The sequence below is a fragment of the Aplidium turbinatum genome, chromosome 8 (assembly GCF_918807975.1).
Source record: "Aplidium turbinatum chromosome 8, kaAplTurb1.1, whole genome shotgun sequence".
NCBI classification, from domain to species: Eukaryota; Metazoa; Chordata; class Ascidiacea; order Aplousobranchia; family Polyclinidae; genus Aplidium; species Aplidium turbinatum.
In genome coordinates this window covers 9,983,856-10,055,944 of record NC_137479.1, presented here as the reverse complement: position 1 = coordinate 10,055,944, position 72,089 = coordinate 9,983,856, and the positions used below count along the sequence as shown (strand labels likewise).

The 72,089-nt window shown below is 37.5% G+C and overlaps 2 protein-coding genes and 1 non-coding gene across 3 annotated transcripts; 2 read left to right on the top strand and 1 right to left on the bottom strand.

Moving 5' to 3' along the window:
- Window positions 1-27,908: 27,908 nt before the first annotated feature.
- Window positions 27,909-28,574, top strand: LOC145776041 (uncharacterized). Its single transcript, XM_082587449.1, has one exon. The coding sequence runs from the start codon at window positions 27,909-27,911 to the stop codon at window positions 28,572-28,574; it is 666 nt and encodes a 221-aa protein (XP_082443575.1).
- Window positions 28,575-35,949: 7,375 nt separating this feature from the next.
- On the top strand, window positions 35,950-59,555 carry LOC145775983 (testicular acid phosphatase homolog). Its single transcript, XM_082587394.1, has 10 exons — window positions 35,950-36,123; window positions 51,031-51,129; window positions 52,192-52,278; window positions 52,472-52,624; window positions 53,232-53,330; window positions 53,609-53,701; window positions 54,252-54,390; window positions 57,550-57,632; window positions 58,085-58,227; window positions 58,516-59,555. Exons 1-10 carry the CDS (start codon window positions 35,989-35,991, stop codon window positions 58,625-58,627), a joined length of 1,143 nt encoding a protein of 380 aa, XP_082443520.1. The 5' UTR covers window positions 35,950-35,988; the 3' UTR covers window positions 58,628-59,555.
- Window positions 59,556-67,129: 7,574 nt separating this feature from the next.
- Trnai-aau (transfer RNA isoleucine (anticodon AAU)) lies at window positions 67,130-67,203 on the bottom strand. Its single transcript has one exon. It is a non-coding gene; the product is annotated as a tRNA-Ile (tRNA).
- Window positions 67,204-72,089: the final 4,886 nt, after the last annotated feature.

Here is a 72,089-nt window from a genome sequence, read left to right as displayed (position 1 = left end):
ACACCACAATCATTAAGATACCTCTTCACGGAAGCATTACCATTAGCGATCCAAAACTTCTGTCGCGTAGACAACAAAGTGTGCTGTACTCCACAGTGCGCATTTCCATTATGATGCGACAGTACAACAAGCCTAGTGAAGGGGTGCTTCGAAGGCAAAACAATCGGATGCTTTGCTTCAAGAGAGATCTCGGGAGAATTACTTAAGCGCCCTTCAATGCGGATTACACCAGCGTCATCTACACAAGGTCTGTACTTTTTAAGTGAACGTAATTCTTTCAACCGTTCCTTCTCACGTTGCGAAGCGCCAACACTACCTCGCTTTATCACTTCCTCAAGGGCATCCGGCGATCGTTTGGTCATTAAATGTACCACATCGCCATACACGCTCTTCTGAACAAACTTCACAGCCAACTCTGAAGCACTGTTAAGATAAGATGCATCCAGTTTTGGCTTCACAAAGCTACGCTTTCTCGTTTTACAGCACAAAAATTCAACAAAAGCAACCAAATAAGCGATTCTCTTTTTCATAACATACAAAGAAGGTGCGGCCTCGATCAATCTGTGAAGACCACCCTGTCCAACGTCAAGCGACTCCTCTTCGTCACGAAGATATAGGCTATGGACAGGTACTGGAGTGGCATTTTCTACAGATGGAATTTCCTCACACTGGTAGAGAAGACTAGAACCATTTAACCACAACTCTCGAAATTCTTTCTTTGTAATAAGATTTGGCCTTGTGCCAACATCAGCTGGGTTCATATTGGTAGGGCAAAAACGCCAATCCTGGGCTCCAGACAACAATAAAATATGCTCAACTCGACGCGTAATAAACTTATTCAAACGTAAATCAGGGTTTTTAACCCACTGCAACACAGTCCGAGAATCACACCAAAAATACTTAAGGCAGTCGGGCATCTTCAATGCCTCGTAGGCCTGCTTCACGAGTCTTGCTGTATTCAAAGCGGCAACAAGCTCTTTCCTAGCTATCGGCCAAGAAAACTGATGTTTTACAACAATGGTAGATTTACCCAGAACGAAAGACACACTCGGAACTCCGTTAACCAGTCTACGTAAGTAAACAACAGAAGAGAAAGCTTGATTCGAAGCATCACTAAACCCATGCAATTGATATGAAACAATATCATCCGGACTGCACACACCAGAGTTTGCAAAATACCATCTCGGTAACGAAAAATCCTTAAGCAGGTCCAAAGAGCGAAGCCACGACTCCCACTCTTTAACAAAGCTATCAGGGACCTCGGTGTCCCAATCAAACTTGTCTATCGCCAATTGCTGAAGTATAAGGCGTGCTTTTAGAAAAAATGGCGCTCCAAAGCCTAGCGGATCAAAATTTTGTCCAAGCTGACTGAGCATACTTCGGCGCGTGTGTTTAGCTAAGGGCTTTAAGGAACATGCGATACGCATCTCGTCAGACTCGGTTTGCCACACACAACCCAATGTCTTCGCTGATGGCAAAGTCATATTTTCAGTCTGAAAGTCAATGTCACGAATCAAAGGTGAAAGCATCTCATTATCCAAATTTGACAAGACAATCATAGCCTCCTTGTTAGCACTCCACTTACCAAGTTTAAACCCACGGCTATCAAACAAAGCAATTGATTCATGAGTGATTTGCTGAGCTTCCTCTAAGCTATCAGCCGAAAATATAAAATCATCCATGTACATATTATTTGCAATATTGCAGAGAGTCAATTCACCAGCACTGCTGGGATTCTGCTCGATCATTTTCTTTATAGCCAAGCAAGCGATATATGGGCTACTCTTTATTCCCCAAGGGTGTACACAAAAACGAAATGGTACCATCCTACCATTTTCAAGGTCATCATCTTCAAACCACAATATACGAAACAAATCCCTTTGCGACTCAGGTAACTTTATTTGAAAGAAGCATTTAGTCACATCAGCCATGAGACCAAATCTACCAAGCCGAAATCTAGCCAAGACATCTACCAGAGGGTTTAACAAGTCAGGACCCGAAAACATTACATCATTAACACAAGTTCCTCGAAATTCAGACTTGCCATCGTAAACAATGCGCTTTTTTAACCCTTTGCTTTTCAACGTTTTTTTGGAAGTTAACTGCTCAAGGGGGGGCCATTTTTGGATCAAATTCAATCAGCTGTTACGTGTTATCCGCTGGTGCTATTTCAACAGAAGTTGCACTGGTGTGAAAGCAAATCATTTGTCTATAAGTTTGAAAAGTCATTATTTTAAAATTTTATATGTTAAACTTGATATTTCAATTTTTGCAAAGGTACCCAAAAACGACAATTTTGATTTAACTTGCCGCTATTTAATTACCATGCTAATCCGATTTCATGCAAACTTCTGAATAACAAAGAGCTCGATCGAACGCACGAAGTGTGTGTGCGGTGTGCCGAATCATTGCATTGATTAGAATTTACGACTTGCGAGCAAATCTTATTGTAAGCTACTCACTGATTCTAAAATAGTTACAATCAGAGTAACATTGTTACACGAATTTGAAAAAAATCAAAACTGCGTTTGTTGTCTTACATTTTTATCCTAAACTAATGCATTCCGAAACTCATGGCTAGCTTCTAGTTTTATGGAACCAAATTTCTCATAAGTAACACCTTAGCCTGCTTGAATAGCTGTTTACATCTTCGTTTGTGTATTTTGTCTCTACAATTGAGTTTGTAGTATGAATATTTTTAGTAGAGAGAAGACAATTGAACAAGTTGTTGAAATTATCTGAAATTTCTAAGTTCAAATTAGGTGCTTTTGAAATTGTGGATTTGTGTCAAGTCGCAACACAAATATCATGCAGGCCACATCATAAGTCATTTCGCTTACCGGTGTTTATAAACATGACTCATAAATTACATCCACAAAAAATACAGCATTTACATCAACAAAGCTAAGTTCGAAGCTCACTTTTTATTGAAGATTGTGTCAATCAATTTGAAATAACATTTTTAGTCCGCCAGCGTCGAAACAATGCAACAGCGAATTGAGGAACACGCGTAAAGCCGTAAACAAAGGAAATGTGAAATAACCCACAGTCAGCAAATCTACATAAATTTAACGTTTACAAATGTTGAATCAATGTAAAAGGACTGGATTGCTGACTGGGTCCTTATTATTTGAAGCACAAAAAATACGCGTAAAGGCGACAACATCAGCAAGGCAGCGATTATGTTTTTGGCCAAAAAAAAATTAACTTTTGACTTCAAAGATAAAAATGATTATAACGAAGCTTCAAAGTTTGTCGTAAAAAATATTGCAGAGATACAATAAACATAATCATTTTGTGCCAGATTGTGAGAAGACTTCCTAGATTCTTTCCAAACATTTGCATGATTGCAAATTATTTTCTATAACTTTATATTGCCAAAAAATGGCTTCTTTGTTGAAACAACGTGGCTACAATTCTATAAAAAATTCTTAGGCCTACTACATTGAAGTAATGAAATTTTTTTTGTGATTTTGCTGATGACGTTTTACAATATTCGAGAAGTAAAAAAATAATAATGATGAATTATTTTACAAAACCGTGGTTTGCAAGCGCTTTACAAAAAATTGTTGGGGAAAATTTACTATTAGACGTAAAATGTTTGTAAAAGAAAATAGTCGGTTTACGTATTTATAATGTTTATTGCGCTGTTATCGAATTATAAACTGCCTGTATTGTCTACCTTTGTGGTTGCCGGCCAGCTTAGACCAGCATGCAAACTACGCGTTTTTGGTATTTGCATCGTGTTATGATTCTCGAAAATTTCCCACAAGGTCTTTATTTTCATCGTGATATTTTTGTGCCTTTTCTGTCCTAAACTTGAAGTCATTGTGAAGCACAATCCACATCGGTTTTTAGACTCAGTCTTCATTGAAAATCTTTTGTGTGGTGCATCATTTCAAGTAGTGTCTTCCCCTAAGCTGTTACACAAACCGCCCAGAACCAGATTGATTATTATGTATCTTACAGCCGTTGAGAGCCCGTTATTGTATGTGTGGAATTATTACTGTAGATGTCTGACTAAATTCATGCCAAAGTCGAGCAAATTCTGCTTTCGGGATCCTTGCCGTTATTTACCGTATTTTTTGTTGATAAGTTTAGGCAGCATTATTCCAAGATAAATGAAGACATCGGTATTGTTCGTCACTTAGATTTAGTTTCCTCAGCATTGTTTATTCATTCTTTGATCTACTAGTTTGTCTCACTTTTGGTATAATCGGATCGTTTATAAATGGCGGGTCTTCACAATAGCCGGCCTCTTATACTGTACATTGGCACAACGTATTCAGATGTTGAATCAATGATCAAGAAAGCTGATTTGTTTTTTGTCTAATGTGACGCCTAACTTTATGCCTTATCTACATTACAAAATATTTTGTAATGTACATGAGGCATTATCATCTTTATTTTGCGCTCTTTGGAACAACACACAGTGCACGGTGAAACAAAAATGCAGGACATAAGAACAAGTAGGCGACATAAAGCAGGGAAGGGACATGTAGCCATCGAGTTAGCTGCTACGTGTAAATGGAGCCTATCTCATAATTTTGAGTGTATCTCACAATTACTGTTTGCAAAAACGCTATTTCTCCGGCTTCTCCCAAAAGCATTTGCAGTCATACTTTTCCGCAATTGCAATGCTTGTCAATGAGAGTATTTCCATAGAACATTTATTTCGAAACCAGGTTTTCGTGCCTTTACCCAAGATTTCTTATTGTAACGTTTTTTATTGGTCAATGAATATTATCTGCTTGAAACAACTGTTTTGAATAGTTTGTGGCCTACATAGCCTACTATTTTGATCGTGGATTGCTATTCTTCTTTGTAGAGCTGATAACGCAAAAAACGTTTGCTATTATTTTTTCTAATTACCGTAACAGCTTTGTGATCACTGGCTTTTCTTTTGTAGCGTAAGAAATAACGCGCTTTGTATTATTGAGGTCAAACCAAACAAAGGAAAACAAGAGGATTTTTCTCTCTGCTCGCGCATATCGATGCACGAAGCAATTATGAGCTTATGGCTTGTTATCGCAATGTAATCCATTTCACGCTTTGCTGGAAGTTAGCTAGAAATAGCAAAAATTCACCAAAATCTTGAATTTACAAGAAAACTACACAACTGTTAGCATCAAATTTAATATCATTAGATCCGCCTGGCAATTTTAGGAAAAGTCAAGAAAAATCAAGTGCATGGAGTTACTGTGCTTCAAATAGTCAAAGGAAATATGAGGGGGGGGCCAAATCTGGCCTCCCTTTGAGGAGCAAAGTGTTAATTGTGACGTAACAAAGTATGGTAAATACCATTCAAATCCCTTGACATTTCCTGCTTCACCAGTACGCTCAATATAGCCATTTGATTTAAGATCTTTCATGGTGTCAGTAAGGAAATCACGAAGTTCAGGTTGTTTTAAAGCTTTCTTTCTTAAAGCAGCAGCTCTATCTGACGCCAACACAAAATTGTTAGGTAGATCAATATCTTCCTTCAACGGAACAGGTATCTCAAATCGACCATCTTTCAACTCAATATTCGGTTCAACAAGTTCTCTAGCCAACTTATCATTGCGAGACAATTCACAGGTTTCATTTTGCAACGTCAAATCCTGAATGACTTTATTCAGGTCTGCTATTTCCATATCACGAGACTCAATTTTACGCTGAAAGCCAGAGATGACATCCGACTCTGAAGACGTCTGCACTCTGCACACTTTAGCAACGCTTTCATCTAAGGGTGACTTACCACCACAAGCCAACCAACCGAGAGGAGTGAGCAAAGCATGTGGTTCACTACGATTTTCACCAACACGCTCTTTTTTTGCACACATCAAATAAGCGTTGTCGTTGCCAATCAGTACATCTACAGTACTACAATCATTCAAATGAAACATATTCACGTCATGAAAATGACGGAAACCATTTAAATCTTGTTTATGGGGTAAAGTTTTAACATCATCAGCCCAAGCTGGGTTAACCACCGAAGTTATATCACAAAACAGTTCATCTGTCTCTAACGACTGGATGTTGAGTTTGACAAGGTCAGCACAAGTAGGTTTCTGACCAGCCAGGGTATCCATTTTAAACGACGCTTTATCGTACGGTTTAAGATCAAGTTCACACACCAAATCACTCGAAACAAACGTCAACTGCGAACCAGGATCATGCTGACAATACACCAACTTCGATTTGCCAGTCATTGGATTCAAAACACGAGCAGCAGTAACGCGGTTAAAGGCTGCTTTAACATTTCCAATCTTAACATTACGCACAGGAACTCTGGCACGAGTATCATCTTTCCCAACCGAATCCAGAGAATCACGTGACGTCACATAAAAATCATGCAGAAGAAAATAGTGCTTCCTATCGTTGTTAGGCCCACACTTACGACAGTTATTTGCATGAACGCAATCCCTAACCATATGCTGGCGCAAACAATTCAAGCATTTGCCAGCTTTCACAATGACATCTCTCCGATCTTTAGGTGTCAAGCGCAAAAATTCTTTACAATTAGACAAAAAATGATATTCAACTTGACCACGTGACGAACAACAAATGCATGCCGGTAGGTTTTTACGTCTGGCTTCACCACCGCGCGGTGCGCCAACAACAGTCGAGTACTGCGAACTCCCTGACATCACATCATCATGGGGTTTTACGGACGTCTGCCTAACCGGACATGAAGGCAATTTTCCTTTGCCAAACTTTTTAAATTGCTGCGACTCACCAGAATCGCCCATTAGCATAATGCTAAAATCAGTCGACTTACGCGTTTCCTCCCGTACTACAAATTCAAACAAACTCTGAAAAGTAGGCTCATCAGTGCCACCATACTGATCACCTAAAAAGTCAAGATAACGCTGCTTAGCGTCAAACGGGAGTCGCTTAGCCAAATCCAAAACAAAACGTCCTTCTAATTTATCACGCTGACCATAAGCTTGCGCGTAAAGCAAACACTGCGACAATTCATCTTTAAACTCTTTCAGATCACTGGAAGAGGTCGAAGTCAATTTGCTACCATAGCGATACTTTCTAATTTCCGGTTCTGCAAAAAGACCTCCACGAACCCCAAAACGCTGGGACAAGCGAGCTAACGACATTTCTATCCTGTCTTCCTCTGACAAGCCAGGGGTGTCAGAAACCAAATTAGCAATCGTTTGCGCAGCTGTCCTAACACAAGCTGCTTGTAACAAAGTCAAACAAGTCCCCTTAAAGGGCGAAGCTGCCATTAAGGCCGTAACACGATTTTTAAAGAAGATAAATGGCATATTATTACCATCGTAACCAATCAAGGCCGCCTTATCGAAAAACGTCCTACTATTTTGGTATTCAAAAAAGCAATCCTGCTGTTGAGAACTCGATTTAGCGGGAGAAGACAAGCTATATCCCTTAAGGGGCTGAGTGGGCTCAGTCACGTGCACAGCCCGATCACGATCCTCACACACGTTAAAATCAGGAGACGCGATACGCCTCTCACAACCACCCAAATTACGTGTAGCTGGGCGATCAAAACCTAGCGGCGCAGAAAACTGTGAAGGGGGCAAACCATTACTACTAATGGCGGCCCCGTGACCTGTACGCTCTGGGGGAGGAGTTCGGTTGTAATTCGCAGGCCTTGGCTCTACAGCATTCGGAAGACCCTTAGCCGCGGCCCCGAGACCTCCTGAAACAGCTGGAAAACGTGTGGATTGCCCTGGTCCACTCACAGGTTGAACAGGCGTTTGGAAAAGGTTATGTAAATTAAACTGCGATTGATGTTCATTTCTGGAATGCCTAGAAGAGCCCTTCTTAGAGCTACGCCGAGAGCCCACCTCTGATCGATATTCAGCTAAAATTACCTCTTTACGTTGTTCAGCCCTCAACTGGGCGTCTTTGAGTGCGAACTCAGCAGCTCTCGCGGCTGCCTCAGCTCGAATGGCCTCAGCTCTCGCGGCAGCCTCAGTTCGTATGGCCTCAGCTCTCGCGGCAGCCTCAGTTCGTATGGCCTCAGCTCTCGCGGCAGCCTCAGCAGCTCTCGCTTCGGCCTCAGCTCTCGCGGCAGCCTCAGCTCGAATGGCCTCAGCTTGTATCTGGAGCTCCTCTCGTCTTAGCTGCAGGTTAATTTGTGCCACTATCCGAGACGAAGTCCTAGACATCCCAGTGCTTACATTTGAGGCGCTATCCTCAGGATGTATGTCAGCATCCAACATATCTGAGAACTCACTTTCTTTTTGTTCAAAGTTATTTTTTAACGAGTTAAATTCGGGATCTACCCTATCACGAAGTTCTGCCAAGATTGCAGAGTTAAAGATTTTAGTCAAAAGAGCATGGAAATGCCGTAATTCCTCTTCTAAAGTAGATAACTTAGATCTAAAAATTAACAGTTCCTGCTTATCACTCAAAGAACCTAGGGCTACAGAAAGTTTCCCAATTTGAGTCAAAATATCCCGTCTAAGATGCCGGGCCTCTCGAACTGACTTAGCCTCATCGTTATTGGGTCCCTCCCCAGAATGGCCTGCCCGACCGCAAAGAACATCATCAGGCTTAAACTCAGTCGAGTCTACGGCGGTCGAGTCCTTGTCGCCACCGAGTGTAGACATATTAAAATGTTGGGGCTAAATTTAACAATTAAAAAAAAATTAAGTTACACAAACACACAAAATTATTAGGCTACAGTAGTTATAAAAAACTTAACTGCAAAGACCGTAAAAATACAAAAAAGAAGTTAAATGCACGATATCGTAGCTGTACGAGTATGAAGTCCTAAAGTCCACAAAACTTGCTTGGATTCTTCCACTTGAATCTACAAGCACAGATGGATTGTCTTTTAATCTTCTTTCTTGCCAATGAATGTCAAAGTTATTTTTCTTCTGTACCAAACTGAGAAGAAATGTTTTTACTTTTCTTTGCTTCTGTTAGAGTGTAGACTACCAACCAACAAATCTTATTTTATTATTTCTTGTACTTCTAAGTAGTTCTTCTGCACTAGCTGACAACAAACACGTCGTTTATTTTTATGCCTTCAAGTGCTTCTTGGCCTACCAGCTAACAAATTCGTTTTTTATTTTTTCTTGCTTTAATTTCTTCTTGACCTACCAACTGACAAGAACTCGTCTTTTATTTTTCTTGTTTTAATTTCTTCTTGACCTACCAACTGACAAGAACTCGTCTTTTATTTTTTATGGTCACAGCGGTAAACCATAATTCTTCGTGGGAAAATTGTAACATAAAGTTCCCGGATCCGTTTGTCTGTACGTAATGACCGAAAAATAAACACACCTTCGAAACGTCTATTCAAAGTGTATTCCAGTATAATTAGCCCGAGGCTATCGAAATGGGGTTGCAACTCCTTGCACCTCTAAAACTGTCACTACAATACAAATTACTTGGATAAAAGACGGAGAATTTGTCCAGCTAGCAAGCACCAAATAAACCAGTTAAATGTGCGACCGACTTCCAACAAACAACTTCGAGAATGAATCAGAAAAATTTGTGATAACTCAAAGGCACGCCAGCAGTAGCGCGACGCAACAACATGTCCAAACAGGTTTCAAACTGAAACAGGTCCAAACCGGTCTGACACGAGTCTTACGGACGATGGTGCAATTTTGGCTCATGTTTTAGGAATTTCCATGACGTAATATTCAGTAGACCCGAACGGTTTCTACATGACGTTTGACCAGGCGAACAACCGTCTGTAACAAAGATGAAATAATTTAAAAAAAGCAAAAAAAAAATTGAAAATGCGGCCGTTTTTCCCCAAACCGCCACCAAGTGGTGAAAAATACACAAATTTTAAACACAAATATTTTTAATACCACTTACTGGATTTGAATGAAATTTTAACAAAATGTTTATAAGTTTTATAAGTATCAAGACTGAAGCTCTATGGAAGGAAATAAAGATATTTTGAGAAAATAAAAAGTTATTCGAATTGTTGCACTTTTTCAAAAATTTTTGATCCTCGGACATGAAACAAATGGGTGCCGACAGCATCATGGACAAAATTTCCAAAATTCTTTGACCAGAGGCTTTGCATGTTTACTCTGTCTGATAGTGTTAAAAATTTGAAAGCGATTGGCAAATAAATGCAAGAGATATTTGGGATTAAAATTTGGTACTTGGTCAAAAATCACATTTTACGAAAAACAACAATAAACATTTTCAACACCTTAAAGCCTCCTTTATTATTAGTAGACCCTTTTTTTTGCCTCTGCTTGGGTTTGTAATTTTTTCTTAAGTGCTTTTAATGTTTTTCTCCTGGCCTTGGATGTGTCAAAGCTTCTTTTTCTTGATTTGTCAAGTCAAAACTTGTCAAGTATTTGGCAGATTTCTGAATATGCAGAGATTTTGCCACTGCCTTATTTTCCTAATTTTTTTTGCTGAAGTAGAAGTTTGGCAAAAAGGGCTTTGATCTTCTATTGTTGGATGGATTTCTGGTGTTACAGGAAAGGTTACACTTGTGTTACAGTAACAGTTCATCAAATCAAGGCTGATATGTACCTAGTGTTCCGGACGTTTATTTTGTGAATTTGAGAATAGATTTAAAGATTTTGACAGATTAAAACCTAATCTTCATTTGTATAACAATCCTATGGATGTTAATGTGGAAACACAGCTACCAGAACTTCAGCTCGAACTCTGCGAGCTTCAGTGCAACCAGTTCTTGCTGTCAAGGAAGAATGAAACCTCAGAGTGTTTCTGGAAATTAGTCAGCAAGGATAGATTTCCCAAACTGAAAAATTTTGCATTCAAAATACACTCAATGTTTGGAAGCACATACATGTGTGAGAGTACATTTTCTAGAATGAAGCAAGTCAAGTCTAAAAACAGAAATCGAATGATAGACGAAACACTGTAAGATGGTCTCCGACTTGCTACCACTAACATTGAAATTGATGTAGAAACGATAGTAACAGAGAAACCTCGACCACAGGCATCTCACCGATAGAGATTTGCAATAAATTTCTATTTGCTATTGTTTAACAATTTCGATTACGCACTCACTATCATTTTATTGGAAATGGCCCACAAGTTGTCACGTTTTTGTAAAGTGGCCCGTAAGTCAAAAGTAGTTGGACCATGCTGGCTTACGGCATAAGCTTTAATTAAGACGTCCAAATGGAAGCCAAGCAGAATCAAACCACCACCTGTGACGTCACAAAAAAGCAAACTGCAAAATCGATAAGACAACTTTTGGGCCGTTATCAATGGTGGCTTTGTAAATAACGGCCTTCTGCAAACATTGCCCATTCAAAAGACAATCTGGTTTTACCCTACAATTGCAACCAGGCTGAGGTGGTTCATTTGCAACCTGCAATATTGATTTATTGTGGGTGGATATGATGCTTGCAACATTCGGAGTACCGGTACAACTATAGCTCAGCTTAATAGTATTACAGTTGAATATTTTATGCAATCTAGAATTGGGCAGAAAGTATGGAAATGAGTTTGAAAAATTCCTTACCAATGTTGCTATCAACCTGTAAGCTGAAAGGAAGATTAACCCATAAAATTTTCCGACTTCTTTTCCTAGATGTGCTCGAGTTATTAGCAGGTTTGAAGCAACTTTCTTTGTAAAACCACTTTTCAAAAAGCGCATCAACATAAACAGATGCGGTTTTATCAAATTCATTCTGGCCAAATGATGTGGCGGACAATCGTTTTGCAGTCATTGTCGGGATTTGTTTCTTAATGTTAGTTGGGTGGTTGGACTTGGCATGAATACAAATTGGATCACTGTTGGGCTTTCGGTAAGGCTAGAATTTACCAGATAGTAAATTCAAAGTCACATAAAAAAAATCAGTTTCAATTTGGCTAGTTTCTATAGTAATACTCAAGCCATGTTGTTTGAGTAATTGAATACCATTTTTTCGCAAACGATCAACTTTTGGACCAGATAAATTATGCAAAATAGCCAGACCATCATCACGATACAACCCAAGCATCCTTCTGTCAATAATAGCAGAAAGTTCGTTCAAAAGAAACAAACCAACCAACTCGCAAACCGCTGCACCATCAAATGAACCCATAGCCTATGTAGTAACATCAGCTGCAATAATTCCATAACCTGTCGTTGGATAAACTGTCGGTACCAGTGGCGTACCGTGACCACTTTGACAGGATGTTCAGTGACGGCAAAGCAACAGCGGGGGGTCTGGGGGGCCTCCCCCAGAAAATTTTTAAATTAACATTGAATTTGGTGCGTTCTGAGAGCATTTTCAGCACAAATTCTGAACATGAACAGAACTGACAAAAATAATGTTGTCGGAATGGAGAAGAATACAAAATAGATATTTATTTGACAGCGCCTATTGAATGAAAGACTTAATAATATCAAACATTAAGTTGCATTTCTAAAGTCACATACTTCAGTTCAGTTTTTATTTCCGACTATCAAAACGAACAATATTACTTGCCATAACACAGCAGGAGTCTGAAAAACGCGAAAGTTAAAGCGTCCTCGAGATGGAAATGATTTACTTCATGCAAGGATTAGGCACGGTCGCAACACCTTGAGAAATGTACAAGCGAATTAAAAACAAACATGTAGTAAAAACGGATGTAGTCTAAACACAGCTTTAGCCACTAGCCAAATTTTTTATTAGCTCATCAGTACCGGTATCATTTTGTTCATTGGCTTCACATATTAATATATATATATTATATACCGTACCGGTGGTACACCTAAGACGAAACAAACATAGGCAATAATTAATGTGAGACAAACCAGGAGACACAGAAAGCGACTTTGAGTCAACTGGCACCTGCTACATAATTAAGGTGTTTCAGCAATAAGGTACTGGTCACAGCGGTAAACCATAATCTCTTCGTGGGAAAATTGTAACATAAGATTTCCGGATCCGTTCGTCTGTATGTAATGACCGAAAGAGAAACACTCTTCTGAAACGTCTATTCGACAATTGTATTTCTGTAAAATTAGCCCGCGGCTATCGAAAATGGGGTGCAACGCGATACACCACTAAAAACTTGTCACTACGATACAAACTACTTAGATAAAAGACGGGAATTTTTGTCCAGCTAGCAGCACTAAGCGAAACAGTTAAATTTGCGACTAACTTTCAAGCAACCAATTTACGAATGACTAGAATAAATTACTATACCTCAAACTCACGTAAACAGTAACTGTGACGCAATAATGAAAGACATTGTCACGCAATTCAAACAGGTGTTCAAAGGTGATGATGCAATGTTTCATCAGGTCTTACGAACGATGGTGCAATATTTGGACATTTTCTAGCAATTTCCATGACGTAAGATGCCAGCTAGGTTAAGTAGACCATAATGGTTTTTATATGACGTTTGATTTGGTGAAGCATTGTCGGGAACAGGTACAATACCAGTAACATACAAACACTCTAATTACAAAACGATTAGATGTGTTGTTTTAGAATGGTGCATCAATGATATTGGCTGTTGCCATAAGCTTTGTTGCAGATTCAGACAAGCTAGTCCTAATTTACTGGCACTTGGTGCATAAAAAACATTTTATCTTATCTTGTTTCCAACTCTGATCACCTCAAACTCTAATCCAACAAGCTAAAACTTGCTATTGCCTGGGATTCCTCCAATGACGCGCCAAGGTGTGCAGATCAGCGAGTGCACAGCCTGGCTGACCTAAAACCATTGCTGTTGTCGCTGCCTTGTGACGCTATTTTTCTTAATTGTTTATTTTAAATAGCACTCGCCAAGCTGTCAGTGCAGGTAGCCACTTTAACAAGTCGAAATTCTGCCACTGAAATTGACTACAATGCAACCGCCAACCAATCAGAACGTGTTATGAGAGGCTACCGTCCAATTGTGACCTTTCTATAGCACTCAGCCAGAGAGTTATGCTTGTTTTGAGCATTATTTGGTAATTACAGAAGAAAAAGAGCAATAGCAGAGGTGGGAATCGAACACGCGTCAATGAAATGACTAATACTTTCTAGCCCTAACCCTAACCCCTAAGCCAACCAGCTGACAAAAAAACCATCATTTAATTTGCTTTCTATGATCTTCTTTTCGCCATTATTTACGTCACTTAAACCTTAGCTTATGATTGGTTGGCGGTTTCATTCTAGTCAATTTCAGTGGCAGAATTTCGACTTGTTAAAGTGGCTACCGTCAGTGCACACCAGCTTAAAGGTAATGACCGAAAAAAATTAAAGGCAATGACCTCAAACGTTGGAGTATTAAAATTAGAAGGGGACGAGTTTTGCAATTGAAAAGAAAGCAATCAGCATGCAGCAAGATGTTAGAATATCATGTAAGTAAAGAACATCGACAACCGATGGAAATTTTCTTTTTTTCTGGATTTCTTGGGGTGTTCAGTGCACACCTTGAACACCCTGAATATACGCCAGTGGTCGGTACATATTAGAGAAGATTTAGTGCAATGACAGTTAAATCTCTGCAACAAGTAAAGGTAAATCTCGACCTGAGCTGGCTTGAGATGCACGAAGTATTTTCTACAAATAAGGAGTTGCTGAAACAGATTGTTTCTGGTAAAAAATATGACATGTGATATATCATGGCTCGTATAAATGTAACGATTTGTTCAAAAACGTTTGTTTTGTATGAAAGTTTAATTTTTCGGTTGTCCTTATTTTGGGGTCCATGTTGATGGCAGCGATTGCAAACAATTGAAATACAGTAGGCCTACTGTTGGTCACAGCGGTAAACCATAATCTCTTCGCGGGAAAATTGTAACGTAAGATTCCCTAATCCGTTCGTCTGCATGCAATGACCCAAAAATAAACACACTTTCGAAACGTCTATTCAAAAGTGTATTCCAGTAAAATTAGCCCGAGGCTATCGAAATGACTGGTGCAACGCCGTACACCTAAAAACTGTCACTACAATACAAATTACTTGGATAAAAGACGGAACCTTTGTCCAGCTAGCAAGCACTAAGCCAACAGTTAAATGTGCGGCCAACTTTCAAACAATCATTTTACGAATGACCAGAATAGATAGCAATATCTCAAATTCACGTATGCAGTACTGTGACGCAATAATGAAAGACAATTATGAAGTCATTCCAACAGGTGTTTAAAGCTGATGTAATATTTCCTGTTTAAACAGGCCCAAACAGGCCCAAACAGGTTTGACACAATTCTTATGAACGCTGGTGCAATTTTGGCTCATGTTTTAGGAATTTCCATGACGTAATATTCAGTAGACTTGAACGGTTTTTATATGACGTTTGATTTGGTGAAAATTGTCGGGAACAACTGTATTTATTCAAGTGTTTGTCGTAGCAGTTTAGTAAGGATGTTTTTCACTTATACAGTATAACTGAAGACACCGAAAGGAACTTGATAGGTTGTATAGTTTCTACGCAGAAATGAACTAGATTGCAGCAACTATAAGCACAAACATTGAGTCATTGCATGTTCCGGAAATTTTCGCAAAATATCGATAAGTAGGTTACGAGTTTTTCGCCTGCGATTTTCGCTATGGTTGTGTATATGTATAATTCGTACGATAATTAAGTGCTCTCACAATAACATTTAAAAAGCTTAATCACACAACACTCTGCTACATTAAAAAATGGGACCTAATGGCCGGAGGAAGTAGCTTAAATTTTCACGAGGTCCCAGCAACAACAATCAAAGTGTAGAAAATAGCATTAACGGCAGGTCAGCCACCCCTGCAAAGTACGAAATGTTGCCTGAGGAAAGAAAGAATTTTTTTCTGCGTTATCCCGGTCAAGGTTTATAACGAAAATAAATGCTTGACGGTTAACGCATTTCTAGACACCGGAAGTGACACCACGTTTTGCACCTCGTCACTGGTCAAGAAATTGGGCTTGAGAGGTCAGCCAGACAGAACCTAATTGACAAATGTGAACCAAAGACCGAGATTGGTCGAATGCCAAAAAGTAGATTTTAAAATTCGCCCACTAGATGACAGTGATGAGCTGGAGATTAGACAAGCGGTGTCGCTGGACGATCTGGCATTCAAAACCAATTGTCCATTAACGGATTCAGATCTAGAGTCATGGTCTCACCTGAAGGGTATCCAATTTCCTCACCTGGATACTGAAGAGGTTTCATTGTTAATAGGCACTGACGTTCCATACGCTCACAAGAATCTGGATTCTAGATATGGAGGGATAAGACAGCCTGTGCAGTGAAAACTCCTTTAGGTTGGAGTGTGATAGGGCCCAAAATCGAGCAGCCAAACTCAAAATTGGCAATGGTCAACCACATATGCCAGAGCCAACTACAGAATTGCCCGATAACTTCCGGAAACTTGGATTTCCCTACCTCAGGGGAGGACAGGAAGGTTTTAGCTCTTATGAGATCCACAGTGAAACATGACGAAGGACATTATTACTTGTATCTGTCATGGCGTCTTGGAACAGAGTTGCCGCATGGCAGTTTACACATGGCAGAAAATCGACTAAGGTCCCTTAAAAGACGGTTACAAGAAAACAGCATACTTTATACTAACAAAATTAAAGATTACTTAAACAAAGGCTATGCAGAGTTGGTCAGTGATAACGAGAACACAGATGCGGCATGGTATCTTCCTCATCATCCAGTTTTCAACCCAAACAAGCCAGGTAAATTAAGAATTGTTTTTTATTTTGCGGCCCAACATAGAGGGACGTCACTGAACGATACGGTGTTGCAAGGGTCAGACCTAACTAACAGTCTGATTGGAGTATTGGCAAGGTTTTGGTTGGATCCGGTCGCTCCATGGCTTACTATATTACAGGCCTTCCATACGCGCAGTGCCAGCTAAAAACTGGAGGCGAGTGTTTTAAAATCACATTTAACGTGTAATTGGTACAGACCAATCATTTTACCGTTTTGCAACCATTTTTACATTTCTGACTGTCAAACCTACTACTTCTACACAGAATAAATGTTGCTAGATATTGAAATAACATAAAATAACTGATTTTGCTATAGGTTGTGTAATGCTCAGAAAGCATGCAAAATTGCGATTTTACAAAATGTCAACAAAAGAAACTTAAAGTTTCAACTTGAAAATGTATGCATTACACTCAATTCAACAATATTCATAAACAAATATGCAGTTATGTGCTGTGAGCTTTGAATTTTCAATTGAGTTTTACATTGCCAATTAATAAATTGTAACTTCTGGCAATATACGAAAGCCACATGCTAGCACAGTGATTCTCAACCTTTTTTCTTTTGTGGCCTATTTTTACCAAGCAGAAATTTCTGTGACCCACTATCCTGTTCACACTGTTGTAGTAGCAAATCAAGGTTCGTATATGGTGCAATACAAGGCATTGATTGCAACACGCCACCGAATCTATAATTAGAACAAAAATTGCCACTCTGTAGTAAAAAACAGCAGCATCATTCATTGTTACTACTATCAAAACTACTAAACTAACGCACAAGTTTAAAATTAACTACAGTGAATCTAGCATTTTTTTAAATAGGTCTGCGGCCCATCTCAAAATGTTTTCATGGACCGCTGAGATTGCAATATTAATTCTTCCTTAGTTTCTAGCAAAATTAACTTTTTTGCACAATCAATTCAATTATTTTTTTTTTGTCAGAATGCAAAAGAAATGATTTTGTGAAAAAAAAATACAGTAACAAAACCAACAAAAGGAAAAGGTGGCAAAACCTTAATGGTTTAAGACGTGCATGAAAGGATCTAATATTGCGGTATATGCATCAATAAATATAGTTAAGCACGGCCACCAAACCTGATTAAGCAGTTAAGCACGGCCACCAAACCTGATCACCAATCAAAAGTTTTAATGCAATGGCACAAGTTATCAAAGCTTTTAATGTTTTGTGCCTCTGCATACATGGCATACTGGTCTGGCTGGACATTTCGAGGCACATTTGATGCTTTGACAGTGCTTCTAGGCTTAAGTATAGAATTTCTTATTGGAAGCAAACTTGGTTTGATATCACTAAACACAGATGGTGGCTCAGTTGGTCTATCCTTGCCATTGCACTTAACTGTTGCATAATTTTTAGGCCAATGCCGTTCGCAGATAATTGTATTGGGTAGGCCTACCATATTTTCATAACCCAAAAAGAGGACATGTTTAGTAAGCAAGTAAAATGCCGGTGGATTTTTACGTTTAAGCAATTTTTACATCTTCTTAGATGATTATAGGCCTATGTAGCAAAAATGACAAATAAAAAAACATCACATACTTATTTGTTAGATTCAGTCAATGAACGTTTTGCTGTTCATTCGATTTTCTCCACAGAAAACATGCGTTTTACATTTGTATTTTAAGTCATAACTTATTGCAGATGAAAAAATGCTCGATTTTTAACAATTCATTAATTTTTTTTATAGTTCTACAATATTTTGAACTATTCCGTCCATTTTCTAATGTGCCATCATTTAAATAAAGCTAATGCAAGCTAGCTATCAGGCAGAGATGTACGTACACGCCGCAAATTCTACGCCGCATTGGCCTACTTGCAGCGTAGACTTTTTTGTTTGCGCTAACGCTTGCGGCCACATGTTTTTGGATAGTTTGCGCTTGAGGCTACGCCGTAAAGTTTTCGCGGTTTTTTAGCGCATTAGCGTCAACGCATACTTTTTAATGTATTTTTTTCTCTACAACACGCCAATACCTTCCAGCGCTGCAGTTGAAAGAATGTTTTCAATGGGCAAAGGCATATTGGAACCAAAACACAGCAAAATGTCAGATGAACGCTTTCAGATGCTTGTGTTTCTTCGTGGAAATTCAAAATAAAACTTGTTTGTTTCGAGTGGTTTATGCCGTGTGAATGTTTGGCACCTAGCAAACAAAATGAGTTTACGCTAGTGTATGCACTGACGTTGACGCCGCCAACTTTTTTTTACAAGTTGCGTTGACGCATACGGCGTATGTTTTTTCGAATGTTTGCGTTTACGCTGACGGCGTCAATATTTTTTGTATGCGCGTAAATCACTGCTATGAGGTTTAAGACGCCTTTACACTAGCTTTGGTATAGGCTAGATCGAACAGTTTAACATCATCAATGCCAACATTTTTCTCTGTGAGATACTTCCACACACCGCTGAAAAGTGTTATCCTATTCTTTGGCGTAAGACTGCATAAGCAATAGGCATCCAATCAAAGGATGAGAACTCGGAAAATGAAGTTAGTGGTCTATTTATGCAAATAGGCAACACAAGAGTCGAAAAATAGAAATATATCTGACATGGTCATCAAGTAACACTGCCTTCCTTTGCCACAGAAATAAATTTATCCACAGCAAGCAATGTATTGTCAACCTCAAAGTCAATAACCACTTTTTTTTAAACAAGGATAGCCTACTTCTGCCACATCTCACAGAAAACATACGTTTTCTTTTTGGTATCGTTGCTTAGCCTTATTTAGCTTTCGCCAAGGTCACATAAAAATAAAACCTTGTTGAAAATGATAGCCATGCAAAAAAGAGGACATTTGAGCATTTTCAAGTGTCCTCGGAGGACAATTTATTTTTTATGAAAAAAGAGAACAAATCCTCCTAAAAGAGGACATATGGTAGCCCTAGTATTGGGGCTGTCTGGCACATTATCCCGCGGTATAATTGATACCCACAAATTTTTTTCTTTGGTATTTCGCGGTAAAGGGAATTGTTAATTATTGATTCTAGTTTTTGTTAAGGCTCTCACTCTTAAGGAGGTTTTCAATCGAATGAATAAAGTCCAGTCTGATTCAGCATATTTTCATATGTGTTTTTATATCAAGGGTGAGACTATTTACATCCGAATAAGTCAATTGCAGATAGTTAAGTAGCTACACAGGCTACACAGACTAGTTCGATAAAAACATTTCTACCTTATGAGACCTTATTCAAATACAACAACACATTAATTAAAGTACACATAATGCATTATCAACCCAAAGAAATCAAGCTAAATGATTATTATTTATTCTAAAATCCATAGTTCACCGTCAATTCTAAGTTCGTTTCAACCACGATATAATGCTGGCACGCTAGAGGCCTAAAATCTGGTATCCGGTCATTAATAAATAAAATAAGTACGTTGTTCGAATATTTCACAGGAATGTTTTTTGCTTTTTGTCCTTGTTGTAGTTTCCATTACATTGAGTCACACAACATTTGCGTCCCATTCAGTATTTACTAATTTAAGATAATAAGTTTGATTACAAGTTTGATTAATATTATGTATGGCTGCATCAAAAAAGAAGTAAACATATTATTTTTGTGTTGTTGCACACACATATTGTCTATGTACTGTAGGCTACTGGTAAAAAGTAATTTTTCTAAAATTTTGCAACAAAACCAATACCGGTAAATCACTTTCTGGCCAAGATATACATATACCTATGTGACAGATGAAAAACTATAATAACTACACTTCGGCAAACCTGAACTTTAGCATTGAAAATTATTCCAATCGAAAGATGACAACTACAACCATATGGCCGCTCCATACCCTTGCGCAGGTTAAACTATGCCAACTTTGACAGAAATAATTTCCAATACTAAACTGCCTTAAAGCCAGGCTTCTTGGATCACAATAAAATTAGCTCACTCGTCAGTAGTCTGATTAAAACATCTCTCGGCTTTGATTTTTCAACTACTTATTCTTTCACACATTGCTGGACAACATTGTACTTGCAACATTGTACTTACTGTTCAAAGATGGCCAGTGCAGTATTACTCAATATCTTAGGTTGGCACTCACTGCCATGCAAGAATACTGTATGAGTATGTGGATACTTTTCAAAAATTCACACCACATCCATACATTTTGCATCATTCTGACTTTGCAAAATGTGAGAACTGTTCTACTATAAAATGCATCATGCACCTTTTTTCAAGCTAAAGTAGCCGTCTGAGTGAAATCATTTCATTTGAATTCTTCAATAAAATACAAAACTTCTATACTAGACTTTTATCTATAAAGCTACACAGGCTGCAAGATCTGAACTAGCAAAACTAAGAATGGCTAGTGCTAGTGTAGGTGTACTGCATAACTAGTACTGGTGTACTGTACAGCATACCCTAGTTGGAGTTACTGTTCTAGTAGTACTAATAGTTAATGTGAAAGCACCAACAAATGTTTGTGCAAATACAGAAAAGAAATAAGCTTCCTCAAAAACAATATAAAAACATCCTAGGTTATAGCAATAACATGAGCTCTCTGCCTCTTACAACAAGAGTGTCCGCCCCGATAGCTCAGTGGTTACGCGCCGGGCTCAAGATCACACGGCGCTGGTTCGACTCTCGGGGTGTGCGTTTGAGCAACGCATTTCAGGACTGCTCTCCATTCAGCGGCACCTAGTGAATGGAATAATTTCTCGGCAACAAGACTTCAACAATCGGAAACTTCACTCTGCCAATCTCGGTAACCGGCCCTGCGTCAAGTGCCTCTACAAGTATGCGAACAAGTACCAGGAATAACCTATCAAGGCTTTGTCAGTCCGAGGATAAAGATTCAAAACCAAACCAAACCAACCAAGATTGTAGCACTTTCAAACAGGCACAAATCTTTGGACCTAACATTCAGGGTTGCCATTCTCTATACATAAAAGAGAAGCTCGCCTCCAGTTTTTAGCTGGCACTGCGCGTCTGGAAGGCCTGTAATATAGTAAGCCATGGGTCGCTCTCAGCTGATGTTGCAGCTATGTTCTACTAAGACCGCGCGCAAAAGCAAGATATCGACGCGTTGAGATTCCTTTGGTGGCCCGATGGAAATTTATCTAGATCGCTCGTTCCTTACCGCACGTTAGTGCATCTTTTCGGAGCCACTTCTTCCCATAGTTATGCTAGTTTCTGTCTTGAACAGGTGGAAAAGGACTTCAGAGATAAGTTTGACCCTAAAGTTTCTGAGGTGGTCAACAGAGATTTTTATGTGGACGATTGCTTGACCTCCACACACACTCCAGAAAAAGCTATTAACTTAATGGACCAGTTGCGAAAAATGATGTAACTGGGCTGTTTTCGTTTGACCAAGTGGCTAACCAACAACAAGGACGTGATTGAAAGAATTCAGGACGAAGAACGAACTAATTCAATTGTGAAGTTCAACAAAGGTAATTTTGAAGAAGAAAATGAACGTGTGTTAGGAGTTAGCTGGTCAGTGTTGGACCATAAGTTTGATTTCAACGTTATTGATGTGACGTTATGAAAGGACGTCTATGCACTCGACGAAACATCTTATCCGCCGTATCAACTCTTTATGACGTTGTAAAAAGACGTCTATACACTCGATGAAACATCTTATCCGCCGTATCAACTCTTTATGACGTTGTAAAAAGACGTCTATACACTCGATGAAACATCTTATCCGCCGTATCAACTCTTTATGATCCCTCAAGTTCATACGCGCCGACTTCCAGGGGGGCCGGGGGGCGGCGCCCCCCGTAAACTTATGGTTGAGGGGCAACAAAAATGGTCATTACAAGTGGTGTCTCAAAGATAAAACACTTTGCGAAAGAGATTTAAATCATTTAAACAGACTTAAAGAATGCCGAAAGCGAAATATAGCCTACGTTGCTCTTGCCCGCAAAACAGCAGCTGATCGCATGGCTTTCTCATACGGTATGGAAAGTTCAAAGTAGAAGGTAGAGTAACTTACGCTGCTGGAATAGTCACGTAACTATTCACTGCAATATTAAGTAAACCAGCTAAATTAGACGCGCAATTTTCAATGAGGTCTTCCACTCTTCCCGCTGTGAGATCAATTATGATTCAACAGAACGCATTGTTTTTTTTCACGATTTGTAAAGAATTAAATCGAAAACCGATAAAAGAAAAGGTGTTTAACTTGGTCGCAGATATTGCTTGCATTAACAACGTGTCTTACCGCTATTATCACCTAACTAACCTGACATCATTGTTTTATGCAGCCGCTAAGGTTTAACATCGACTTCCACGATCATGGAATGTTACGTAATTAGAACGATTATATCCTACACGCAAAAATAAAAAAATCGATTTCTTAAAGCAGCTCTTTCTGTTTTGTCTTGTGACCTTTGCATATTGCTCAACAAGTGCATAAAGTTTAAAATTGATAGAAATCATTACATTTGAAAATTAAGTTTGAGTCACTGCAAATAATCGTATTAAAAACTTTTAACTCCACCGACGCCATTACATACTCCGTAATCTACGTTGGCAATGATTTTGCCCTATAGCAAAAGTGTGTTCATTTTGAAAACTGCCGAGCTTGTCCCGTGTATAAGTTGAACCTGTTTTTTTGAGATGAAAATCACTTGCGAACATCTCGACCTATACTCGAGTATATACGGGATTCGATAAAAGATTATAAAAACATAAGAGAAAACACTTCGCCGCTGTTAACGCTTTGAAGGTAAGTAATTAGCAAAATGAAGCTAATAAAACTCATAGCGGGTTTTCACTCTGCTTGAGATCATGACTTTTTTGCGTTTTACTTCGTAATATATAACTTCACTGTCTTGATCGTTGTTTTTCACTCCCACGAAAAGGAAATGAATCGGCTTGTTTTCCAACTGTTCCAATTATGAGCTAACATCAGTGGCGGCTCGTCATAAGGGACTGCGGGACTGCAGCCCCCCCAACATTTTTGTGCATTTGTGAATTATATTACATATAGATAGTTTTGCCATGTTTTTTTTAAATTTATTTCGCTTGAAGAATTAAAAAAACTCTTAATATTAATTTTTTTTGCAATAAAAAAAAGTTTGTGTTACAAAAATTAATTGGCAACTCTGGGTCTGCAAATTCTGCAGGTGCGGTGTTTCTTGTTCTTTTTTTATGACGTAGGTTTTTCAGAAAAAAGTTTTCCAGCGTCACTGAACAAGCGCTGTAGGGACTGCAAATAGAACAGACCCCGGTCAGGGATTCCAACTTTGGTTCTCGTAAATCTTTAGGGTAAGCGTGTGGAAGCTATCGGTGATTAGGTGAAGGGGTCGTAGGTTACTTTACTTGATCTGTGTTTTGAGAAGTCACTGAGACAGACTAGTTTTGATGTGAAGTAAAGCCAATTACTGTAATTATTGGTGCTCTTTAACAATTCGTCCTTTTGTGATGATGACGTCATGTCTCCCATTTATTCATTTGTTGTTCAATTTCAACAAATTTGCTATCGTTGGAAAGCACAAGCATAGATCTAACCAACTAAGTTAATACCAAGTTCCAAAATAATACGACACCCAATTAAAAGAACATGTTACTGTGTTACTAACCCTAACTCAGTGCATTTATAACTCAGTCCGGTACAGGTTTATAATTATTTATATTAGGTTAGCCTACTGGTTGATGCAGCCCCCCATGTTTTAAGACCACGAGCCGCCACTGGCTAACATAATCAAAATTTTTACTAGACGTAGGCTACTGCATGGCTAGGCTACCGCTACAAACTAATCGTTTCAAGCAGCAGTTCTAATAAATTTGGCTTGCGACCTAGGTGTCAACGTAAACAAGAAAGTAAGCTTGATCAAAGACTATTTTAATTCAGCAAAATAGCGTTATGGTTATGACGTCATCGTCTTTCTCGCCCCCCAAGGTTTTTTGAAAAGCCGGCGCCTATGCTCAAGTTTGTAGCTTCCGTAATCCTTGTTGGGCGTATTTTACAGCAAGACTTAAAAACGGGCTTAGGGTGGGATACAGAATTGTCCAAAACTGAAGTGGACGAATAGGGGGGGGGGGGGGTTCTCGCAACTTTCCGAATTGCAAAGTGTCACTTTGTCACCCTGTTTAAAGCCGTTGCAATTTGGAAAGATAAAAGAATACTAACTGCATCATTTTTCTGATGCTTCTAGTCAAGGCTACGGCGCTGTCTCATATCTGTGCCTTGTTAACGAAAAAAATGACGTCCACTGTGCCTTTCTGTATGGAAAGGTTAGAGTTAGCCCCTCAAAAACGGAAAGCATTCCACGTCATGAGTTAGCAGCAGCAGCAGCGCTTTCTGCCAATGATAATGAATGAATTAGAAAACAATTAGACCCAGATGTGGAATCAGTATTTTGGACTGACTTTTGTGCTGTGCGCCTATGTAGGGGAAGTGCTGAAGTGCTATATGCAATGACAGCAAGCGCTTTCCAACCTTTGTTGCGAATAGACTCGCAAAAATTCATCAACAATCCGAGCCATGCCAATGGAGACACGTAAATACGTATTTCAATCCTGCAGATGCAGGGCCGTAGCCAGACCGCAGAGCAAGGGGGGCCAACTTTTCGTTAGGGGGGCCGAAAAAATTTGAATGATTTTGGCATTTTAACCTCTTAAACACCGGTATCTACAAAAAATGCAATATGTCAGTTTAGTGTTAAGACCAGTAGCGTAGCCAGGAATTTTGAAAGGAGAGGTTTTGACGACCGGCGGGCGAAGCCCGACGGCGTGTTCGCCTAAGACGACACCCAGCGACGGGGGGTCTGGGGGGCCTCCCCCAGAAAATTTTGAAAAATTACTTTGAATTTGGTGCATTCTGAGAGCATTTTCAACAAAAATGTGGGTATGAATATTCCTGTAAAATGGTGTTGTCAGGTGGCATAGCAAAAGGATAAGATCATGTTTTCTTCAGCATTTTTCGGAAATAAAGCTAAGTCTCTATGTTTTCTTGTTGCTAATTCCTGGCTGAGATGTTTGAATGTTAGGTATTGGCACAACTCGGTCATTTAATGCAGTTTTGTTTAAAATTAGGCAAATTTTTTTAGACTGAAAGCATCATGCTCAAGCATAAAGAGACTGAAAGCATCATTCTCAATATCGTGACGTCACACGCGTGCCAAAGGGGGGAGGGGGGGTTGTAACCCCCCCCTTTTGGCTACGCCACTGGTTAAGACCAACACTGGTCTCTTATCACGGCAACCATATTACAATCACCAACATAACAAAGCAATTGTTGACTTGTTGTATAAATAGCGGTACTTGTTACGAGCAAAAACTTTAACTGGCTCGAAGAAGCTAGTGCCGAGGATTTTGATATATATGATTACATTCCGCCTATACAACCGTGAGCTAGTCTATTGCAATTGCAGTCGCGGATGTTTGGATGCAAGCCGTCTCACAAACAAGTCTAAATCGATAGATTTCGATACAGAATGTTCAAAGGCCATAAGCACTAAGTTTGCCTGTCTTGGTGTAACATGCTCCGTCTAGTGGGAGCGTCAGCCCTTGTTAACACTGAGAATCCACACTCACAAACGGCAGTGCTAGATTCAAATGTAGCAATATCTGCTGCAAGGTTGAACACTTCACAGATCAGAAAACTAGAAACAAAATTTATTTACACTGATTGGATTGAAGAAAAAAAATAAGCACTGCTTAACTGCACAAATTTGGTTTATCACTGCACAGATTGGTTATCGCTGACCCTTAGAATTAAGTATGGTAAGTAATGGGTATGAATTAAGTATGAATTAAGTATGGTAAGTATTTAAGAATGGTAAGAATTAAGTATAGCCTAATTTGTACCGGTTTGTAGGCCTGCTGGAAATCCATTCCCTCTTTGTTAGGTTATCATTCTTTCCCAAAACATTTTTATTTTACACAGTTTCTGACAATTTTTTTACCAACCTAACACGTGTTGGCCTTGGTTGAATTGAACCTGTTGAGGTTGCCAAAGGAGGAGTTAGGGGGGGGGGCGAAATTGTTTAATCATCATAGCTGTTAACTAAACAAAACAATTGTAGTTAATTGGGCTAGTTGGAGCTGTGCAACGGGAAAATGGGCAAAATCATTATAATTGCGGCTGTTGCTCAAGAATGTTGGGATTTTGCCAGGGGGGGGCGAGGCCCCCCCAGGCCCCCGGCTGGCTACGGGCCTGTGCAGATGTCGCATCTAAAGGCCTGTCTGTGAAAGAACTCGTTAAGTCCAGATGGCTTGTTGTGCCCGAGTTTCTGTGGTGTGACGAGACTGCTTGGCCACAGGCGCCAGAGAAAAAGGAGGCATCAGGAGGCAATGCTGCCTAAAGAATTTCACCCTCTCGATAGAACGAAAAAGAATTGTCAATGCTTGTAAGAGCAGTGACACAGATTTAATCAATACAAATTTAGTCAATAGGTATTCTTGTTTGGAGAAGTTGAAAGTGTCCGTGGCATGGCTTTTGCGTTTTAAAGCCTTTCTTAAATCAAAGGACTCTGCTAGCACGTCAAAAGCTGACAGTAGATGAGCTAAACTTTGCAGAAATCTCCTTAATCAAACTCGAGCAGTATCGCGCATTTTCACCTGGTATTGAGATATTGCAAAAGGAAAAGCCACTTACTACACGAGCCATACGGCGTGAATTGAAGAAATCGGACCACGCCAAATGTTTGAACAACTCAACCCAATATTAAGTGAAGGCATTGTGAGAGTAGGAGGTCGCTTGGAGAATGCTGCAATTTCCTTCAATGTCAAATATCCGATCATGCTTTCGTATTCAAGTCAACCTAATAGTTCTTTTATTTTGAAGCAGAATCTCGATGTTTGTTTTGTTAATTTTGAAATAAAATCTCGATGTATTTTGCAGCAGAATCTCGATGTACAGGAATGGCACACACTTGCACGTCTTTGCATGAGCGGTTTACAGTAATTCTTCAAGGATTCCGCTACAGTGCGGAAGATCATTAGCACCTATAGGCTATGTGACCTGTTTAAAGTTTAACGCGCCAAGAGGAGAACAGAAGATGACTGCTCTTCTGCTGTTCGGCTACGCTCTGATAAACCTTCCTTCAGTTCTGTCGGAATCGAGTACTTCGGACCCTTCATGGTTAAGCGGGGAAGAAGCATGGTAAAAAGGTATAGATGCCTCTGACACGTCTCTACTGACGCATTTCTGAATGTTTTTGGACGGTTCGCTGCCAGACGAGAAATCCTAAAGAAGTGTTTAGTGACAATGGCACCAACTTTGTCTGTGCACATCGCATATCAAAGGATTGTTTGAAATTTTTACAAGATTCCAGCATTGAACAATGCTTTTGACGAAAAGTAATGAGGTAGAATTTTAATCCATCTGAGGCGTCTCACTTCAGAGGTGCTTTGGAACGAATGATCCGGTCGGTTCGACAGATTCTCGATTTTATGCTCTCCAAGTTCGGCACACTGACGGACGACACGCTGAACACCTTCCTGATTGAAGTGGAGAACATCCTGAACTCAAGACCGCTGGTTCCAGTGAACTACGATTCGACGGATCAACAGCCACTGACACCAAATCACTTATTACGAGACAATTTGGAGAGTGATCCTCCAATGCTTTCCGAGAAAGCCAACAAAAAAGACTACTATGCGCGACGGCCATGGCGAAGAGTTTATTTCGTAGCCGATGAGTTCTGGCGAAGGTGGAAAAAAAAGCAACTACCGACAATCGCTTTGAGACAAAAATGGCCGGACCGAAATTGCAACTTCGAGACGAATGACGTCGTCTTAATTGTTGACGATAATTTTCCACGACGACGTTGGACTATGGGAAGAATCATTCATACATATCCAGATAAGTATGGAGTAGTGCAACAAGTAGATGTTCGAATGGGTACCGGAATCCTGAGAAGGCCGATTGCAAAGCTGTGGCTTATCTGCAAGCCAGCCGAGGCCTCAAGTGATACTGTTATCAATGCAGCAAGTATAGATCGAAGCAGCGCAAGAACTGCATTTTCATGTGCTTCTATGAAGCAATTGCCTGGACTCGAAGGCAAAAAATATACGCTTTGCTGATTTTATGAACCCGATGTACATCGGATTACATTAGAAACCTGATGTACTGGAAGTCAATTGTGGTTGTATTTTTTGCGGTATCTACGCATCGTTGTTCCTGCATGCCTTGCGGAGAGAACAAGATACATAATGTTTTGTATTATTTTGTGTTTTATGTCTCGCTTCAGTATTGCAGCCGGAGAGTTTTTTGCCTTAGACCTTTGTGATTGCAAAAATATCTTCTTTCACATAAAAATAGGCTTGCACAGTTTTCCTATTTTTGGAGAGAGTGTAAGATATTTTCTCGACACTGCCTACACTGCCTGTTCTTTGAACATCACCTGTTTACGAATGGTAATATTTTGATAAATGCCCTTTTGGTGGTATAAGCAGCTTTTTCCTGACGACTTATCAACTGCAATTGGTTTACTTGAAAGTTTCTTGGTTTGAAACAATTTAGAAAAAACACTGTTTTGGGAAATATTTTGGTGATTTCATACGCCCTTGCAAAACATGGCGGTTCCAAGCTTTTGTGACGTACGGTAACAATTTACTGAAAACCCCTTAGGATTTACTTTATTGCCTACAGAACAAAATTCCATGATTTCATCGAAAATATTGTTTTCGATTTGTCGCTTTTTTATTGTAACTTGGGAATTTCAAAACAACACATAAAAATTTATCCTAAATAAGCGCACTTGTGCCTGAAATATTATCAGACAGTTTGTAGCCAAATGTGAGGCAAGAGTTCTGTTCATTTGTGAACTTGTTTTGTGACAGAGTTTTGTCAACCAGTTCGGACTTATTTAGTAAGTCGAGATTTGTAGAATTCGGATAACCAGCTTTAAAGAGATTGCTTCATGTGATACAGATTGATTGCTAATTTGTAAATTTGACTTTGCTTTGTGTTAAACGTCTGATATATCTATCAGCTTTGTACGCGTTGGGTCGACTTGGGAAAAGGCTTACTTATTGACACAGTTTTATTGTGCATGATCAGGGGCACATGATCTACGTATTTTCGACGTATCGTAATGTGTTATTTTCATTTGTTATAGATGAATTGTAACCGCATTGGAATCCTGTGTGAATAATTTCAGACTGTAGCTGTTGTTGAAATTCCACGGGCATACTTGGCAAAAATTGGTATGGACCTTTTAATCATGTGAATTTCATTGCTGATCTAATTTTTTCATGCTGTCTGCTTCGTGAAGCGCTAAGATCGACGCATGTTCACGTTGGATGTAGCAATGTAAAAACTCACATTAATTATTATTATTGCCTTGTAGTTTTAGGCAAATGCGTGATTTGTGCTTATATGTTATTTCAGAAAACGATTTCTCTTCTTATCACACTCCTGTTCTGGTCACTCAAAGTTTTGATTTGAGAGATTGTTGACAAGAACGTCAACAAATAGGATTGCAATTTTGTTCCAATTCAATAAACCATTTATATCTATATTCGACAACAGTCGGATTGCCTTTGCTGTCGAGCCTAAAGATAATATCACATAATTGTTTCATTTCACGCTAAAAAACCTAAAAAAGTCACTTTTATTATGTCACTGTAGATTTTATCGAACGAAAAACTGAAGTTGGACAACACAGTTGTACAACATTGCTCATAGATTGTACTTTGGGAAAGATATGCCTCCAACTTGCGTTGTTGTTGTACGGTAGCCCAGTCTAAACTGGTCAGTAAAATAGTGAAAAAGAGTTTTTTTTTTTTGAATCTTAATCCTCGGACGGACAAAGCCTTGATAGGTTATTCCTGGTAATTTCGCATAGCCTACTTGTAGAAGCCCTTGACGCAAGGCCGGTTACCGAGATTGACAGTGAAGTTTCGCGATTTTTGAAGTGTTATTGCCGCGGAATTATTCCATTCACTAGGTGCCGCTGAATGGAGAACAGTCCTGAAAGTGCGTTGCTCAAGCGCACACCCTGAGAGTCGAACCAGCGCTGCGTGATCTTGAGTCGGGCGCGAGTGAGTCTACTGAAGAGGTTGTCCATTTTAATATACTGTATCTTGGTTAACATGCAATGGTTTACCAGTCTACCTTATCTCAGTCTATTTGTAAAACAACGTTGATAAGGGTCCAAAAGTATTTAGGCCTTTTTAAGTTCTACAGAGATGTCAGCTCGGCACTGAGTCTTGTCATGAAAAATATGTAAGAATAGTCTCCATAATTGGCAATTTTCCGCCAGCTGTCGCAGTTCCTTCTACCTGTGCTTTGCAAGAGATTGAGCCCTTAGCATAAATGTTTCTGCTGGTCTTCCTTGATTTCGTTTGTATGCAAAATTAAAAACAGAAACATACGAGTTGCTTCAATGACGTTTCACGCACCATTACAATGTGGATAATCAAAGCGAATAACATCATAAGGAATTGATCACAAAATACAGTGGTCGGAAACAAAAAATTTAAAAACTAAGCAAATTACCATGCACAAGAGCGGAAAGTTGAGACAGTATTTTCAACCGTAATGATGGAAACCTGCTACTGAAATCATACAAATCTTTATTAGCTTGATGGGCAAGCTTTATGCCAATTTTGATGTTGCAAAATTTTGTCACTGATTGCAAACTGATGTGTGTGTATAAGATCTGTAACAACAGAAGGCTGTGATTCATAGGTATCCAATATCCATGGTATAGCTGGCAGACAGGATACAAGTTATGATTAGAACGCGTGTAGGCTACATGTTGTGACTAAGGCTTGTTCCTTATCAACGATGAAATTTTGTCAAGCCTTCTTTGAGTGGCAAGAGGAGGAAATAATTTCTGATCGCGAGAAATACGGAAACTTGCAGCAGTGGGATAACTTGAAAGTTTGTGCAAGAAAGAGAGAAACAATCACTTTTCGAGCAGGTTGTCCACTGGTGCGGTCACTTTGAGCCAAATGATCTGTCGACAGCAGTTTTTGAAGCAAAACATACCGTAGCTAGACAAAGGGTCCTTCTTTTATTGTCGCACTAGATTCCAAGCATTGACTGCTTCTTTCATGAAAAGTTTCCAAGACTCTCTGTTGTTTGCTTGGTGTATTAGGTGTCTGTTGATTAGGCCTACCATATTTTCATCACCCAAAAAGAGGACATGTTGGTAAGTAAGTAAAATAGTGGATTTTTACGTTTAAACAGTTTTTTCATCTTCTTAGATGATTATAGGCTTATGTAGCAAAAGTGACAAATAAAAAACATAACATATTTATTTGTCAGATTCAGTCAATGACATTGCTGTTCATTTGATTTTCTCCACAGAAAACATTCGTTTTACATTTGCATTTTGAGCCATAGTTTATTGTAGATGAAAAATTGCTCGAGTTTTAACAATTCATTTAAAAAAAATCTATTGTTCTGCAATATTTGAACTATTCTGTCCATTTTCTAAAGTGCCATCATTTAAACAAAGCTAATGCAAGCTAACTATCAGGTTTAAGACGCCTTTGCACTAGCTTTGGTATAGATCGAACAATTGAAGTGAAAAAAGTAACCAGGTCGGACAATCACAGAAGAAAACATATTTTCCCTATTCTCTTTCTTTCAGGTGGGGCTGCAGCCCCGTGGTACGAGCCACCACTGCTTCCACACACCGCTGAAAAGCGTTATCCGATTCTTTGGTGTAAGACAGCATAAGCAATAAGCATCCAACCAAAGGATGTGAACTTGAAAAATAAAATTAGTGGTCTATTCATCCAAATAAGCAATACAAGAGTCGAACAATAGAAATACATCTGACAAGGTCATCGAGTAACACTTCCTTCGTTTGCCACAGAAATAAATGTATCTACCATATCCACAGCAAGCAATGTATTGCCAACTTCAAAGTCAATAAACCCTTTTCTTAAACAAGGATAGCCTACTTCTGCTACAGCTCACAGAAAACATTCTTTTCCTTTTTTCGTATCGTTGCTTAGCCTTATTTAGCTTTCGCCAAGGTCACATAAAAATAAAATCTTGTTGAAAATAATAGCAATGCAAAAAATAAGACATTTGAGAATTTTCAAGTGTCCTCGGAGGACAATTCATTTTTTATGAAAAAAGAGGGAAAATCCTCCTAAAAGAGGACACATGGTAGCCCTACTGTTGATGTAGGTTAATCTTTGTCTGCCTTTAGGCATGCTTCCCTTCAATTTTGCCGGTGAGAGAGAGATGTTCTAATTTTCCTTTTGCAGCACGTGTCCTAAAAATTGAAGCTGGTTTTCTTTGACATTTTGTAGTAGATTCTTTGTTTCTTGACTTGATTTAAAACATTTTGGTTGCTTTTTCTATCATTTCAGGAAATCCTCTGCATTTTTCGGAATGACCACATTTCAAAGCCATTTATCTGACAAAGGGTATCTAGACAAAGGGTATGCTTTTATAAGGGCTGTGTAGTCGAAAGAAAAACATACGACTCTGATTTTTACAACTCAGTTTTTAATGGATTGATTGTGGTCATCTAATCACATTTTTTCCAGTTTTCGGTGAAAATTTAAAAACATCCGTCAATAATGAACACAAAAGAGCTTTCAATTATATCAACGCCCGGAACAATCCGCTCCTTGCATGCATGCCATTACTTCAGATCACAAAAAAACGTGGAGCAATAATTCTAAAAGTCGAAAGCGATTTATCTACATTCTACAGCGAATGTTTTTTGAAAATTGGTTTACCAATCAAAAGCCTCATGTAATGAATCGCAATGATAGCATCTCTTTTCCTGCTATCTACAAAAAACTATTGTAGAGTAAGTGCTTATTTGACGTTTTTAAATTGGTTTCATGCTGATTGTAAACTTTGCAGAAGTGCGTGTACAATTCGATTTGTCATGACTAGGGCCAGCAAAAGTCATTAAAGTCATATTTTTTTGTGGTACAGAAAGTTGTCAAACCGATAACAGTGAAACAACGACATTGTTCCGGGGTCAATTTATGAAGTTATAGTCGTAAAAAGTCATATATTCTGTTTTAGATCATAAAATATGACTTTCATTTTTACTTTAAAATGCAAAGATTGAACTTTAGTACCTACCTTCGTAAATGCAGTTCAAACAGCTTCTGTAGACACTGAAATTTGATAATTTGTGGATGAGTCAAGTCAAGTCAATTTTTTTTGTTTCAACAGCGCCATATATTCACAAACAAGCAGAGTAAATGTAATTGTCAATACAATGCACTGTACAACTGTTGGTTAGATTATGGCGCAATTAGGATGGCAGCGAAAAACCATAAGCAGTCATCTAGTCAGCCACCACCCCATAGCAGTAAATCTAACTACACATTCATACACACTAGTGTGCAGAGGCAGCCGTGAGAGAAGCAGCGAGAGTTCTCACGTTGAATTTCAAGAAGCAATGGAAGCAACATTTTCATTGTTTTCTGTAGCCGAGTAATGGCGCTTGCTGTTTGATGTCAATTTGCATTGTGACATTGTGTTGCAACACAATCTAGTCTCTGAATAATGAATATTATAAACACTTGCAGTAGGTCAGCCAGTGCTGAGATCTTAAGAGCCAAGAGTAGGCCTACCTTTTGAGCTCATGGCTTTGACTCTTTCTACTTAGTGGCTGGTTTGGTAAATACTGGTAGCCTACATGCATTAGACATTTGAATTTTTGTAGTGATTTTCAAGTGAAACAGAAGTATTTTGTTAGTTGTTCGAGTGTGTTATTGTTCAAAATACATATAAAAACTTACATACGAGTTATTAATTACGGAGATTAGCATAAATTTGATCCTCTAAAAATAAAGTCATATATTGTCATATATTTCAAAAAATAAACTCATATTTTTCAATTTTTTAGGTTATAAAAAATGGCCCTAATCATGACTCATACCGTTCACTCTCTTTTATGCTGTTATTTAAGTTTCTTGTTGATCGTTAACATTTAAACCCCCCACGACCTACTAAAACACGGCCAAATATGTTGCTATTTGAGGAAACTTCTAAGAGTCTGAATTGTTACAATCATAGCTATGACAAACCTGTCATCTTCCCATTTCCAGAAGTAAGTAAAATAAGCAATATTTGCACCTAGACATATGTTTGGCTTGTCCCGGAGATTAGGTATGTATGTTAAGCACAATTTACACAATAATAGTGTAATATGTAAGCCTTTCCAACTGCACTCTGGAGGTAGTATCGTTTTGTGTTTGCTTTTGGTGCAATTGCATGTTCCATTTAAAATATCAAGGATTTTTTGTGGGTTCTATGTTGTAAGCCGTTCATTTGATGTGCCAATTTCGTTTTGTCTTTCGCCAAGAAAAGTTTAATTTTGCAAGTAAAATATGGCTATTGGCGAAAGATCCTGCTATGCAAAAAAACCTAACGCCTGTATGATATCTTGATAAGACTACCTTCAGGATGCAGTTGGAAAGGCTTGCGTATTTTAGCACATTTTTATTGCATAAATTGTGCTTAACATACATATCTAATCTCCGGCAAAACAAGCCAAAAATATGTCTAGATGCAAATATTGCTTATTTTAGATACTTTTGTAAGTAGGAAAATGACAGGTTTGTCATGGCCATGATTGTAACAATCAACACTTTTAGAAATTTTTCCAAATACCGTAGCAACATATTTGGCCATGAACCCCCTATTTTCTAAAAGTTAAAGTTTGCGCGCGATAATTTTTTGTCTAGAAGTTGAATTTTCATTTTGCACGTTTATTTGATTTCAGCCACATAGTCCTGTGTTTTGCCATGCTAAAAAGGTAGTCACTACCTGGTCTAGCCCACGGAAGAAGTCGATCAGTCGTGTCTGATTGACGAAACGTCGAAAAGGAAAGCATAAGATTGTCACTTTATATATCTTGTGATAGTTCAGCTTAATTTGCACCAGTAGAACGAATCAAGTTATTTAACTAAATGCCTGGTGAACAGCCTCATTCGATTTTCATCTGCCAATAGGCCTATGTTAATTCAGTTTTATAATATCTTTTAAAGATGGAATGTTCACAACTGACATCTCTACTAACATTACATTCTTCCTATCACGTCATTATGTTAGTTGTAATAATTACTTTATTTTCAGTAACACTTAATGCACCATTTATAATACTAAGTAACATTTAATTGCTTAAATATGAAATATACTACAGCCTAAAATCGCAAAAACATGAAGTAATTCCAAAGTGAAACCTCTGATAAGTTATATGCAAGTCATGTAGGCCCTATATAACTGTTCTAATTTAGATGAGATATCGAACAAGCTTTCGCATGCTGACGTAGCTTCCTGTAAATGTTGTGGCAGGACGTTTTTACATTTGTTAAATATCCCTACAATGCATACTTGCTAAATAGCCCCTTTAATAATAATATTGCTTGTTTTTATATAGTGCTGTATCCATCGCAGAATGCGTTGCTTATGCATACTGTAAATACAGTACATTTTTTCTGTTTTAGACAATAGACTTGCTTGAAACAAAAAAAAAATCTTGAAACGAAAAACAGTGTCATGAATTTAAAAGTACACTTTTTGTCATTTATTCTCTTTCTTCTATGTTTGAAAAGTTTTGGATACTGGGCGCTACCGCGCGATTGCAAGGATCTACGGGAAGATGATGGTCTTGAATTACTTCATGTCAACGTTGTAAGAAAGTTTTAGAATTTCTTGTTTAATTATATTAGTTTATGATTACCCTAAGTAAGTTTCTGCCAAATTATAAAAATTGCAAAGTTATACACTATACTACGGTATATGTCGCCTCGCAACCATTCTTCCGATATAAACGAACAACCTCTAAAGTTAGCATGAGGCCACTATGTTTTGTTTTAGATGCCCATTGATATGTCAAATGCATTGCATGAAATGACAAGCTTCAAGCCGAGTAAAGTTCTATTTTGTACTAATCTCAATATTTGGTTTGTCAAATTAAATGTTAAGTTTATCAAGAACAAAATCGCTGAACCAGAACTCAGTTTAAAACAAAAAACTATTCTCCAATTATATAGACGGCATTACTTATCATGCTTTTGTCTACTAAAATTACAATGCAACTAAAGGACAAATAAAGGTTTCTCTCTTTCAGTAGGTCAGTTCTAGAATGCGTTTTCTTGATAATATTTCCTACAAAAATAATCCAAAAAACCTCAATCGAAAAAATCATGTCCATAGCCCTTTAAGTTTAGAAAGAAACCAATAGCGTTTTTTGGTTGCTAAGAAATAAATAAATTTAGTCTGCGAGCAGTAGTTCCAACATTATAAAGGGAATTAAGTCATACATAAACAAAACGGAGTGACAAACGCTAGGAAAGGATTCTGGGTAGACAAGCCATCCTCGCACAAAAGTGACACAAAATTGCCCTATAACCGGCTCGGCGGCTTAGTGGTTAGTGCGCCCGCCTCTGAATCGGTAGGCATGGGTTCGATACCTTGTCGGGTTATACCAAAGACTTTTTAAAAATGGTACTGAATCTAATTCCTGCTTGGCACTGAGCAATGGAGTGGATTCGGGTAATAATGTACTCAGTTGCGCCTCTATACGGCTGCATTGACACTGTCTGCTTTGTAAAGCGCTGAGGAGCAATGCATACTGCGTTGGATACAGCGCTATATAAAAACTAACATTATTATTATTATAACGGATCAAAATGATACAGTCACTCAATGACGTAGGCTACCTATGCAAAATGGCGCCCATGGCAAAGTTTAAATGCGAGCCTATTTTAACGATTGAAGTTAAATATTGCATAGGCCTACTGTACAAGTCTTTTATGAACAAATCACGAAGAAAATAAATGTGTTATTGCCGTTTTATCGTGTTCAAAGGCAGTCACGTGAGATCGTTTCGTCGGGCTAGTTTTGTTCTCTCTGCCGAGCTAATCAATTTGATAGAATGCTGCGCTTTGTGCCTTCCTTCCAAGTTATTTCCCACATAAAAAAAACAAGCTAACGCGACTTCCCTTTTCTTTTTCATTTGACGCTGTGTATAATGTAGCCTACTACCAAGTGAATTATTTGACATAGGTTTGTTATGACCTTCTAGTTACTACTGTTTGCTAATATTGTTGGTTTGTCGTATGTAGGCTATTGTTAATGTCAATTGTTTGCTAGTGTCTCATACTGGTCTCGTTTTACATACAGATTAGGCCTGACCGCTACAAACCAACTAAAGCACGTCAATCTAGTTGTCCCCAAACGAAGGGTCGAAGCCTATTGTGGTTTAACCCTCGATTGACCGTGGCCGCAATAAAATGTATTCCGTCTAAACAACAAAATAAGCAAAACTTCTCAGCAAATGAAATCATTGTATAAAATATTCATAAGGACCATAACATCTACAAATAGGCACATTAATTATCATACGGTAGTATTGGCTAACAAAATTGACAACCTTACAAAAAAAAAATCATACGACATATTGAAACTGCAAACGACAATTTCTTTGTAAATGAAACAAATTTAGTTTGAAAGGTATGTTACATTAAGTTATTTGTTGCATGTGGTATATTACGATAGTTACTGGCGCTCGAAAGACACTATTCCATTGAATTTTGTAAACATCATTAAATCCAGCCGTTGTTTAAAAAACACAACGTGCATGCTAATTAAAAGAACACTTTCCGTGCCTTTATCGAATTTAATTCGTTTCTTATTTTATCAAAGTCACTTTTCTCTGTTTCTTCCTTTTCTATATTCATCAAACCTAGATCACATAATCTGTCCTGACGCATTGTGGCTCGGAGGTATGAAAGGATCAGTTTTAGTCTACTGAAAGATCGCTCGCAGCTTGCAATAGATACTGCCATCGTCAGCAACATTTGCAAAGCAATTTGAAGATTTGGAAAGACGCATTCATCTCCATATTCAACTATGAATGTCAGGAGGTCTTCAGGACGTGATAATTTTAAGCTGGCACGACTTGATACTAGTAATTTGTAATCTAGAATCTCCTCGTATAGCCTAATTGCTTGCCATCTACACCTGAACTGTACACAGCTCCTAAATTCTCCCACTTAGATTTCAGTTTTTCGAAGTGCGGAACGTAACAAAGATCTTGGACATCCAATAGAAAGCCAAATTTGGAATCGATGTCAAATAAACGAGAGAAGCGATCATCCTTCTCTTTGTGCAGACGGTCTAGTAGACTCTAGACCAGTGGTTCTTAAGCTTTTTTCTATCAAGCCCCTCTTCAATAATGGTCATGTGCCTTGCGCCCCCCTAGATTTTAAATAAGTATCATACCAAAAAAATTGCATTTTTGTCTGTTTATTGTACACATCAGTGAGATACTTGACACTGCGTCTTAGCGACTAGATTTTTAATGCGAGGTTTAACTCCAGAGAGTGAACAATGTAAGTCTCCTTCAACTCTCAGCCTGTTTCTGTACTTGGTCTTGATAGCAACGAGAGCACAAAATGCAGCTTCACAAATTTACGTGGACCCAAACATTGTTAGAATTCGAAGAGCCCGAGTTCCGATAAGAGGGTAACAGGAAGGTAATTGGCCCAGAACGTCTCAAGTTCCTGTTTTTTGAAGTCTTCTTTAGCTGTGGAGTTGAACTTCATCTCAATAAACTCCTCTTGTCCTTCTTCGAAAATATCAACTACTTCGCATTGAAACGGGTTTCTGATGAACTTCCAGGTTTCATGCTTGTCATCCAGATCTGTAAAGTATTTGATGAACTCCGCTTTCAATTCATTAAGGCGGGTTTCTATTTGTTTCTTCAACTCAAACTTAAAGTTACCATCTTTGAGAACAGAATCCAAGTTACTGAAGCCCGCTGGATTTCCTTGTTCAATTCGACCCGTGGTAGGATTTCTTTGTGGGGTTTTCTTTGCCTGCCTTGCTCTTCTTTGCTATGAGCTAAACGCATCAAGACGTGTTCCCCTTACGACCATCAGCACTCTTGATAACGCACCATGGCCGATCTTCATAGCAGCTGTCCATACAAATCTTAAAGATATCAGCTATAGCTGTGTGGGCTAATAAAGCTATAGCCTAAATATATGTTGTTTTTGTTTTGTAACATTTTCTTTTTTTATTTTCCCTTTATATCTTAAATTTTTCTGAAGGTGTTGCGACCGTGCCAAATTTCTTTCAACTCAATAACTTACTTTGGTTTCAAGCACGTTTTAACGTTCGCGTTTTGTCGCTTCTACCTTTTTGTCGACCTTTGCTATGCTGACGTGTATTGTTTTGATATGATGGTCAGAAATAAAAACAACTGAACTGAACTGCTGCATAGTAAATTATTGCGAACAGTAGATGCCATGACATGAATAAATTCGTTCTGAACGAGTGGGGAAAGATAAAATGTTGCATAAGGATGATGACTTCCAATATGAAAGAGATGCTCTCGCATCACAGGATCAAAAACAGCAAAAAAATTTCATTAGGCCAAAAAAATTACCGAAATTTGAGTCGTCATCTGCTTGAAGTGATTCCCTATGTTCCTTCAAAGCAAGATTATGTTTTTCTAAGTACTTGATGACACCGTGTAATATTCTCATAGGAATGTCACGCCATTTTTTTCTTTTACAATTTGTACCTGGAGTTGAATACATTAGCCATGAGCTGAGCGATTTGGCAGAAAAGGCCCCTGACTGTTTTGAAAATAATTTGAACCAAGCTTTACGATTTCTGTTCTCATTTTATTTGACAAAACAGGCTTTCCGGTATCCTTATTAAAATAGTCCAATTTCGTGTTCTTTTGTGAATCCTGGTATGGCAGATTCCTGAGGTTGGGATATATACATTTTGGCATTTTCTATTTCCATGCTCTCAACATGACAATTCTCACCACATAACTTAGAATCTCTACTGTTATCTTTGTCCACCATGCTCTTACTTTCTGTTGCCTCATTGTTGCTATCATTATTCGCAGATTCATCGAAAGTCGCTTCCTCTTCGCCTTGTGGTGCATTGTTTCGTGTCTCTGAATCATATTCAGATTCTACAATACTAACAGAAGGTCGAGGCCTTTTGAAAAAGGGCACGAAGAACCTGCTTGAATTTTCAGCTTCTGCTGCTTGCAATTTTGTCTCTTTCGCCTTTTAGTTCAACCTTCCTTTTTCTTTGTCTTGGTTTGTTGCATGGTTAGCTTTCATAATTATTTGGAATTAAAAAGGGCAAGTAAAAGTTAAATTAAAAATATAGGCTTGGTCTAAAATTATAATATAAAGGCCTGCCGTCTACATAGACAAAATGTTTTCATAGTCTTTTACGTGTAGGCCCACTTAAAATTTATCTCAATAGAGCGCTGTGTTAACCCTTTAAGGGACAATGGTACATATGTGTACCATACCGTTTTATAAAAAAAAAAAAAAAAAAAAAAAAATCTTAAAATCAATTTAAGTCGCCATTTTAAACTACAAAACATATTTATTTGGAAGAAAGCTTTCTTAGAAATATTATGTCCCTTAAAGGGTTAATGCAACCGGCGGTGACCGTCCGACCCATTTAAGATACGGGTAGTTTTATCGGGTAACTGTAGATAAAAATAAAACGACCCTAGTCCTGCAGATTTTTTCAAAAACTAATATTAATTAATTCAATTTGTTGCCGCATGGTTGCCGACATTAATTGTTGGCATGTCGGCGGGTTTTGTGACCTTTGTGTTGTAGGCTATGCTAACTGGAGATTGAAGAAACTGATAGCGAATCATTCCCAATCCCGGCATTAGTGTGTTCTACTACGAACTGCGTTCATTTTATCCGTTTGATAACTTGAGAAAGTTAGATAAAAGTACGGCACCGTATATTCATAAAGCACAGCTTGTGAAGTTGTGAATGAACCTCAAAATTTCAGACTGCTAAGTGCTAGGCAGCGCCAGCGCAGCACGTAAAATAAATCCTACATAGCCTAATTCTTGGTCTCAAAATTTCATATAATTATGCTTATAGGCTCAATAATACTTCAATCAATCATTTTATTTTTCGTGATTAACGCGTCTGAAACGAAAAAGATAGGCTACTATCATCAATCAATCATTTTATTTTTCGTCATTAACGCGTCCGGAACGAAAAAGATCATCAATCAATCAATCGTTTTAATTTTCGTGTTAAACGCGTCAGGAACGAAAAAGATGCTAATTAGGATAGTCGATCTAGACCAGGGATTCTTAAACTTTTTTTAACAAGTTAAGAAATAGCGAATGCAGATTGTTTTTCAATATATTCGATTTAATTTCATTAATGTGAAGGATGCTGCTGTTTGTCTTCAACAAGAACATGAAATTGTGGGTTCGTCTTTGATAGGGCAACACTCATGTCATCCTTTGCATCCAACCGGTTTTGACTCTTTGTTTTGATAGTTACCAAGGATGAAAATCCTGACTCACATAAATATGAAGAGCCCAGTTCCAAAACCGCTTAGGCGCCACTTTTACCAAAATTGAGTTTAGAGTGTCATTAGGTAGAGTATTACCATAGGTACCTACTATCCATTCCTTTTTTTCCAAAACCTTCTCTTTCTGCTTCAAATTCGACACTAAATATTGCGTTTTCTTCCAAAACCGCTTACGCGCCATCACACTTTGTTTCCAAAACCACTTGTATCCACAATTAACCAATCATATTAAGCCATTGTATCACGTGACATATCGCTGATTGTTAAACCGTTTTCGTCATCGTTTCGTGATAAGCAGCAGTGTTACCATTTGGTAAATTTCACTACCAAATTCGAGATTTGGCAGAATTTTACGTTGTTTGGCAGTAAAATTTTGAGTTGGCAGAATTTTGGAAAACATTTTTGGTGAGTTGACAGTCAGTCTCTGGTCAGTTTGGAAAAATTTGAAATGTGTTTGGTAGTTTGAAGCATCTACTATCTGGCAACACTGATAAACAGTGTTGTAGGCTTGCAGCCTATTGTTGCAGTTACCAACGATGCTTAGTAGCCTACTTGAGCTTTATAACTGTGTTTTTTTGCTTTGTTTAAAGTGGATTTGGGTTGTGGTGATGAATTAGTGGTGGTCAGCTTGGAAAAATGGTTTCAAAAATTGGTTTCTTTCATTCTGGCAAATTTTATTCTCCAGTTTATTTCCAAAACCGCTTATATCCACATTTCTAATTTTATAAAAAGGCGATTCTAAGCATTCTAATATTCCTTAGATCTGGACAAACGTCATGGCTCAATTCAGTAGGTAGTTATACATCGTCAGAAATCAAAAGCGCATTACATTTACCAAGCGAAACTGTCATAAACGTTTTTCGTGGTTTTCTCGAAATCACCGAAGGTGGATGTAAGCGGGTTTGGAAACAAGCTCTTCATATGTAGTCGCAAAAGGGATCAGACATAGCAGCCATTGCTCTCTTTACCAAAAGAGGATATGCTTGCGTCAACGAACTCCAAAAATTGCCAATACTTTTCGAATTGAAAGACATTCTCAATGATTTCACTGCCCTTAGTTCAATCAACTCTTTTGCAAGGTCCTCATCACTGATAGATTCCAGTTCAACGAAGAAAGGGTAACGTATCCAACTATCCATGCAGCCATGATGTATTTTTAACATCTTCTGCGGCTAAGCAGTAACCTCTGAAAGAGTTTTTCAATGCTCTCAAATGTCTGCACATGTCTGTGTGCAGAGAAGATGGTAGAGCACGTCTAGCTTAGCTGCAACTGATAAAATTTTGCAATGTTCAAATAGCGGCAAAAATAACAATGTGGAAAGGGACGTAATAATCATACGTAACAAAAACAGTAGCCTAATTTACAATACCATTACAATTATGCGGAAATGCCAAACTAGAAATCATCAGCGTTGTTCGAACTTAATCTCTTTTCTTTTGAACAATTTATTCCATTTTTGAAATTATACACTAAGATTTCCATTGGGCCTTTATGGACCCCCTAAAACTAGTCCGCATACCCCTTGGGGGTCCATAGACCCCAGTTTAAGAACCCCTGATCTAGACCTACCAGCATAGCATACCTAATAGGAAAAAGTGGCAAAACCTTGAAAGGTTTAAAACGTGCCTGAATAGTAAATCGTGTAGGCTATATGTCTGTAGTTTGCACGGCCAGACATATAACCTACTACACGATTTACTATTCAGGCACGTTTTAAACCTAAACCTAATTTTACTTTAATGATATTTTTTTCCTAGAACAGGCTGAGTGGTCTGGTCAGGCCAAAGTGAAGTCATACAACAGATTAGATTTATCAATTCTTCTAAAAATGAATAAGTAAGTTCTGGTGCTACTTCTAAGCTTCAACTAATCGCGCTTAGCGACTTTACTAAACTTCTAATATTGTTACTGACTGAACGCAAAATGAGCCAGGAGAGGCACAATGTTGGTTTTGCAACGTCACAATTCCATTGTTTAAACAATAGCTGCAGTACAAGAAAGACTCCTTTTTGATCTCTGTATTGTATTGGGCGCAAATCAGATTGTGAAGAAAGTGTAAGTCACAAACTTTAATTTTTACCAACCAGTTTTTGCGCCCCTATCAATGTGGGGCCCATGGCACGAGCCATGCCTGCCATACCTTCTGGTACGCCACTGCACTCACTATATCAATTAAAATGCAAAAATAATGATCCGTAATTGGGCTCTCTCTAGCACCAGCTTGCTGGGCGTGCTGTTATTTTCTTGTATTATATTGTCTTTTTCATTATTTTTGCCTTTTAATTGATAGTGACTGTATCATTTTGATCCGTTATAGGGCAATTTTGTGTCACTTTTGTGCGAGGATGGCTTGCCTACCCAGAATCCCTCCCTACCGTTTGTCATTTCGTTTTGCTTATGTATAACTTAATTCCCTTCATAATGTACATATTATTGTAAGAACTGTTTGCAAACTAAATGTTGGTTTCTTTCTAAATTTAACTGCTACATTCTTGAACTGACCTACTGAAGATTTTACTATGCCGGTTATAAAGTCTTAGTTGTGCTGAAGGGAATTTAATATTCAAAATCGCGATACACAACAAGATAACTTGATATAATTTGGACTCGTCGTACATTTTTCTTGAATATACTTTTATGATATTGCTTTATTTTTGCTGTTGTGGGTAAAATTGCTTTTTTTCTACGCATTTATTGGCAGTTGAGCCATGTATCGTAATGCTAAATGTGCCTATAATGCTGAACGCACAAAATATTCTTCAGGAAACTCATTCGTTTATTTTGGTCCAATATTTAGTCGCCTATTTAAACCATTGCACACGTTTGAATATCAGCATTTTGAAGCGCGCAGCGGAAAGTTGGTACAGTCTACTCTATACTGTACATTATCACAACTTAGCACAGAGCAAAGAAGATAATTCAGCTGTGTCCTAGGACCAGGACTGTGCCCAACTAAAACACATGAAGTTTTTTTTTGTTTGGATTTCAGTTTGTTTCGAATTAAATTTCTTTGTGAAAAATTGTGTTTCATTAAAAGAATGTTTTGAATCGCCTTATTGTTCCTATAGAGCCAGTGACAAAGGCGTAAGCATTTGGCAAGCCGTCATGGCAGAACGTCAGCTAGCAAATTATGCCTCCGAGCATAAACTAATAATATACAGTATTTTACTCTCTACAAATTTTTGTAACAAAACTGCAATCAGTTGCGGCTGGTGGGTTGTGAAAGTGGTGGTGCTGCGGACGGACGCAGCCTGCGCGTTTTCGCTAAAGGCAAGTGAAACAGCTGGGGTGTGGGGGCTTCCCTAGCAAAATTTGAAAAATCACACTGAGCTTGTGCATTCTGAGGGTATTTTCAGCTCTAAATTGTGATGACAAGTTAATATAAAAACAAAGTTATTGTCTTGTTAAGGATCGTAATCTTAGTTTCATCTAGCTGCCAGACAACCTTCAACTGAGTTAGTGAAGGTGGTTGCTCTTCTGGTGTTTTATAACATAATTGCTGAGCAGGACTCATCTGCCCATCTTAGTGTCTCACTGCAGCCCGAACGTTTAGCCTACTCAAGAAGCTGTGTATTAATGTTTTTGTGATAGTTGTTTGGTGCCATCGTCCAGCATTGTTTTAACAATTGGGGCTTTTCAGTGGTTTTAGAAATGAGGAATCGACTGATTCTTTTAACTTATTCATCCACGTTGTTTAAATTATTAGGTTTGCTAACCGTGCTTAATTGTATTTCACGATATACCTGAGATTTGGATTTTTACATGCACGTTTTAGACCATTACGGTTTGGCCATCTTTTCCTTTTTTGGTTTTGTTGCTGTATTTTATTTCCACAAAAAATTGAGTTGGTGAATTGGTTGCAGCCATTATTGTGACAGAAAGCGTTGCTAAACACTTTTGCAAAGTATTGTTGTGCAATTAATATAGATTGGGAAATCGCCATACACAATTAATTAATTCAAATCAGTTCTAAAAAGTAGTTAAAAAGGAGATAAATAGTCAAACTCCAAATATGTAACCAAACCCGTACTTTGAACATCGGCAAATGTTTTGAATTTGACGGTAATCGTCAAAATGGCAACCCTAGGCGCACTGGTGCAGACAGCGTCAAACCGACGTATGTTACCATTGCCAGACTGACAAACTACGTTATTGTCGCGTGACTTCGACTTGGTTTGTTTGCTCTTATAACGCTCGCGCTGAGGCGCACAGAAAATCGCAGCGCCACACAGAGCGGAATCATAGCGGTCAAGCTTGAGTGGACAAGCTCGTGGAAGTCATGTGTCAACGAGGTAGTTTCCCTTTCTAAAAATGAAGGTAGTTCCCTCGCTAAACAAAGCGAAAAATTTGGAAAGATCTGCAAACCAAAACAAATTTAATAAAAATTATGAAAAATCACGACGTGGGTTACATTTGTTATTGCGGTCAGAATGAGCCAAAAATATTGGTGGAGCTGCAGCGCCACAGCACCATTACACGAGTCACCACTGACTGTAATTTTGTTTGTTTGTTTATCTTTATCCTGCATTGCGGGAAAGCGGACTTGAGCGCTATGCATCGGTGTACGCCTTCCGACGTACACCTGACCCACGCTGCAGCCGACGGCAACGTCTGTTTCCGGTTGTCTACTCTATTTATGACTTAAATTTGGTACTACCCATTACTCGAAATCGATCACTGGGTAGAGGCAATTATCGTAAAGTTTCTTGCCCAGAGAAACAACAGCAAGTGCGTGTGGCTGGAGTCGAACACGCAGGCTCTCGACTGCGAGCCCAACGCGCAAACCACTCGGCCATGCTTTGTACTTGAAGTTGCTATACCAGATATTCTTGAACTTTGTACTCTCTTTTACTCCTTGTCGATTATCGAGTTACAGCTACCTTCAGTAGCAGCTGGAGATGGTGGATGACGTGGATGCGAAACTACATCCACGTTTGGCTTATCCGCAAGTCTAAAAGGGTTACATGTCTAAAAGTATTAAGTGAATCGCTTTTATTTTGGACAACATTAAGCAGGCCAAACACAATGTTAGCAAGACGTAATTACAACACTCTTCCCTTCTTCGTCTTCTAAATAAGCAAAAAGGAAAACAATAATAAATTGACAAAACGATACAATAGTAAACGAAACATTTCACATGTAATAAACAACGCATTACTAACAGGCATCTCAAACGTCGTATGTATTGTGACCATATCTTTCAGGTGGTCCAGGTACTCTGGAGGGACGTCTCGGGTGTGTGGAAATGCTAGATTAAGTAAGACAGTAAGAGTTTCCGATTACTAACTTTCTTTGTGGTCCAACGAGTTTGAACACAACTTTTTCATGCTGGTTTATACAACCTTAAGTATGGTGTCAGCACAAAGTCTTGGTATTACTCCAAAGACGACGTTGGCATACCTTCTTTCTTAAAAGTTTGACGTCAGTACACACTTTTCCCTCCACTTGTGCAGTTAGTTGGTTCGAAGCCATTGTGGCAAACACGCTGGAAATGACCAATTTTACCACAAGAATTGTAAAGCTTGTCTTTCGCTGCATTGAAGGATCTGCCACCAGCATGGAGATTACCTCCACAAAAAAAACCCTGCGTTTTGTAAATAGGTTAGGTGCTGTAGGCTTCATCGTTGCCATGTTGAAATTGCTGTTGGATGGCTTTGTTGTTTCTTTTTCTATAGTGATGGATGAAGCACGCTGGGGCGAATTCGTTAAATAGAAATTTGAGTGTTTTTTTAGCTTAGTCGAACATTCGCACTTTTAGTTCAGTTGTAAGTCCAGCTTTTGATCTTCAAGCAATCTCCGTTGAATTGTGTTGGAATTGATGCCATTGGTAAAGGCACCTCGAGTGAGCTCGTCTTCGTAGGTCTTGGCGTTCCCGTTTTCGAATTCACGTTCTCTAGCGACTTGACGAAAATCTATTAATCTTTTATAGACGTGCTTATAATAAAACGCTTCTTTCTACAAGTTTTATCATGAAGCTAAAAGAATATTTTTTTCCTTTTATTTTCTTTCATTCTGTACGAAGTTCCAGCTTGTGGGGGTTTCCCAATCATCAAAAAGATCAACGACAGGATGATGGTCTTGAATTACTTCATGTCAACGTTGTAAGAAAGTTTTAGAATTTCTTGTTTATGATTTAAAAATACTTTACGTATTATTGCAAAGTGGAATAACACGTTTCGATCATAATCGTGGCGGCAGCACCTGCAGTGTGCTACAGTAATGCACAACTTAAAACAAATAAAATTGGCTGATGATTGCAGTAGCCATGATCTTGCTGGGTGAACATTTGAATGCAGAAAAGTAAAATTTCTACACAAACAAAAACAAGACAAAATTGCAACGACTAAAAAACAGAAAGCCATGTTTTAACCTTCAATTTTGAAAAACATTTGTAACCTAAATGTTTTTTTTAAGTCTTATTCTAAATGAAGAATGCACTCTCATTATATTTGTTCACTGGAATTTTCTGCTTTTAAAACAACAAACAAACTTTGTAATTTATCATAGCCTACTCTAAGTTTATGATCAAAATTGCAGTGTGCATGCAGCAGTAGCGCACCCAGAAATTTTTTTAGGGGGGGGCTAATTCAGAAATGTCGACCGAGTGATTTGCGACAATAGTGACAGTAGGCCAATGCCCATCACCGGCCATCAGTGCCGGTCTTTGGGGTGTGCAAACCGTGCGATCGCACAGGGCCCGCAATTTACTCAGAAAATGCAGTAATTTTGTTATTTCCAATGGAAAAATTCAACAAAGTGAATTCAACAAAGGAATTAGCAACAACAAAACATAGAGACTCAACGAGTGCAACCTGTTTTGTCCCCTGAACATTTCGTACCCTGAAAAGATCGAGAAAAAAAACAACAGAGCCGAAGTCGCTGATCGGAGTTGCAGCTAACATTTCAAAATTTTTCTCGATCTTTTCAGGGAACGAATTTGGTCGAAATTTGATTTTGTTACTCCAATTTCAGGGTACGGAATCGGGATAAGAATTTTTTAGGGGACGAAATAAGTTGCATCCAAATCAACATAGAGACATAGCTTTATATTTCGGAAAAGTGCCGAGGAAAGCATGATCTTATCCTTTTGCTATGCCACCGGACAGCACCATATTACAGTAATATTCATACCTAATTTTTTGTTGAACATGCTCTCAAAATGCCCCAAATTCAAAGCAATTTTTCAAAATTTTTGTTCTCTCAAATCAGATTAGAAGTTGGCCTAGTGAACCCCAAGCTATTAGAACCATCAACACTCTCATCCCTACGTCCACTCTCGCAATCTTCTATAGATCTCGACTTTTCGTCATGTAGGCCTATGACAAGATAAAATTAGCTTTCCGTTTGCCAACACAGATAAGTGCGAAAACAACAACTAGCACGAAAACAGTTTGAAACAAAACACTAATTTTATAAACAGTAGACTAAATTTGATGGGGACGTTTTTCCTATTTACAAAACATTCAAAATTAGTTCGTATTTTCAATTAAAGTCCCAGATGCTTTCGTTTCTCTGCTCAAATGTCGTAGGCCTATACAGTTTTACATGTCCGGGTGATTCGGCATTGACGTATGACGGTATGGTACATCAGACATTTGACCACGAGAGTACGGGAGCATCTGAACTTTATAGGGAGTTAAAGAAAGGTGCCATCAAAGACCATATCATGGAGCGTTCTTTTTGCACAGATCAAAAATTCTCTGCTGATTCATTTATAATTTTACGCAAAAGCCATCCCAATTTGACACCAAAATTCAGGAAGCACTGTTAACGCTATACGCTACAACCCAAATTTAAACAAATAATTATTTGCTGGAGGTGCGTCCATTCTCCTCAACATTTACTTGATGTAGCCTATCACGTTCCCTGTGGTGCAAATTTTTTTGTAGTTATTTATGTAGTTGCCTTTTCCTAATGTAAATTTACCTTCAAGAAGTTAAAATTTATTGCATTTATTAATTATTTTCTGATTCTTGATTAGGGCTTAAAGTTAAGCCGAAAACGCTCGACTGTGAAAACTATTTGCAAATATGTAAAATATATTGTTATAATGCTCGGCCCTGTTGTATTGTTGTGTCTTATTCATATCTAACCTGTAAGAAAAAGGTATACATAGGGAACATACAAAAACTTTATTTTTTGTGGCGAGTTTGGGGGGGCTTGAGCCCCCTTAGCCCCATGCTGGGTGCGCTACTGGCATGCAGGGTTGTAATCTCAAACTCAAACCACGCATTAGTTTTTGGCTTGCCTAATCGGAACGAACTTAAAGCGAAACAATTAAAACTCGATGAGTCTGACGTTGGATTGAAATAAAAACAAATCTCGTCTTTTGCTTTTACTAAGTATTGCACCGGGTAACCAGTTATTACAAATAATCTTTGCTATTCATTACATTTGATAAAACATCCCTCCGAGTGAACGTAAAGCATGGACAGAACACCGGAAGTTGTTAGTTATCTTATTGTTGCAAATTCAATCAGAATGACATAGTTATAGTCTACAGAACTCACAACCTAAAAAGAAAACAAAAGTTTTAGCACTTGACACATGAGGTTGCTACTGTGTAAACCTTACGTGCATTTTTGGTTTTCTAAATTTTCTTTGCTTCGGATGGTCAGTGCAATATTTGATAAACCACTATCTTTTATATTGACTTATGTCAAAAAATTTGCAAACGTCATTTTTAAATGAATTGGTTACAAATCGATTTAGACTGATTGTGTTCAAGTTAAAAAGGGTACCAATTGCATAATCGTTTTTCAAACGCATTAAATTAACGATGAGCCATGGCTATAAACAACGTTGATGGATAGTCATTTGGAGTGAAAACTGAAAACACAACAGTTTACGTTTCACTCAAACGCTTTTCCAAGTTGGCCGTCACAAAAACAAATTTTCTTCCTCTTAAACTTAAAAGTCAATTTTACTTGTTCTTATACCGTGGGTAGAGGAGAATAGTGTTTGTCAAGGTTCAGCTTAGGGGAGTGTTGAACCAAAATTGTGTGAGGGTACGCAAATTGTCTTATCTCTTCGTCGCAAAATCGTATAATAATCAGTGACCTAAAAGGAAATCTTTCAAACAAAGCATGCAGCTTTATATTTATGACAATACTGATATTCTAAATTTGTCTTGAAAATGCCATGCCACCACCTTACATCCGCATATCCTTTTCACACCTAACATAATTTTGATGTCACACTTACAGGTTTTCAGGCATGGTGCTAGAAGTCCCTTCGCAGACTTCCCAACTAATCCAAATAGTGAATACGTATGGAACCAAGAAGGAGAGAGTCAACTAACCCAGGTGTGATTTGAGGAATTTCAGTTTGCCTTGGTCCAACAAACTTGGTATAATACTTTATTGTTGAGAACACTGATAGTGTGTAATGTAGAAAGTAATTGGTACTTTGAGAACACGAAGAAAAACAGAGATTTTCATTTTCATAAATTGTCAAACATTTCTTTAGTTAAAGCAAATTGTTTCTTTCATCTAATTATGAGAATTTTTTCTTGTAATAAGTTTAAAGCTTGTGAAACTCGTGACGACAGAAAACGTTTTGTAGCGCATGGGAATATTTTTTCAAATCTACAAAAAGGGTTTTATTTTCTTAAAACTTGTGGTATTTAAGGAGATGATAGGGAGGCTTCTGTCACTCACAAGCTCCGTGATCATATGGATCATGTGTCTGTCTGGCTAGTGCTAGACTAAAGGCAGACGAAGCAACTTGAAGCAAAGCCTCGGTGCTGTACAGTATCGCAGGGACAGCGCTGGCTTTCTTTTAGCCTCTAGCTGAGGGCTACTCAATTGGCGGACCGCGGTCCGAATCCGGACCTTCTGGGTGTTGAAGGTGGACCTCGGGCTTCTGGAAGAATAACCTCACTGCCACATTTTAGGGCTTCTTTAAACAGACTTCCATTAGGGAAAAACATTTTTTTGTGATTATCCAAGGAGCTGGTGGCTTCTCCCCTAGACTCCCAAACGCTTTGCCGTCTTCTCTGATGTGCGATCCACACAGCTACACTACAAACAACCACAATACATTTTTTCCTTTTTTATTTCTTTGTTTGTCTCAGACAAAAACCAAGTCGTGTTACCTACTACTTGAAAAGTGTTTCGGTGCTCGTAAGCTTGGTTGTTTAATTTTCGTGGTTGCATAATTATGAAATATTCACCGGACCGCAAAATATTCAACTTGTGAAAATGGACCTTTGCTAACATTAGTTGAGGAGCCCTGCTCTAGCCTCAAATCAGTCTTGGATACCTTGGGTCAAGAATGTCAATGACCTAATCCACCATGGCTTTTCCGCGTCGAAACTCAGCTTGCAATAATTGTTGCATCATTGACAGACAATATTCTACTTTCAGGTCGGCATGCGGCAACAATATGAGTTTGGACGATTTCTTCGACGTCGTTACGGTGACTTCTTGAGTAGTGCATATAGGAGGCAAGAAGTAAGTCGAATAGAAGTAGATAGACTGAACCAAAACTAACTCAGCTTTCTATTTTGCCTCAACAGTTGTAGAAAGTGTAGCACGAATACAAGAAGATTTTTGTGTAACAGAAAGGGAACTCTTCTGTCATAATGTTAGAAATAAACTTTGTATATCTGGTTAGAAAAATTAACTTATTAAACAATTTAAACAGATTTTCGTCAGAAGCAGCGATACAGACAGGACATTGATGGGTGCTTTATGCAGCATGGCTGGTTTGTACATCCCTGGAAGAAACCAAATGTGGAAGAGGGGCCTTTCTTGGCAGCCAATTCCTGTTCATACCATTGCTAAAGCCGATGATTTTGTAAGAATTCTGCTACAATATTCTGGAAATAGTCCAACTTTAGAAACCTGACAAATGCCAAACAATTTACAGTGCTTCAAAATTAACATATTTCTTTTTTAAGTATTCGTTTTCCTTCAAGAAATTAAGAAATAATCTGTAGTGTTTAGCTCTATTCAATAACTCAGATACTAGTAACTAAAATGGCTGCTGATGGCGACAGCAGTATATTTACGCGAACTGTAGGTCACGTGTTCTACGGATGAACACACAGGGAGATAATACTACATCTCCCCTTCAAGACACTAAATCGTTTAAAAGAAACAACACTAACGTAGAGAGAGGAAGGGCTACATCTCCCTTCGAGAAAAAAGTACAACTCCACATATAGTCAAGAAGAAGACTGAGGAAAAAAGGGCTACATCTCCTCTCGATAGAAAGAAACCTGACAAATCCCAAACAATTTACGGTGCCTCAAACTTAACATATTCCTTTTTTAAGACTAGTTTTCCTTTAAGAAATTAAGAAATAATCCATTGTTCTAAAAATCATTTGAGATTATCATTATTTACCCGTATCTCTATCGTTGCTACAATTAATTACTGTATTTGCTTGTACTCTTTTTTAGGCATTACACTTTCCAAATTTAAACACACGAGAATACGGCGAGGTATTAAACCAATTGAGGAATGGTCCCGCGTATCAACGAGTTGCTGCAGAAAATGAGGTTCTCTGAGTGACAATTTATTAATAAAAACATGTAACGAAAACTAACAGTTTTTTTGCTTTGAGAACTGTGTGATTGATTGTTCACTTTTTTATGTCAAAAAATAAGGCACACTCATCAAGATTGTGATCAGTCTGTTCTTATAAGTTTAATTTTTATTCTTTGGCATGAGCTTATACCTTTCCTCCACTACAATCAAAGTTTAATTTGTCTGCTTGATTTTTGCTTACACATCTGTTAAATTAAAGTTCAATCACACCTGTATTTTTCACTTTTAGAATTTTCTGGAAGAATTGACAAGACTTACCCAATTTCCTAGACCCTTGACGATAGATGACTCCTACAATATATGGGACCCTCTGATAGCTGCGGTAGGCCTAAGGAAGTAATCTTGATTAGCAGCCTAGGCTGCTGAGATGTCTTGATCATTTCTATCCCATAATCATTTTAGACAGATTTGTTGCATCCCTTTGACAAGCGTAAATTTGTAGAACAAACTATGTAACAAGGCATTCCGTCTATCCTCGCATAATAGAAGGATCAATTCTCATTCCAATCAAATTTTAATCCTTATTGCAAGCTTACAAACATTCGAAAACTTTAAAAACTAACTTTCTGAAATGAAAAGTAGAACATTTTACAAACCACGGCAGACGACACTTTTCTGGTGCAGCAGCGAACAATTCTAAAGCCGACAGAGCTTCCTATCCTCAACACTGAACCAGCAGAGAGGAGGTTGTAGGCTAATCAATAACCTGTTTATGTTTTTTTTTAGAAACTTAACGTGGAAAATATACTGCAAACAATGCAAAACAACAATACTAACTATTCAACAGAAAAATTTTACATAAACTGATGATTGTATGAATATAGAAATGTCAAAGCAAAACTAATTTATATTTCATGATCAACTTTACGTAGGAAGCGGAAGGCCTTGCTGTTCCTGTATGGTACACAGCGGATCGCAGAAGAAGATTACTTAGCATGGCTAGTTTTGTGTTTGCAAGCTTGTTTGGAAAGTTTACGCCATTATCAGCTGAAATTTTGAGATCTAATCACGGTTTGTATCAAATTCAAACAGTTCAAAAATTATTATAAATAATATGGTTCGCTACTTAGCCCCATTAGGATTTTGCCTTTTTATGAATAGGTAATAATACTTGGGTCATACCAACGATGTCTTGTTTAATTATTGTTTGTTTACTCAATTTAAAAACTTCCTTGGCAATTAAGCGTCATGTGATTTATCCTCTCCTCTGCCTTGCCGTTTCATTTTTGTGCGTTTCTTTTTTCGAATTTTGTGTGTGTAGCCTATGCAGATAGGTAACAACTAGAACATCACACAACTCAGGCGAAAGAGAAAATTAAAAAAAGAAAACTAGTCGGGAAACATGAGGAAAAGACTAGAACATCACACGCCCAGGGCGAAAGAGAAAATTGAATTGAGTCCTGTCTTTGTCATGAGTTACCAAGGGGGGTGGGGGGACTTATACACCAGTCCAAGGTATAACCTGTCTCCCCCCACTCCCCATGGTAACTAATGACAAAGACAAGACTCAATTCAATTTTCTCTTTCGCTCTGGGCGTGTGATGTACTAGGGCTAGGGGTTACCGAAAAATGATGGTTTGCGAAAATGAGAAAATTGAAAGCAGTTACTTTTAGCCAGGGTTGCCAGATACTCAAGCTATAGTAAGGCCAAATCCATTATAAAATAAGGCCAAAAAAAGGCCAAATTTTTTATTTACTTCTAAGGCTAAATAAACGCTAACAACTTAATTGAAATAATTTTTTGAAAATGCCATTTTACGATCAAATATGACAGATAATAATTTAACACTGTCAGAGCATAATGACTGGTTCGTTTGCATAATTTAATTAATGAAAAATTACTGTAGTAGCAGATAAACTAAAAACCATTATTACTTCAATCACTTCAATTCATGAACAGTGCTATTCGGAACATCTAGCTAAGTAATAAGCATGAATTTGTCTTATTGAGTATATGTACCAGGAATGTCTACAACTACAAGATTGGAAACTATTTTCAGTGCTATACATGACTACAGAAGAATTATTCAAATAAAACACTGTTTGTATCAACTAAAGAATGTATAAAATTCAATTTCGCAATAACAATATGATATAAAATATAGCCTTCACTCACATCAAAACTTATTTGATGTATAGAAGTTTAAAACCACGAATCTAAAAAATCAAAAATAAACGAATGCAAAGATTCCCTGTCGTTCTGTAGCATTTTGCGTATTGCAAACTGTGGAGTGTTCAACAATCCGTGAAATGTGTTGTCGTAGGCTTTTATAATAAACTTATTCACAGACCAACCCAGTACGAAATCAATACGTTTAAGATGTCATAAGAACTAAAACTAATACTCGGTTTTGAAATTACTTAGCAGCAAACAAAATACGACAAGATTACTAGATTGCACAAATGGAATGCAAACACATCACATTAACAAAAAAAACAAGTGTATACTTTATGGTTTACGGCAGGTGCAACTTAATAGAACCGCCCTGTCCACCGCTAACACATTCTCTACTCTCTACCTATGTCTCTACTCACTAATTAAAATTAAAACGAATATAGGTCAGGTTCTAAGTGATGGTAAGTGATACTTTTATATTACAATTGAAATTGAATTTCCTTAAAACAATACTTTCTAAACCGGTCAAAACTTGCAGCCATAAAAAGGGCCAAATAAGGCCAGATTTTCTGGCCTTATTTGCATCAATTTTTTTAGGCCAACTGCAATTTAAAAAGGCCAGTTTTCTGGAATTTGGCCTAAAAAAAGGCCATCTGGCAACCCTGCTTTTAGCGCCAAAAAACTCGAGAGTGCGATGTTGTATTTCCCGATTAGTTTTCTTTTTTCAATTTTCTCTTTCGCCTTAGTTGTGTGATGTTCTATTCGTTACCATGTAGATCAGATCTCTAATTTCAATTTATGAAGAACATCAGGCAGTTGGTTACTTAAAAAGGGCTAACATGATTATGGCCGAAAACGTTTGTAATTTCTAATTTATTTTCATGTTATTATGTTAAATGCCGTCTGGTTGCTAGGTTTTGTTTGTCAATTTTCAAAAAAATACAGAAAAAAAAACAATAAGCCTAGCCTATATGATATACTATGGTAAGATATAAAGGTTGGGGATAACCTTCAGACATCTGTATATAATCGGATTTATAACATTTCCAGTAGGAAAATGGGTCATAAAGCAAAATAACAACCTGACTTTGCACATTAATTGAAGTGCTGGACAGAATGACAGAGGAGGCAGCATGGTTACATTGATTGGCATGTTATGCAAGATTTTCTTGACGAACTTCGACACAATTGATAATTTATTATTTAGACAAAAATAATGCCGTTTTCACGGCCAGCATACACCTTGAATAACTTGCAAATTAAACGCAAACTTTTATGTATTTTACATAGGCTAGTGTTTGTAATCTACTAAGCTATGTGCAGTATATACGTAGGCTACAGTGATACAGTAGCCTATATACCTAGTTTAGGTAGAATGTAGTTTAACTACAGTAGTTTAGAATGTAGTTTAGGTATATACCTACAGTATATCCCTGAATTACATTCATTTACATTTTGCTTCAATGCTTATGTTTCAGTTTCAGGGTTGTATTTAAACCATAAAAGTTGAGGGCTTAAAACATTCTGAAGGCCATCTCTTACATTGCATGCAAAATTCTTCCTACTCCACTTACCGCATTTTTCACTGCGTATTGGCTACATCATGATGAAACATCAGACAAGCATAATTAGGCCTACTGAGTTTTCATTCTTAAGTGTTGGAATTTGGTTAAAGCAACATAGGCTCTATACAGATATTAGCGTTTTCTTTGGTGTTTTGACTAAGCGCTCCTCGTGGTGAGGTTTTCTTAGAATTTGAACTCAATAATCGAAAAGAAGTTTCTTACACGAGTTTCACAGTAACTCTAGAAAAAATTAATTTCGAATGAAGAATAATTTCCAATATTCATCCTATCTGCTATGCAGTTCTGGTTTTAGTAGAGCATTAAAGCCTGTTCAATTATAATCAAGCCATGTTAAGAATGTTTTCAAAAACTTGACACCACTTTGAACAGTAGCCTAAAAAGGGTTCACTAAAAATTTATCAAATTTGCGTAAGCAGCAATTCTTTAAAAAGTGCTGTCTGTTCGTTAAAAAATGCGTTAAAATTTCAGGTGTTTTGATCAAAGAAATCCTTCAAAACTTCGGAAATAGCATCAATGAAACAGCTTCCTATAAAGCCTTTGTCTATTCTGCAGTAAGTAGCTCCGCCAAAAGTTCATCATTTAGATTGTGAAAGTACAGATGATACATATGTGTCATGAAGGCTTACCTTTTGATTGCGCTGTGGCAATCTTTCCCAGCACACTTTATATGAAAAGTGCCATGATTGCAAATTCATTTAGATTTATAACAATCCTGAGGAACAGCCAAACAAGAGCACTATTTACACAAACGACAGCATAAGCAATCATGACTACTTCCTAAATTTTGACCAGTAACTCGCTTTTTATTCCCGGCGAGAACCATAATCGCCAAAGGTTACTTTTGCCGAGAAACATTTTTCGTAGATATTGAACTTGCGATAAATTGTAGCTTCGATAACTCAATGCACTGTCGTTCGACGAGCGGCGAGGATCATAACTAGCCCACAGGCCCATTCGTCTGTCGAACTTTAACTAAACATCTTTCTGTCTCTTTAAATTGCAGCACGACTATACGCTAACGGCTCTCCTAGTGGCCTACAATAACTATGATGAATTACCTCCGTTTGGTTCTTCGATTATGTTTGAATTGTACAGAGACCCTAACCGTGTAGGGGAAAGACAATACATTGTCAGGACATTTTACAGGTACCGTACGACTGTTTGGATCGAACAATGTATGTAATTTTATTTGAAACTGAAGATTAAGTAGTTGCTGAAGAGCTAGCTATTGCAACGTTAATTCAACTGGACTTAAAATTTAAAAATTGATAGGTTATTGTCTTTCTGATGTCACGTTGAAAACTGCGGTAATAAGCATGCCAAATGGCGGTTTTATATTTTTACAACACAATTTTGTCTTATGATTGTGTTGCTGCATCAGTTGTTTATTCGGTAACTTTTCACTCATTGTTTGGAACTGTTTGCTTGTTGCAGGACCTCACCGCGCAAACGTCCAAGACAATTGAACCTACTTGGATGCGGTTTCGATTGCCCGCTTGCAGAACTGACAAGATTGTCAAAACCTTTCATTCCTGTTGATGAATAAAAATCTAGCAAAATATACTGCTATAGACAACACACATACCTGAGCGTAAATAAACAATCTTGAAAGCTTTTTTATATTTGCCCAATCGCCAAACGAACATTCCAAATCTATTACACGAGAACGAGACATGAACTCTTATCGTATCTTCTAACCTGTTGGCTATAGTGTTGGAAATTTCCAGTTCGACAGCTGAAATTTCCGCTCCGAAATGTCAACAAAATGAAACATTCTTCAAGGCCTGACTTCGTCATCAAACAAGCTCCAACATTTATTTTAGTTGCTCAGGACCCTTTTGAACACGTTTTATCAATAAAATGGGACTATCTTGTTAAGAATAGAGCTTCAGTAGAGAGTTTGTCTTGTAAGTACACTAAGCCAAGTAATATCATCAGATTTAACATATTTACGTTTCTGTTTAAAACTTATAGAAAGAAACTTCATTAAAACAAATTATATATTGAAGGTTTTTAATAATACATCGAACGTATATTTTAATAACTTAATAGTTTGTGAGAGCTACTATAATCTAGATATCGCTTTGAAGTTAATCTACAACACCGTTTAATTCTGACGAGACAAATTCATTGAAATATGAGGCGATAGAAATGAAACTGTGGAGAAGAAACTAACACCAAGACCTTCCAAATTAGTCTTCACAGTAAAAAAGTAAAAACAAACTAAGCTGGATTAAACTGAAGTCATAATTTCATCAAGCACGAGATGTCTCATAACATTGAGAATTTCACCTTTGTACCTCGAAAACATTACAATTTCATTGGATCTTTGACGCATCTAACGTCATCAATTTTCAAACTCTTTATTCATAGATTTTTAGGAAGTTTGTTTGTATTTCCGCATGTTATACAGCTTTCTTAGAAACACTTTATTCGTTCATTTTTGGGAACTTTTTAAATTTACTGCTGATAAAATTATACTCAGAATCTATTGTTGTGTCTTTAGGCCCACCATGGCACTGAGCAGCGGTTCAACTGTAAAGGGAACTTAACACTCTTATTGTTACCTGAGTTAAGCTTTATTAAAATAATAAACACAGCTACATTTGTAACAAAAGTAGAATACGCTATTGCAGTAGCTTCTTTGTACTACGTTATAACAACAGAACTGAACCAACGCAGAAGGAAGGCGAGTAACAAAACAAGGCAACAATTAGTAGAAATACTCGAGGAACAAATCGCTGTGATCAACCGACGCGATCAACGCACATGACACACTGTTATCAGGGTTAGAAAACAACGAATTAGCGTATGAAAAGCTTTTTAAAAAGCATTGTTACCGCGTAATCTCCTTTATATATATCGGTCTTTTTTGCCCTGACTGTTACTTCTGTCAGGTGATGAGGTATAGTCTAGTCCAGGGGTCACCAAACTTTTTTCACTGAGGACCGGATTGCTGCGAGCTTAACAGCTGCGGCCGGATGCAAATTGCGAAAAGATATACAACTATTTAGAATCTCCATTGACTTGAATTGAACACAATAAATAACAAAGTCAGCGGTGGAATAGCAAAGTTGTGATGAAAATCGAAAGGTTGCTGAAAAAGTTATCCCCTGCTGTGATACACTACTACAGGGTATCGTGCTCTTGAAAAACATTACATCTTTCCAAATTTGGCCTAGGCTGTCCCCATTTGTGGTGGCCTAATGATAAAAGCAGAACACCAACATGTAGGCTGCTTGGTGGAAAAATGTAGGCTACAAATTCAACATACAACAACGAACTATAAGAACAAACAATTTTAACAAAGAAGTCTCTATTATACAAAAAGGCAAAGTGCAGCTGTTATTTCTGCAGCACGTGGCGGGCTGGATGAAATCAGTTCGTGGGCCGGTTCCGACTCGCTGGCCGTAGTTTGGTGACCCCTGGTCTAGTCTGACCATAGATGATTTACTAAGTCATCAATGGTCTGACGTCGTGTTACCTCCACATTTCAATTGCCTCTAGTCGTTTTACCATTTGCGATGACAGTGTCCAACTGTCCATGTTTCTGCATTGTAAAGTAACGTAGTCCAGATATAACATTTCATAATTCGTTCTCGAGTGTTGATGTTAATTTGAGTGTTGTTAATGTCTTTTTTCATTTTGGTAAAGTTGTTTCTTGCCGTTTCTGTCTCACTATTTCAATATTGCATCTACCATTTTCAGTTATTGTGTTTTCCAGAAAGGTAAAGCTTTTGACTTGTTCGACCAGCACTCCATCAATAGTAATCAATAAACTTGGAGCCCTTTCTTTTTATAATCATCGTTCTCGTTCTTTTTGTGTTAATTTTCATGTTATATTCGTACGTCTACATCGCCTATTTACCTGGTCTTGAGCAGATTATCACAACGTCAGGTGAGATTCCTCTGCCTGTTTAGTGAAGATCTTTTTCCATGTTTGGGAAAGGGATGCACTTGATCAACAAAGTTTAAGAATAGTATTCGACGTATCGGGACATAATGAATTGAATTCGTTAATAACCTGAAACTTTATACTTTCAATCTCGGTAACTGACTTTCCTCTTTCCAAGTGTCTCCACAAGTAAGCATGCGAAACTGCTTGTTGTGAAACTTCCACAAAAAGCTTCCAATTTCTAGATTAAAGATTCCGACAATCTTTTCATCAAGTAAGTGCTTTAGAGTTTAGACTAGCATAGCCTACTGTACTATATCACTTCGAAACGAATTGGGCAAAATGAAAGTTAAAAGGGTACAAAAACAAGCACGAAACAAGCAAATCCAAAGAAGACTATGAACTCAATGAAAAGTTGTTAGAGTGTTTTGTAGGTTAAGCCATAATATGTTTGCAAACTCGTGTCCTGTATTTTAGTTTTTGAAAATAAGAATTTGTTGATTTTGCATCGACTTCAAGTTGTGTTAGGTATAATTTAAATCTTTACTTTTAAGCAAAGGCTTTGCTAATTTACGACATTTTAAACTTTATTCTTGCTCTCACCAGCATTAGGGTTTGATGAAATATTAAATCTGACTGGGATACAGGCAACAAAAGCAAGATTACGCAATTGCAATTGTTTTTGAAAAAGTTTTTTATGGGAAGTTACTTTTCCACCCTAATATCGCGAAAACCACTGCTGATTTTGTGGTAGGTCAAAATAAACAACAATAGATTCTGAGAATATATTTTATTAGCAGTAAGTTCGAGAAGTGATATAGAATTAAATTATGTTGAATAAATATACAAAGCTCAATATCCATAAGATTGTACTGAACATATCCTTGTGTGAATATAGTTGTTATTCAAATGGTTATAAGACTTAGACAAACAACAGAAGTTTCGTTCCTTGGATAAACGAACGTGGCAAACTACAAGAGGTAATTGGTCACAGCGGTAAACCATAATCTCTTCTTGGGAAAATTTTAACATAAAGTTCCCTAATCCGTTCGTCTGTATATAATGACCGAAGAAACACACACTTGAACTTCTTTTCAAACAGTGTATTCCTGTAAAATTAGCCCGAGGCTACCGAAAACGAGGGGGTGCAACGCCTACACCACTTAAACTGTCACTACACAACAGATTACTTGGATAAAAGACGGAACTTTTGTCCAGCTAGCAAGCACTAAGCCAACAGTTAAATGTGCGGCCAACTTTCAAACAATCATTTTACGAATGACCAGAATAGATATCAATATCTCAAATTCACGTAGAAAGTAACTGTGACGCAATAAATGAAAGACAATTATGAAGTCATTCCAACAGGTGTTTAAAACTGATGTAATATTTCCTGTTTAAACAGGCCCAAACAAGTCCAAACAAGTTTGACACAAGTCTATGAACGATGGTGCAATTTTGGCACATTTTCTAGCAACTTCCATGACGTAATATTCAGTAGACTTGAACGGTTTTATATGACGTTTGATTTGTACAGAGATTGGCCGTAACATAGCGGCCCCTAGTTATGACAGTCTAACATGGCATAACTAAAAAAGAATTGAAGGACAATCGTGAGCCAATGAATAAAACACACGATACACAAATTTTTTGAATCACTCACGTTTAAGTTAATACGCAAATACAAAGGGCATGCAAAGAATGAACAGCAATAAGAATAAACACGACGATACATGAAATTGGTACCATAGGTACACGCTAAATGACGCTATATACAATAGTTGCGATAATAACCGACTGTTCCGGGCTCAGACAAGTATCGGCCACCGCAGACAAACCCAGGCTCAAACCCTAACACTTAGGTGTTCTTTACGGGGGCGAGGCACGAAATATCCCTCAACACGTAGTCTACTTTCACTTTCCCCGTACTCTCATCATAGTTGCAGACGGCAACTTTGGCTCTACGAACCACAGGCTTCCCTTTCCTAATTTGTGGAACTACCTCATGCACCCTCCCAAGTTGATACTTCCCACGTTTACCAATGTCTTGGAGAGAACCTACCACTACAAGTTGACCAGGCTCCAAATTCTCGGCCATTTTTAGCCATTTTTTCCGGCCCTGAAGACCTGGCAAGTAAAAATCGATCCATTTATTCCAAAACTGCTGAGAAAGTGACAAATTGAACCGATAATCCCTTCTTAATTGGTCACGATCATGTGGTTGCCCAACAGCACAGTATGGGTCTAAGTATGGGGTCAAAAGTGAGGCAGAGGTGATGACAGTAAAATCCCTAGGGTCGTCACTCAAAGGTACCAAAGGGCGTTCGTTCACGATCCGAACGGCACTGCCTGTGTACGTAAGCAGTTCAATAAAATTGGGCTTACGAATTGAAGAGTCCAAAATGTGAAAAAATGCGATTTTAAATTGTTTTACCATTGCCTCCCAGGCGCCACCTTGCGCCGGAGCATACGGAGGTATAAATTCCCAGTTTATCTCTCTCTGTCTCAGGGCGTTGTGAAATTCAGCTGATTCTATCAACTCGGGTAACTTCTTAGATGCTGCCTGAAAGGTACTTCCATTATCGGAATAGATAGCATTAACCTGCCCACGTAAATCTGTAAACCTTGTAAAGGCAAGTAAAAAATCACTCAGCGACAATGACGTGACCAGCTCAACATGAATAGCGCGAGATGCCATACATGTGAATAAGAGTCCCCAAGCTTTTTTGTGACTCCTACCTTCAACAAAGGTCAATGGTCCAAGATAGTCTAAGCCGCAATCAAAAAAGGGTTTCCTATGGGCAGTTGTGCGAGACAAAGGTAAATCAGACATGAGCTGCCTTATAGGCCGAGCTTTCTCAATCGCACATACACCACAATCATTAAGATATACCTCTTCACGGAAGCATTACCATTAGCGATCCAAAACTTCTGTCGCGTAGACAACAAAGTGTGCTGTACTCCACAGTGCGCATTTCGATTATGATGCGACAGTACAACAAGCCTAGTGAAGGGGTGTTTCGAAGGCAAAACAATCGGATGCTTTGCTTCTAGAGAAATCTCGGGAGAATTACTTAAGCGCCCTTCAATGCGGATTACACCAGCATCATCTACACAAGGTCTGTACTTTTTAAGTGAACGCAATTCCTTCAAGCGTTCCTTCTCACGTTGCGAAGCGCCAACACTACCCCGCTTTATCACTTCCTCAAGTGCATCCGGCGATCGTTTGGTCATTAAATGTAACACATCGCCATACACGCTCTTCTGAACAAACTTCACAGTTAAGTCTAAGGCTCTATTAAGATAAGAGGCGTCCAGTTTTGGCTTCATAAAGCTACGCTTTCTCGTTTTACAGCACAAAAATTCAACAAAAGCAACCAAATAAGCAATTCTCTTTTTCATAACATACAAAGAAGGTGCGGCCTCGATCAATCTGTGAAGGCCACCCTGTGCAACGTCAAGCGACCCCTCTTCGTCACGAAGATATAGGCTATGGACAGGTACTGGAGTGGGGTTTTCTACAGATGGAATTTCTTCACACTGATAGAGAAGACTAGAACCATTTAACCACAACTCTCGAAACTCTTTCTTTGTAATAAGATTTGGCCTTGTGCCAACATCAGCTGGGTTCATATCGGTAGGGCAAAAACGCCAATCCTGGGCTCCAGACAACAATAAAATATGCTCAACTCGACGCGTAATAAACTTATTCAAACGTAAATCAGGGTTCTTAACCCACTGCAACACAGTCCGAGAATCACACCAAAAATACTTACTGCAGTCGGGCATCTTCAATGCCTCGTAGGCCTGCTTCACGAGTCTTGCTGTATTCAAAGCGGCAACAAGCTCTTTCCTAGCTATCGGCCAAGAAAACTGATTTTTTACAACAATGGTAGATTTACCCAGAACGAAAGACACACTCGGAACTCCGTTAACCAGTCTACGTAAGTAAACAACAGAAGAGAAAGCTTGATTCGAAGCATCACTAAACCCATGCAATTGATATGAAACAATATCATCCGGACTGCACACACCAGAGTTTGCAAAATACCATCTCGGTAACGAAAAATCCTTAAGCAGGTCCAAAGAGCGAAGCCACGACTCCCACTCTTTAACAAAGCTATCAGGGACCTCGGTGTCCCAATCAAACTTGTCTATCGCCAATTGCTGAAGTATAAGGCGTGCTTTTAGAAAAAATGGCGCTCCAAAGCCTAGCGGATCAAAATTTTGTCCAAGCTGACTGAGCATACTTCGGCGCGTGTGTTTAGCTAAGGGCTTTAAGGAACATGCGATACGCATCTCGTCAGACTCGGTTTGCCACACACAACCCAATGTCTTCGCTGATGGCAAAGTCATATTTTCAGTCTGAAAGTCAATGTCACGAATCAAAGGTGAAAGCATCTCATTATCCAAATTTGACAAGACAATCATAGCCTCCTTGTTAGCACTCCACTTAACAAGTTTAAACCCACGGCTATCAAACAAAGCAATTGATTCATGAGTGATTTGCTGAGCTTCCTCTAAGCTATCAGCCGAAAATATAAAATCATCCATGTACATATTATTTGCAATATTGCAGAGAGTCAATTCACCAGCACTGCTGGGATTCTGCTCGATCATTTTCTTTATAGCCAAGCAAGCGATATACGGGCTACTCTTTATTCCCCAAGGGTGTACACAAAAACGAAATGGTACCATCCTACCATTTTCAAGGTCATCATCTTCAAACCACAATATACGAAACAAATCCCTTTGCGACTCAGGTAACATTATTTGAAAGAAGCATTTAGTCACATCAGCCATGAGACCAAATCTACCAAGCCGAAATCTAGCCAAGACATCTACCAGAGGGTTTAACAAGTCAGGACCCGAAAACATTACATCATTAACACAAGTTCCTCGAAATTCAGACTTGCCATCGTAAACAATGCGCTTTTTTAATTGTGACGTCACAAAGTATGGTAAATAGTAGTTAATCATGTATACTTATTGCCCCGTGTATCACCGGATGTGGTAGCACCAAAGGTAGACCCAAGGGTATTGACGGAAGTGGTATCCCCGGGTATCACCACAGGTAGGGTATCACCATCTGATTTCGGCGCGTGACATCATTTTATGCTAGTATTTTTTTAAATTTGATAAATAATAATTGTTTTTGAAATGTGTACCTTTCTTATTTTTCGAATCTGTTAAGAGTGATATTAATGAAACCGTTTTGTTCTTCACAGCTGGTGGTGGTTAGGCGTAAAACTCTCATAACCCAGTAGGTCTAAAGTCCACTAAACAGAGATTTGTCTATCATAAGCAGTTTTGTTGTGGATGCACGAACTCAGCCTGCTTCCTGAAGTAGACTTTTATAAACTAGCCTAGCAAGCAGCTGGTACAATGCACTCTTAGTCAGTTAACATTATCCAGTTTTTCTTGTGTTGTTAGATTGTCAGAGTATGTTAGTAAAGTTTAGATGTGATAATTTGTACTGAAATATGTTAGCAAAGTTTAATATTGAGTTGGATATGGAATAATTAAAGCTGAAACATAGCCCCAAAGTTGATTTTAATTAGATGTTGAATTGGTATAAAAACGTCAAGAAGGTTAGAAAGAATAGCGATTTTGAAAGAATAGCGGTTTTAGTTGAGTGGTTTGTATTAAAAAGTTGATTTTGATTAGACGTTGAATCAGTGCAGAAAGAAGGTTAGAAAGAAAAACAGTTTTGGTTTAACGGATTACATTCAAATTACGTATGAGCGTTTGTAAATGACCTGATTTTAATTATTTTTCATCTTTGCAGGAAATAATCTATTGTTAAGTTGCGGGAAATGTAGGGCCTATTAATAATCCTTATATTTGATTTTAACACGAAAAATTAACATCAACACTCCAATGCGAAATGTTATATATGGACTACGCTACTCTACAATGCAGAAACATGGACACTGTCATCACAAATGGTTAAACAAGGAGGCTGCTCCGCCAGACCGACACTGATTGCAATAGCGAACAGCTCATCTTAAATTGGATACAAAATATAGCCTAATTCGAGGAAATTCTGAAGTTCGTTCAAACGCCAATGAAACTAGATTTTTTTTTTTTCATTTAGCTACTTCTTCTACTGAAAGAAATATAGAAAGACTTTTTACATCAAAATAAAATACATGGTCAGTACGGGGATCGAACCCGCGACATTCGCGTTATTAGCACGACGCTCTAACCAACTGAGCTAACCGACCAGTTTTTTACTGGAAATCTTGTTGTTTAATAAAACCTATGTGCTGACGGACAATAGGTCTATTGGTTCGATTCCAGGTCTTTCCGAATACTGTGTTGCATTCTTATGGGGAGTGGATCTTTCGAGTTTCATAACTTGTCATTGATTGGTGGGATCTTTTGGTGATTTTATTGGTATATGAGGTTTCACTGTTGTTTGGAATGTTTAGGTTGATTGAACATTTCGTTGTACTTTGATGAATCTTTTAATCAGTGGAATTGTTTTAGTTCATTGTAAGGCAAAACCCATGACTTGACCGAAAAAACTTAATAAATACTGCATTTAATTATCTTGAACACTAATAAATACTGCATTTAATCATCTTGAACACTAATAAATATTGCATTTTATCATCTTTTCAGTTAATGTTGGTTTCAGTAAACCTTTATTTCACCAGGTCTTCGTTTCGCTGTAACAGCGGCTTCAGCTAAAACTTTATGGTAAGGTTTGATAAATGTAACTAGCCTGGAGTAATAACTTGGTCAAAACAACATAACTTTAGGCTTATCATGCAGGAATAAATTTTACACTTTTATTTTAGATGATGCTAATACCAGCTAAACAATCAACATTTCTTTTAAACAACGAGAACACCCAAATGAACAGCTATAGAACAAATTGTTGCAACGTATACTTCTACAATCTGAGGACTGGAAAAAAATCAACAAACCTAGCGCAATCTACATCACAAATTGTTACCTCAAGACAAGCATAAAAAAATACAAACTCCAGCAGAATGAGAGCACAAATTTTGCAACACGTAATGACACCTGCTGATAAAAACACACAAACAAATATCCAAACACAGATTTTAACGTTACAAATTTTGCAACACGTAATGACACCTGCTGATAAAAACATACAAACAAATCTCCAAACACAGATTTTAACGTTACAAATTATACAACAGAAACTTGTGATATTTTGTTATAGTTTTTTAAGCTTGTAAAAATAAAATTGCGATTTGTTGAAAATATTTTTTAAGTTTGTAAAAGAAAACTTAAGTTTGTCACTTAACATAATTTTTCATGTGTATGTTTTCATGTGTTAAACTTTCAGATTATAATTTGTTAAAACTATTTTTTTATGTTCAGTTTGTAAGTTATGGAACTTATAAGTTTGTAGTTTGTTAAAACTATTTTTTTAAGTTGTAAATTATGGAACTTAAACGTTTGTTAAAACTAATTTTCAGTTGTAAATTATGGAACATAAAGTTTGCATCTCGTTAGTTAATATTTTTTTTTTAAATTTATCAATCATACAAACTGAAAGTTTGTAGCTTGTTAAAAATATTTTTGGTTGTTGGTTTGTGCAATTAAAAGTTTGTGATTTGTTAAAACTATTTTTCAGTTTAATAAAAGTTGAGTTTGTGATTAATTTTCGTGTTTATGTTATTAGAATAAAACTTTTAGTTTACGATTTGTCAAAACTACTTTTTAGTTTGTAAAACAAAACTTAACTATTTTTTTTTATTTAAAATAATTTTTCATGTTTATGTTATTAGAATAAAACTTTTAGTTTACGATTTGTAAAAACTACTTTCTAGTTTGTAAAATAAAACTTAACTATTTTTTTATTTAAATTAATTTTTCGTGTGTATCTTATTAGAATAAAACTTTATGATTTATTAAAATTATTTTTTTTTTAGTTTTGTAAGTTGCAGAACTAACATTTTTAATTTCTTATTTTTTTTTTCGTGCTAATGTTTTAAAAAAGTTTTAGTTTACAGTTTGTTGAAATAATTTTGTTTTCAGTTTTAAATTATGGAACTTAAAAGTTTGTAGTTTGTTAAAAGTATTTTTTAGTTGTTGGTTTTTGCAATGAAAAGTTTATGATTTATTAAAATTATTTTTTTTTCAGTTTTGTAAGTTACAGAACTAACATTTTTAATTTCTTAAAATTTTTATCGTGTTAATGTTTTAAACAGTTTTAGTGTACAGTTTGTTGAAATAATTTTTTTTATTTCTCTCAAGAATAATACATCCGCTTATTTACTCTTTTCTTTTTAAGATAAAGTATTTCCAGCAACCATAAGCTTACTCCCAGCAACCTTAAGCGTATTTCCAGCAACTTAAAGCACACTTATGATTTGCAAACTCTTAAATTGTTTTTATAATCTTAATCTAAAAATCATAAAACACTTTGGATGTGTCTCATGAGACTTTTAAATGACAACACTGTTTACTTAGGGTTTCACCTCCATTCGGTTCTGAAGGTTTTGTTGTTGAGCTGTTGGATCCGTGATCGATCCCACGCTTACATTTTTAAAACGGATTAGTGTCTTGTTTATACTATGGTCACAAGTATTTTTTTTTTCACATTTTCAACCCCTGTTATTTTTGTTAAACACACGCATGGTTTACTTTGTAGATGATAAAATTTTATACTAGTAGCCTAGTTTTATGAAGCATATTACTTTAAGTGATTTATATTTTCTACCTGCTACAACTACAATTTAATTTCACATTCATTCTTAGCGATTTAGAGATTACTTATGTATATTCTTCCTATTCCATAAGTACAATTCATCTGTAAAGATAATAATTACCTATAACTAACTGTTTTGAAATAACAACACATTATTTTTGAATGGTGGTAAGTTGTATTGCATAAATCAGTCTTAATGTTGTTTTATTAAAAACGTCTTTGGTAGGCTTCATATGCGTTGCATTTTACAAACACCAGAACCACTCCACAAGATTGTTTAAGAAACAGAAGAAGTCACGGAGTTGCATTGTTTTGATGAAATGCTTTGACGGGTAAAAATTTTGTAGTATTGACGTAAATTTACCATTCAAGGGTTGGTAGTTTATAAGTTTATAACACAAGATTCACTTTAGTTATAACTTAAGATTCACTTTAGTTTCCTTGTTGACTTGCATAAGTAACTAATCAATGTTGTTTTATGAACTTTCATGACAGGTTGCTGTTTCGTTAGGGTTCTTCAGTTTTATAACGCTCAGTGCTTAAACTGTTTTGTAATTATATCTTACCTAATATGTAACCTCTAACAAATATACCAAACTATTTTATCACATTGAAAGATGTTTTTCTAGTAACCCATTGTTTTATACGTTCTATATGCCTCTAACTTTATGTAATGATTTTTCCACATCTACTTATAACCTAATTTCAGTGAGGTAGGTACATTTAAGCCAACAACTTTCTATGAGTATCAATCCACAACTAAATTTTTTCACTTCAATTCATTGCTGGGTGAAAGCACACAAGCAGATCTCGGAAACAAAAGATTATTTTATACCAATCCTAATACATTGTCTTGTATTACATCCAAACTTCAAAATTTATCTGTTACACTGATTGATTTGTATAAAAACGAACCCATAGTTCCTTAATTCCTATCAAATTCGTCTAACGAAGTGGATCTTACAACTTAATCGCTTCCCTTAATTGGATGACACCCTTTAATAAACTGCTAGCATCTCCTGTTTGAAAAGCTTAGGCACCTGCTATAGCACATAATTTCATGATCACGAGTTTTCACAGTTGAATTATGACTTTAAACGTCTTTGTTTTATCACAGTCAAAACATTTTTTAAATGAAATTGCAATAAACTGTTTTATGTTGTTTAAAACAGACGTAATATAACAATTTTTAGTTTGGTCATGCGTACTGAACACTAAGTTAAGGTGTTGATCTTAAGAACCAATGAACTAAAGTCCGCGTGGGATCGAAATCCCACATCTAGTATTTCGATTTTTGGGTTAATGTTTAGCACTTAATTCTGTTTGTTTTGTTTCTTAACCTCACGTCAGTTGCTTGTACACACGGTTGTGGTTTTTCTTAATCACAACAAGATTCACTTTTTCACATAAAAAACATAGACATCTAAAAATTTGCCAATAAGTCCCTTTTGTTTGCTCAGATTCCGACATAAATAGATGAAAAATCGCTTTACCTTTGATCTATTTTACTATTTTCTGACAAACAATCAGGTTTTAGCAACACTTTTGCAACAACTTATTAGGTTTTTACGTGTTTTCTAGCTACAATCTACTTATCACGAGTTTACTTATAATAAAAACGGTGGATAAAAATAAAGAAACTCAAGTTAGAATGATGTAACCTTCGTGATTTGCGATAATTTTGTGCCTACAAAATGTCAATTTTGAAACTGAATCAAAGTTAAACACATATAACGAATAACATTTTACTTGTTTGTATACAGAAATACCAAAAGTATTAATTATTTCCAACCATATAACGCCATCCATTCGTTTAGAATCGACATAACCCATTTTTTTAAAACAAGTCTGAACACGATTTATATGAAATTAGCGGTTTATTTTAAATCGATTACAATATCGTTTCAAATTGATTTTGTGGCAAAAATGTTTATTTATTTACATCACGTAAAAGTACGATTTTTTTTTTCATTGTGATATTGTTTGGTAAATTTTTGTTAATATCTCCGCCTCTTGTGTAACTTTAAGTGTTTTACAAGATCTAAACAAAAATCAAGCAGTCTGATGCATTTCATGGTAACTTTTGAACAGGTCTAAACCGATTTTGATGAAAATATGCTTGAAAACACATGATGATGCTTTATTAAATGATCCACGTTTATCACCACGAGCCAAACCAGTTGCAATAATTTTGTTTCACAACATCAAAAAACTTTGTGTTCGTAGATTTTAACAGTTGTTTGGTCTGTAATCGACTTTACCGGTTTGTTTACCATCAACTTACGTTTAAACATAAAAAAATTACTTGAACGTTCTACTTGAATACATAGTACCATAGCATTTACGCGTGATGATTACTTTTAACAACTGCAAACCAATGACGCCAATTTATTCAACAGACCCATTAAGCAAAGATTTGTT

Bases quoted from the DNA above. Each gene is read 5' to 3' on its own strand.
- LOC145776041 (XM_082587449.1), top strand. From the start codon at position 27,909: ATGATCCGGTCGGTTCGACAGATTCTCGATTTTATGCTCTCCAAGTTC.
- LOC145775983 (XM_082587394.1), top strand. From the start codon at position 35,989: ATGAATTTAAAAGTACACTTTTTGTCATTTATTCTCTTTCTTCTATGT. The intron at 53,331-53,608 runs GTTCTCTGAGTG...TTTCACTTTTAG, and splicing joins GAGTTGCTGCAGAAAATGAG to AATTTTCTGGAAGAATTGAC. The intron at 53,702-54,251 runs GTAGGCCTAAGG...AACTTTACGTAG, and splicing joins GGGACCCTCTGATAGCTGCG to GAAGCGGAAGGCCTTGCTGT.